We start from the raw sequence: 72,089 nt of genomic DNA, 5'->3' as shown, positions 1-72,089 counted from the left end.
GTCATGATCTTGGGGTCCTGAGATGGAACCCCATGTGGGGTTCTGCACCCAGTAGGAGTGAGCTTGAGATTCTCTCTCTCTCCTGCTCATGCATGCTCTCTCTCTCCTTCAAATAAATAAATGAATCCTAAAAAATAAAGAAAAAGTTGCATCATATAAATTCTAAACTACATAGAAGCCTTAAGTTATTATCAGAGAAAAATAGATTTAGAGAAAAAGCAATCATTAGGGATAGGAAAGGTCATTATATGATCATAAAAGTTTAAGTTCACCCAGAATCTTAATCATAAATTTGTATGCATCTAATAATATAGCCTCAAAATCTATAAAGTGAAAAATAGTAGAACTATAGGATGAAATAGATAATTCTATCATCAAATGGAAGATTTCAACATACTTCTTTCAATTATTGATGGGTCAAGAAAAAAGAAATTAAAATATAAATGACTGTATAACACAATTAACCAACCCTACATCCCAAAATTGGGAAATAACTATTTTTCTCATGCACAATGCAACATTAACTGCATAATTGACTATATATAATATCTCAAAAATTTTTCAAAATTTGGTTCGTATTATGAGCTCATTCTCTTTAGACAATGCAAATTAATTAGATGTCACTAACAAAAGATACAGGAAAAAAGCCAGATTGTAAATTTAAAGCACACTACTAAGTAACTCACTTGTCAAAGGTGAAATCAGAATAGATATTTTTTTAAATGCTCAGACTAGAAATGTATTGTGTAATACAGCAGAAGTGGTACTTTGAAAAATGACAATAGCTTATATTATATTTAAAAAGAATAAAAGCTAAAAGTTCATGAGCTACATGCCCAAATTAACAAAATATTGGAAAGAGTTCAGAATTAGAAAAGAACAAATCAATAAAATTATTAAAAGATAAAATATAGGACACCTGACCAGCTCAGTCGGTAGAGCACGTGGCTCTTGATCTTGGAGTTGTGAGTTCCAGCCTCACACTGGGGATAGAAATTACAAATAAAATCTTAAAAGAATAAAATAAAATAACATCAGCAAAGCCAAAAGTTGGAATTGCCAAAACTAATAAACTTCCAACACAAGTACAAGGAAAAGGTGAGAAGGCACAAAAAATATTTGAAATAAAAATGGGGACATAGCAAAATTTCCAGGAGAATATGAAAATAATTATGCCAAAAAGTTTGAGAACTTAAATGAAATGGATAAATGTCTAGAAAATTTTTCTTAACAAAACAGACTCAAGGAGACCTACAATACCCAAAGACTTCTCTAACAACTAAATAAATGGAATCAGTGGTGAAAAAAAAAATTCTTTAACAACACAGAGCCCAAATGCTTTAACAGTCAAAATCCAGAGTCTTCAAGGTCTTTTCAGTCCTATACCATATCTTTCAAATTATAGCAAGGAACAAATTACTAACCAACACTTTCTGTGAAGCCAATATAGCTTTGACAACAAAACACAATAACCCCAAGAGAAAAAGAAAGTAAATTACAAGCCAATTTCTTTCATGAATATAGATGCAATTAGCCTATATGAAATCATAACAAATCAAACCCAGTGACCAATAATAACACACCATGACCAAATAGAAATGCGAGGGTCATTTAAAAGTACTAAATATGTAAACATCATTAACTTTTTAAACAAGATCATGTCAATAGAAACAGAAAAAACATTAGATATAAGTTAATATTAAATCATGATTTTAAAAAATTTCAAGATGCAAACAGAAGTGCACATTATCAACCTAAAACAGTATCTAGCAAAATTCTTCAGAAAACATTATTTTTAATAGGAAAAATGTTAGAAGCCTACTTTTAAAAATTAGGAAAAAGATACTGATAGATGCCTAATTTCACACACATATTTAATACTAAAGCTAGAGAAGTAAGACAAATAAAGAAATAAAAGATAAAACAAAGGCATATAAAATGCAAAGGCATAAAGAAAAGTCATATTTACAAAAAATAATTTGTCTATATGAAAATCCCCAAAAGACACACAGATAGATTTAATTAAATGAGAGACTGGATATAAGATCACTATGCATAATTAAATTCATCTCTATACATTAGAAATTGATAGAAAACATTTTGAAAAAAGATACTATCTGCAATAGCAATAAAAATATTCCAAACCTAAGAAAAAGGTCTAACAAAAGGTATATAAAATGTATGCAGAATATTATTAATCTATAGTAAAGGTCAATGAAGAAAACATAATGTTTAAAAAGTCTGATTTAGTCTGGGTCTCTCTACCCCCTAAAGGTAGAAACCTAAGAAAATGCCTTTTGTAAAAGGCATTTATTAAGAGTCTGAGCTTACAGGAAGGAATGAAGGATAAAGGAAGTTAAACAGGGAAGGAGAGAGAGAGTCAATTCAAGAATGCATTACTGAGTTAGCCATTGCTACAGGCGACTAGGTATTTCCTGCCATGAATCATCTGAAAAACTTTATGGAAAGTGTCTCAGGACCTTCCTCCCTTGAGAATGAAGGTAGTTTCATTTATCTATCGATTTCCATTCTCCAATGATCGAGGGTTGCCAAACAGGGCATAAACCATCCCGTCTTTCAGGATGTGACATGTACGTCCTGAGTGGTTTCCCACAGACATCTTACAATAAAAAAAAGACCCTGCCTACGAAGCAAAAGACTTGACAGGAGATTAGGGCGAGGTGAAGCACGGTCAGATTGCACATATGTGAAGCTAGTTGAAGTCTGCACGGAGTTGGTCACTGCAACTGTGTCTAGAATGAGGGGGCTTGCAGAGGTGTACAAGAAGTATCTAAGACAAAGACATATACCATACTCATGGACAGGAAGTGTCAATATTGCAAATATGTCAGTTCGGGGGCACCTGGGGGCTCAGTCAGTTGGGCATCAGACTCTTGATCTCCGCTCAGGTCATGATCTCAGGATTGTAGGATGGAGCCCCCCTCACCCTTTGCCCTCCTGTGGGCTCTATGCTCAGTGGGGAGTCTGCTTCTCTCCCTCTATCCCTCTCCCCACACGTGTGTGTGCTCTTTCTCTCTCAAAATAAAGATATAAAATAAAGGATACCTGGGTAATTGGTTATCAATTCTCATTTTATTAAAAACTTAATTGCAAAAGCCTAATTTCTAAATCCTTCAGCAATAAATAGAGGGCAATATTATTAGCAACTTTGGAGAGAGAAGAGTTTCTTAAAAGGGTTAAGGAAAAATAATTGATAAAAATCAACTAAATTAATGTAAAGAATAGCTGCTAATCAAAATATACCATAAATAAAATGAAAAAAACAAGACACAAATATTTTCAGATACTTTTGTAACAAACCCATATCCCTTACACAACCTTAGTGCTTCTCAGCAGGGGCACTGCTGGCATCCGGGGCTGGACCACCCTTTGGTCTGTAGGACTAGGCACTGCCTTGCTGGAGATTCATCCTGGCTTTCACCTCCAAGTACTAATAGCAACTGTTAGTTACTGTGGCAATGAAATTGCTTTGATAATTTTTTATTATATTATGTTTTTGATGTAAAGTTCCATGATTCATTGTTTGTACATAACACCCAGTGCACCATGCAATAGGTGCCCTCCTTAATACCCATCACCGGCCTATCGCATTCCCCCACCCCCTCCCCTCTGAAGCCCTCAGTTTGCTTCCCAGAGTCCATAGTCTCTCGTGGTTTGTCTCCCTCTATGATTTCCCCCTTCACTTTTCCCTTCCTTCTCCTACCGATCTTCCTACTTCTTTCTTTTTTTTTTATTTTAATGTTTTTTTATTATGTTAGTCACCATACAGTACATCCCTGGTTTCTGATGTAAAGTTCGATGCTTCATTAGTTGCGTATAACACCCAGTGCACCATGCAATACGTGCCCTCCTTACTACCTATCACCGGTCTATCCCATTCCCCCACCCCCCTCCCTCTGAAGCCCCCAGTTTGTTTCTCAGAGTCTATAGTCTCACATGCTTCATTCCCCCTTCTGATTACCCCCCCTTCTTTATCCCTTTCTTCCCCTACCGATCTTCCTAGTTCTTATGTTCCATTCGATCTTCCTACTTCTTATGTCCCATAAATGAGTGAAACCATATGATAATTGTCTTTCTCTGCTTGACTTATTTTGCTTAGCATTATCTCCCCCTGTCCTGTCCATGTTGCTGCAAATGTTGATACATTTTAAATATTCTCAGGAATTGGGTGGTACCTGCCCTGGTTGAGAGTCAATCTGATTCTACCTAGAAAATACATTCTTTAAAAAAAAAAAAACAACAACAAAACAGGATAAAAATTATTCAGCCATAAAAAAGAATGAAATGTTGCCATTGATGGACCTTGAGGGCATTCTGCTAAGTTAAATAAGTCAGAAAAAGATAAATACTGCCTGATCTCATTTACAGGTAGAACATAACAAAAACTAAGCTCATGGATAGAGAGAACAGATTGGTGGTTGCTTGAGGTGGGGAGTGAGGGGTGGGCAAAATGGATGAAAGGGAGTCAGACGGTACAAACCTCCAGTTATAAAATGAGTAAGTCCTGGGGCTGTCATGCGCAGCATGGTGACTATAGTTAAGAATACTGTATTGCCTTTCAAAGTAGGTAGGAGAATGGATCTTGTAGGTTCTCCTCACACACACAAAAATTTGTTATACGGTGATCAATGTCAACTTATTGTAGTGATCATTTTGCAATACATACTAGTATCAAATCAATATATTATATACCTGAAGCTAATACAATGGAATGTCAATTATCCCTCAATTAAAAATTCGAAAAATTGGAAAGAAAACAAACAGAATAAAAGAGAGAACTGAACCACATTTAAGGGTGAAGCTTCCAAGCTTGGAGTGAAGGGATGTTTGCTAGGAGCGAAGGAGGTGACTTCCACGGATGTTTGCTAGGAGCGAAGGAGGTGACTTCCACGGATGTTTGCTAGGAGCGAGAGGTGACTTCCACGGATGTTTGCTAGGAGCGAAGGAGGTGACTTCCACGGATGTTTGCTAGGAGCGAAGGAGGTGACTTCCACGGATGTTTGCTAGGAGCGAAGGAGGTGACTTCCACGGATGTTTGCTAGGAGCGAAGGAGGTGACTTCCACGGATGTTTGCTAGGAGCGAAGGAGGTGACTTCCACGGATGTTTGCTAGGAGCGAAGGAGGTGACTTCCACGGATGTTTGCTAGGAGCGAAGGAGGTGACTTCCACGGATGTTTGCTAGGAGCGAAGGAGGTGACTTCCACGGATGTTTGCTAGGAGCGAAGGAGGTGACTTCCACGGATGTTTGCTAGGAGCGAAGGAGGTGACTTCCACGGATGTTTGCTAGGAGCGAAGGAGGTGACTTCCACGGATGTTTGCTAGGAGCGAAGGAGGTGACTTCCACGGACTTGTACAGCATGTAGGCCTGTCTGAAGCCTCAGGAAAAATGTGGAGGGAAGCCCAATGCAGAAGTTTTATTTTCACCCCTGGGGCCTCAGAGGCCAACCTGGAGATCTCTATCCAGAGAAAAGGATAAGAAACAGATTTCAAGGGCACTGAACCTTTCATTGGATGATTCCTGGACAAAAACCAAGAAAACCCAAAAACATCCAAGAAAGACCATCAAGTTTTAAGAGCTACGTTTCTCAACTTATTTATTGGGACATCAAGGGAGGGATTATTGAGAGGGAAAAAAAAAGTTCCATTTCTTGGCCAATCACGGCAGGAAGAATTCCAGGAGGAAGTAATAAAGTGTCAACTCCCAAAAATGAAATCATGCCACATCCCTGGGGCTTAAGAAAAATGAAAAGCACATAAAAATTATAGGGCAGCCAAATTGCTGTCCCAAACGGACATAGGGAAATCCTTTAATATGCCCAGAAACTATCCTTTGCTCAGATTATGGATTAACTTGTGTAATTATTATTTTTTGCACAATGATATTTAGTTCATGTAAACTCCTGTAGGATGATTATACATTCACTGAATAATACCAGAGGAAACAAGGCTAAAAGCTAAATATCTATAAAGAGTAAATTCACAGGAACATAGGAGAGAGTTTTTGCTTACAAAAAAGGCCTATATGGTAAACATAAAATAAAAGAACACTTATTATGCACAATAATATAATAAATTATATGAATTGTAATATAAATATACAATAAAATATGTACTAGATATAATACACATAAATAAGATGAAAAAAGTTTGTATAAGCTAACGGCATTTGTATTCAGTTATACTGCTTTTTAATCTGCCCATTACTCTTCATAACCACGTTCATCAGTTTCGATCTCACACAACTGGATTTTTCAGAGATCCATTCACCTGCATTAAGCCACATTCAATCACTCATACATCAGTTTATTCCATAAACACTAACTCTGTGCCTACCATTCGCCAGGCACTGAAGAAATACTCCGGAATCTCTGCCCTCAAGATTAAAGTTCATTAGGGAAGGAATCAAAACAAAACAAACACTATAGTTGAAGATCAGGTTTTTCATAGAGAACACTAACAGCTACATATGTGTGTATAACGGGTGGGGGGCAGGTAGAGAGGCAGGTATGGAAGTAAGGGCAGTTTAAAAGATTTCTGAGGGTGATACTGATTTGAAGTTTGAAAGACATATGGCGGTTATCTAGGGGGAAGCATTTATGAAAAGGGAACAGCATGTGCAAAGGGCCACATGCATAAAATAGCATAAATCTCATTAGCAGGATAGTGCCAAAGCATTGGATTGGAGTGGCAGTGGGGCAAAGTTAGGGGGTGAGGGACTGGCCGCAACAAGAATTGTGTATGATAAGCTCAGACTTTCAACCTAGAACCATTCCTGGAAGGCATGGGGATCCATTAAAGGAGTTTAAATGGGAAGCTGAAATGCTCTGATTTACATTTTGAAAGGTCTCTCTGCTGAGGGAATGGAGTGGGGGCTGACTCAGGACAGGTGCAGCATGTAGAGGGTTTTGCAGTGATCCAGGCAAGACTCCATGAGGGCTGCAAAGCAGGCAGAGGATAGGATCTGAAGGGAAGAAGTCTGATAGGAAAGGTATTGAAGAGGCGGACTCCACAGACTGGCAGCTAATAGGGTTGAAGGAGGTGGAGGAAAGGTAGGGGTTCTGAATAACTCACCAGGTTCTGGCTTGAATGTCATTTGCCATACAGTTGGAGAACTTTGAAAATGGGAGTAGGGAATGAAGAAGAGAGTGAGTTCAGCTGGAGATATGTTGACTTTGAGGAATCCATGAGACACCCCAGTAAGAAGAAACATTTCATAGGCAATTGAATATGTGGTATTTGCACTCAAAAACAAAGTCCAGATTCAAGATTGAGAGGTGCTTGCCTTCACAAGTAGCAGCTGATGTCGTAAGTTGGAGAGTAGGAAATGGAGAGAGTGAGAGGAGCCAAGAGCCAAGCATGACACCAGAACAAGAATATTTCAAGAATCAAGAGAGGAAGAGTGGCCACAAGCAGTTAAAGGAAGCAGCTAGAGAGGAAGCAGTAAACCAACCAACAGCCGTGTCACAGCCCAACGACAAGAGAAGAGTGGCCACAGCAGTCAGTAAGGAAGATTAGAAAATTGTTCAAAAATTCTTCATTGGGCTTAGGAATCGGCAGTACATGGCAGTGCAGGGAACAATCTGGGTGAACTCATAGGACAGATTTCAGATCGTGAAGTTGAGAGGTGGGGCGAGGAGAAGGTGAAAGCGGGGGGAAATGGAGATTTTTACTGAACATGACTGTTCCAGAAGTGTGGTTATGGTCAAGAAGAGGCAGTGGCTAGAGGCACTCCAGAGATGAGAGAGGGCTCTTGGCCCTGTGTTTCTCCGCAGAAATCACAAATTCACAAGTACTGCACTCAAGCATGCAAAGAAAATGTAACTTCTTATTTTCTTGTAACTAATTTAATCTTCCACTGGGCGGAGTGGAATAAACATAATAATTATAGACGTTCTTGTTCTCTTCTAGCTTAAATTGTCTCTTTTGGTGAGTCAGCCTCTTTCAAGTTAATGCCCTGCCCCTCCCCCAAGAAACCCTACATCAGTGGGACAAGTGAGGGGTTAACCTGTGCGAGGCACCTTTTCAAGCATTTTATAAACATTTTCTTCTTTAAACTGTCACAACAAGCCTATCTTTACTTGAGAAATGAGAAAATGAGTAACTTGACCGGGCATCTAATCAATAAATGTTGGCATCAGGATTCCAGCTTGGGCGGCCTCACTTGAGAGCCCGCGCTCTTAGCCGCATTATTGGGCTGACACCGAGAAGTGGCATGTAGAGGCCTGAGAGAAACGAGGCCTCGGAGCCGCACAGTCGCTGCCGTCTGCGGGTTGCACCTGCGCCCCAGGCCGGCGAAGGCTGAGCTGCGGGGGTCCCCTCTGGTCATCAGGCCGGCAGTCACTGCGAGTTTCCATGGCCCTGACCACGGCGTTCGGGCTCTCTAGTCTCCACAGACTCGGGCCCTTCTGTGCTCTGTGCAGGCTCTCCCCGCTTCCCTCTGTTCCTCTCCAAAGCATGGAAGAACACCGGGACGCCCCACGTGGACCTTGCAGGGCAGGAGAACAGAGCAGGGGTTCGGCCTCAGGCCCCTCTTGCTTCCGTCCCAGGCACCATCTCCTTCACGCCCCTCGGCACAGCCACCGGCGGCGTCCTCCCCCACAGCTGTCCCTTCCTCTGTGGTTCTGCTTTCTGTAATGGCAGGTGCACGCGCTCAGCCGAGGTCCCGAAGCAGGTGCTCCTCTTCTGACAGAGCGTCAGAAGGTCAAGAGTTGCCTCATGTTACGTCACGCACCTGCGTCACTCGCCTCTGCCTCTCCTCGTGTGGCTTTTATCATCTCCCAGCATCACAGGAAAGGGTGAGTCCACCACGATAAGATGTTTTGAGAAAGATATCACATTCACAGACCGGTATTACAGCATGTTGTTACAATTGTTCTATTTATCATGGGCTGTTGTTAATCCCTTACTGTGCCTGGTTTATAAAGTCAGCCTTAGCGGGGCTGGGTATGTGTAGGGAAAAACAGGGGCTATGTAATGTTTTCTGCTGTCCACGGTTCCAGGCAGTCACCGAGGGTCTGGCAACGTATCTCCCAGGGGTAAGGAGGAGCAAGTGTAACACCCACCATCGCCTCTCAGGCTAGAAGGGAAGCATTTCTCCTTTCCCTTGGGCTCCAGTTCTGATTTCCAGCTACCCTTTGCGTGCGATCACCAACCACATTGTTATGTTAATGGAGCTGAAGACAATTAGAAGAGGAATGTCCTCTCACCAAAGCCTGAGCGTTAAAATCATTGCTTCAGCTACATCTCAAGAATTCAGCTTTGTGACTAAAGCTGATCTGTCCTATCTTTGTTCTAGGCAAAATTGTCCCCTTATTTTGTGGGGCGTTGGGCTTCAAGGCCCATCGGTAGACATAGGAAGCTGGAAGGGGACATGATGTGAAGGCGAAATTAAAGGGCATTGATTTAATACCTTCAAGATATTACCAGCAGATATGTGCCTAAAAACCTTCCTTAGGGTTCTAAACAACTGTAAGTAAATTCTTACTCCCCTCTCCTTGAGGCTGTTCTTTCTTTGAGTCTGGGGAACTGGTCCTGTATTTGGTCACAGATCTGCCTTCTATAATTTTATTATAGCCCTCTTTAATTTTTGCAGCCGGCGTAGGAGAGACTCAAGCTTGTCAACATTTCGCGTCTTGAGAAAAAAAAGATTATTGTAACCGGTTCTTTTATTTAGGACCAGAGCTGAGTTGGGTGTCTACTTTAATGAGTCATACACAAATGAGAAATTTAATACTACATAAGCAAATATTTTCATTACATAAAGAAGACATATTTTCCTTGCAGGAGTTCAGCTTAGAGATTTAGAGACTAATAAAAGAACTACTGGTATTATTTACATCAGTAACACAGATATTCTAGCTTTAAAAGGTGACATTCATAATTATTATGAGCTGACTCCTCTATCTGCTTTAACGGATGCTTGCATGAATTATATGTATCTATGTGCAGTCGGTTATCAACCAACATATCTCATTGCTGATGCTTCTAATGTAAGTCAGAAAATCATCCACAGGCTCGTACAAATTAACAAGTGAAGCAGTAAGACTCTAATAGATTAGCATAGAAGAAACATAATCAGACATAAGAGAAAAAAAAGTAATAAATATACAGGGAAATAGCTTTTTTCACACTGAAGAAGAGCAGACATCTTTTTGAGATCATATGATAGTCATACACTTGGGCGCCAAGTAATCCCAATCCCAGGAATTTACCTTTATGAAATTATCCAAAATAAGGAAGAAATGGGGGTACCACCATCACGATTTGGAATTGGTCATCTTTTTCTGTAAAGGGCCAGATAATAAATATTTTAGGATGTGTGGGCCATTTGGTTTCCATTGCAACCGCTCGCCTCTGCCATTATAGTAAGAGAGCAGCCATGAATGGTATGTAAGTGAGTACGTGTGGCTGTGTTCCGATGAAACTTTATTTACAAAAATAAGTAGTGGATAGGATTTGCCTGTGGCCTAAACCCAGCTTCACAGTGTTGTTATTAATGGCAAGTGAGTGGAAAAATCTAAACAAAATCTCAACAATTGGAACACAGTTTCATAAAATAAGATAATCCACTCAATGGTTTATTGTGCAGCCGTTGCAATAACAACTATAAAAATTGTGGGATCATGGGAAATGTTAAGTAAAAACCAGGACCGAAAATTATATACACAGCAAGATGATAAACATATAAGATTCTGCCTGTAGAAGGATGGAGGCTAGAAAGGAATACATAAAAGGTGCAAATAATTGTTTGCCACGGTGGATGAGATGTCAAGCTTATTTTCATCACTGGTATTAAAGATTTACTTAAGAAGTAACACAAACTTTAAACACTCACAGCTATCTAGCATTGCGGTCATCACACAGCATCTGCCCTTTGGTTAGAAAAAGTGCTAGGCAAACAAGGCAGGGGTTTGACGTACCAAGGAAATTCTAGGGTGATCATGTGTAGTTTCACGACCATAGCGGCTCCTAACGCTGGTCCATCACCTCACACGCTGGCTACACCGGCCACGCAGAATCAGATGAAAAAATCTGCATGACTTACACAAATCATATGCACTACTGTGAAACCAGCTCAAGGGGACTATCAGGCTCATGGTAGATGAATGACATTGTCACCGTGGAGGCCGGCAGTCCATATATTTTAGATCTAATTCTTGTTGCACATGCTGGAGGCCTTTCTTTAACCAAATCTCATATTTGTCAGCGATTGAGCTTAGCTTGAAATCATAATCATAAAATCTTTATACTGCTATATACTGCTGAATACTGCTTGCTATGTTTTTGCTATCTCCTATGCTGTACTGAACTCATTGTTAAAAGATATGGGAAATTTTAGTATAATTCTTGATTTATCATGACACATTAAAATCATATGTAACTATTCTATACTTTGATGGTGAGGAGCATGGACCTGGATCCACAGTCTGGATTTAAAGTCCAATTCCTTAACTTACTAGATGTATGAACTTAGGCAGATTTATTAACTTCCCCATGCCCCCAGGTTCCTCATCTGCAAAATGGGTATAATAGCAAAAACTACCTCCTCGGGTTGTTCTCAAGATTAAATAAATCACCACAATGTAAATCGCTTAGCATGTAGTTTGGTATACTCAGTAATACGAGGACTCAGGATTTGTGAATACTCAGCAATTATCTGTTATTCTTTTGAGAGAGTATATTCCACTGATATATTTTTTTAAGATTTCATTTTTAAGTAATCTCTACACCCAACATGGGGCTAGAATTTACAACCCCAAGATGAGGAGTCGCACGCTCTACCAACTGAGCCAGCCAGGCGCCCCTGATATTTTATTTCAAATCACTGTTGTTTATAGAATTTTATTTCCCCACTCTATTTACATTATTTTATCCTCAGGCAGCACATAAAAATTATGCCAACTTCCTAAACAGACAGTGGTTCAATATCACATCTCAGAATCTATAGCATTGTAAGAAGTGCAATGAAAAAAAAAATCAGATTTAATGTGGTAATAATCTTAATTTCACCATTCCTCCACGAGCACTGTTTACTATCTCAAAGCAATGCTGGTAACCAGCCGCCAATAGGTGTCCAAGAAATGCTGCTTGTAAGGTGGGAGTTGTGTGGGAGACGGCAGGTCCCATAGGTCATTTCTAGGAAGCTGATGGAAAATTTGTCTTGGGATCTGCGCTGTCAGACAAAAAGAAGGATCCGATGAAGCAGCGCCATGAATGTTGTGTTTTTTACTGTAAGTCCCAACCAGCATTCATATGATTTGCAGCAGTTGCTGTCAACACCGTACTTCAACTATCCGAGTGTCACAGATTGAGCAAGTTGCTAAAGTATCAGTCATATTCTGAAGACAGTTTAGAAGAGTTCTGAAAAGTAAATAGTATACGTAAGTGGGCAACAGCATGCTTTATTTGATGCCATTTGTCATAGCAAATATATTTTTCCTGCTGGTCCTAACATCACCATTTTTACACTTGCTGACACTCCCTTCGAGTGTAGCACAGAGATGCGTCTCAGCTGTGCCTGTCAATCTTCTGAGATTTTCCTCCTCACCTGATAAATTTAGTAAGTCCTTACAGTCTTCTTAACAGAGTGGATGACTGGATTATTGTTTAGAAATAGTTATACTCAGGGGCGCCTGGGTGGCACAGCGGTTAAGCATCTGCCTTCGGCCCAGGGCGTGATCCCAGGGTCCTGGGATCGAGTCCTACATCAGGCTCCTCCGCTATGAGCCTGCTTCTTCCTCTCCCACTCCCCCTGCTTGTGTTCCCTCTCTCGCTGGCTGTCTCTATCTCTGTCAAATAAATAAATAAAAATCTTAAAAAAAAAAAAAAAGAAATAGTTATACTCTTACCCAGGAGGTCAATAGAAAGAAATGTTATAGAAAATGTTTCCACATACAGTCCGAGATGCAGACGTAGTAAAGTTGTAGAATGTGTGTTGACCATAGCAGCTTGTGGGTTACACAACAACGCATGCAACATACGTTTTAGTATGCAGGACATTTGCCAGGGAGACCTATTAAAGATGCATGTTCCTGAGTCTTACCCACAAAATTCTGATTCAGCAAATCCGAGATGGGGCCCAGGAATCTGCATTCCTCCCAGGCACCCCATGTCTTTTATAAAGCGAATCTCAGAGCACACATTGATAAAGATGGTGCTAGACAACCACAGTGTTTCCACAAATCGACCACCACAGAGTCTCAGCATACGAATTTATGCCGTAGTTCCTATACCTTTACTGACAGACCAGTGGTACTGAATTAGGTGCCAGATGTGACCCGGCCAAGACACGTGGATTCTCTTTCAGATCCTAGCATCCATTCCCCAAGATGGCAACCTGAATTTCCCTGCAGTGGGGTTAGTATGGGATTGATCCTGGCTTCAGCTCCAGGACTGGAAGTTGGTTCCCTTAAGCCACTCAGCAAATCCAATCCCATTAATCACAGAGATGAATTCAAAGGAAAGACTGGCATGTGACTCAGGTTCAGCCAATCAGGGCCAGGAGAACTGACTTGGGGGATTTTGTTTGAATTATCAAGGAGGCCGACTCTTGTTCCTAGTGGAAGTGTGAGGCAGCATGTGCCTGGGGACTGTTAGCCCCATTTTGTGGTCTGTACTGAGAAACAGAACAAAAAACTAGAGAGAGAAAGCTGGGACTTGTCAGAGCCCGAGCTCTGGAGAAAGTCTCTTGTCACCTAGAATATTCAGTGCTGTCAGCCCCAGAATTTCCATTTTTACTAAGGTGGTTTGAGTCAGTTTTGTGTTACATGCAACCCAAAACATCCTGAGGCACCTGTGAATAGAGAATATTTTCCTAGATGAACGACGGGATGCCTTCCTTTCAAAAAAAAAAAAAAAACCACTATTTTAAAAATTTCTTAAGTTAAAAAATTAGATTAACACAATAATATCTGGACAATGCTCTGTGTGCAAATTGAATAGAAATCTTATCTTCTGTTAACTCAGAAACTAATTGGGAAGTTTTCTATTGGCTGCTCTTTGGCAAATATTCTGGAAATAATTCTCAATTAGCCCAAGAACCAAAAGACATGAAATGGCGTGGGATTTACTATGCTAAAAGGGCAACCCAATTACTGAATTGCTACGTCAATCTCAACCAAAGGGAGAGTTTGTAGGGTGACATCATGACTTGGGCAACATAAGAAGAGAAGGAACTGTAGCAGAGATTAGTCAACTGAACTGGGTATGACAATAGATCTAAAGGTGTTAAAGATGGTCTTTTACTGGAAGGAAGTGAACTGTCAGACAATACATCAAAGACTTCTTCCAGAAAACATAAAATTATTTTTTTCTGATCCCAAAATATATTTGTCATCTCAGTTCAATCCAACCAAATTCATCGTCTTCTAAGCTTTGTAACACTTAAAAATTATTTTACTAGATTCTAAGTCTTCAGATTTTGTTCCATGTAATAGAGGTTTAATATAGCACATCGAGAAATAATTAAAAACATTAAAAATAACATTGGTGCTACCATATTGCTTTCCTAATTAACATATTATTAAAAGTCCTGTGATGTATCCTGGCCATCTCTTTTGAATTAATTGGGATTATAAGCACTCAGCTTTAGAATCATTACAGAAGAATCTGTCCAATAATATAAAGAGACAGAGCCAGGCATGCCAGATCTTCTAAAACTTACATTTTCAACTCTGTAAATCATAATTTCAGTGTTTGCAACATTTTGAGTGCCGACACCACAGGCAGTAATAACTGGCTTAAATGCCTTCACAGTACAGCTGTTTGCAACAATACCTCCATTCATAACTCTCAAAAAATAAAATGACAGCTACAAGTGCCTTGAAAGAATATATGCTCCTCTTCGCCTTGTCCCACAGGTTAACTCCCAGGGTGCCTGCAGCTCTACCCAATGGGAACTGTAAATTAAAGCATTACACCCAAAGTTATTGCACAGGCCATGGCTAACAAACATCTCCGTGTTTTCTCGATGGGGAGTTTATGTTTGAATTGCACTGTGAAATCATTCTTTGTGTTCTGGTGAATTTGTTCAGATTAGCATAAAAGCTTCAAAAGACCTTATGCAGTTGTTGGTCAGACCATAGGGAAAAAAAAAGAAAGAGAGTAATAGAAAAGATATTAGCAGAATTGCAGTCCAATCTTGACTTTAGAAGTTCTGCAATAGGGACTCCATTAGTTAAGACCCTTTTGGATTAGACATGTTAGAAACCCAGCTCAAACTGGCTTACAAAAAGGGAGAATGTAGTGTCTGCGTGTTGGGGAAGTCAGACGTAGATAGAGCTTTAATTATGGGTGGACCCACAGGTAAACAATGTGCTTAGAGTTCTGCCTCTCTCCTTCTCCACATTTCAGTATGCTTATCTCCACTTGCTCTATCGTAGTCTGGCTTTTTCTGTGTGTGTCAGACATGATGGCGTTCGCCACCCCAGATGCACGTTTGCCCTGCTTAGCAATCGTGGTGGAATTATATGTTCCCCACCCTTTAAAACCCTATATCAATCTCAGAAAAGACACTGATTTATCTTTCTTGAGTCACATGCACATTCCTGGATAATCCTCGGCACTCCAATAGCTAGCCCTGATCACATGCTTACCCACTGAGTGGGGACAGACCTTCTGATTGACATCACCACCTGGACCACTGAGAATGGAGAAAGCATAGTAGGAGGACGGGGAATGATGCTGAGCAGACAAAAACTACACCGACCACTGCACCCTTTCTACCCTCCTGGTCAAACTAGAGACCCTAGAGAAAGGATTTCCACAATGTGGGAAAGATTATCCCAATTAAGAACATTGATCCTAGAGGTTCTTTATAAGTTTTCATTTGTGAAGATATTTATTTATTTATTTAAGATTTTATTTATTTATTTTACAGGGAGGGAGAGATAGAGCACGAGCAGGGGCAGGAGCTGAGGGAGAGGGACAAGCAGACTCCACGCTGAGTGCCAAGCCCGATGCCTGGCTCGATCCCAGGACCCTGACTAAGATCCTGACCTGTGCTTAACCAGCTGAGCCTCCCAGGCGCCCCCAATTGTGGAGACTTTAAACCAATCTCCACTGAAAGAGCATTGACACCTGAACCAATGCATGAGTGGTCATTTGTGTATCATATTTCCTATGTAGGTGAGGGCCTTTTGACATTTTCTGAAAAATCCTAAAATCATGTGAATAATGTGAAGTCATGAATTTGGAGAATATAATACTTAAATAGAAAATAAATCAGGTAAATCTTGATGATTTATACCCAAATCTTGCCATGGGCAGGGAGGAGAAGCGCACTTAAATCAGATATTACAACGTGGGAAATAAACCACCACCCAATGAAATTTCATCACTTGCATGAATAAGTGAATGAGGAATTCCACATCATTTTACTTCATAAATTTAAAATAGTGTTTCCATTTCATTTCGAAATTGACAGAACAAGCTTTTGAGTATAAGTGTAATCATCTCTGCTTCCCGCTCTTAAAATAACACTTAGGTTCAGAACTCAAAGCCATTCCCACCTTTACAGTGGGTGATTACTCTCTTACCATAGTTTAAAGCGTCTTCGGGTAAACGATTATTTATGTGCTTTCCAAGTTCACGTGAAAACGGTCAGTGGGAAACCAATGTGGTGATATTATGGGGACCGATTCAGCTCCAGCTGAGTGAAAATGAGAAAGGAAATGGTTACTCTTCAAGCTCTTTCTCTACATGTTGACAAAACTGTAGACATAGAATTTACTCGCGAGCTTGAACATTCACATTGACCTGTGGTGCTCAGGAACGAGCTCTTCACGCTGGCAAAACAGGATTTCTTACTTTTCGAGGGTGGGGGGGAGAAAAAAAAAATCCTTGAACCTAAGAACAGTAATTTCCTGCTTACAAAGCAAAGGCGGGAATCCGTATATGCCACCTGCTGTGTCACCTTTATGTCGTTGTGAAGAACTTGTCTAAGATGGGGGAAAATGGTTAGAAGCCAGAAAAACAACCATAGAAACCATGAAAAACAAAAGACTTGACCATAAATTTAAAGTTGCTATTATCATCCATGCTGTAAGAGGGAGAAAACAATAGCTGGGTTAAAAATTAAGACAAAGAGTATAATTTAGTAAGTTTACTGAACCCAACAGTTTCAGAAATAGGTAAGAGCTTTTGCTAAACTCACAATGTGGCCGGAATCACCATCTGTTAGGAAAGGCTTTTCTTCAGCAGGGGTCCCATCCAATAAGGAATGGTTTATTTCACAGATTTTCAAATTCACTTCATGGAATCCTAACAGTATTTTTATTATTTCTGAGATATGACAAGAACGTTAGTTCTGCTTTCACTGTACAAGATAAGGGGACTCACACAATTGCTTTCAACCCTTTGTTTCTTTCCTAAAATCTGTCAAAAATTACAAGGCAATCATTTCATCTTTAACTGAAGTTTATTCCCACCCCATAAATCCCTTCTTGACAATTGCTATTACCAATTCACTGAATTTTTCTTACTTTATACTATAAAGTTTTTCCCTCCCAACTCTCCCAGGTATAAAAGCTTTCCTTGCAAATAGTTTTTTAAATTAATATTTCCACATATTTTCATTTAAATTGAAATAGAAATCTAGGATTCCATTTGCCATATAATCCATTCACTAATTTAGGAAACAAGTCCAGCCAAATATCATTCACAACTGTCCAAATTTTGATGTGACTAATAATTAACTTCTTTAATCTTAACAGTCCCATCTAACCAAGTAAGTATTCGTTCACTTTATACACTTTAATTACCAGCAAACTGCACTCAAATATAATTAGAACAGGATATAAAACCTACAACATCTAACAATTACAGAAGGTATTCTTTAATTGCAAAACATTTTGATCTTTGATTTCAGCTTATCTAGAGACATGTCTTTAGATGGTTGGACCATGCCATAAAAAAGGCTGTAAAAGATGCCATGACTCAGTTTAATACAGGGTAGTAGACCCATTCCACCCATGTCATTTAGAGGCCAACTCTGTGCTGCTTAAGTAAAAAATTATCTTCTGTGCCTGGCTGTAACAGATTCCAATCTGTCTGAGCATGTCTAAGAAACTGTAAGTATAGGCATGATGATTCAGAAGCCTCTTGGGAAAGCTACATCATTTTGGGACCCATTGTACTGAGTATAACACTACGTGGAAAGAGCAATTTATCTTCCTGGATCTTCTTCACTGCCACACATCCACCCAGCCTTGGCACTCTAAAGGACATCAGTTCCAAAGACTGATGGAGCAGCCTCCTGGACCATCCAAGCAACAAGAAAGACTATGGGGCCTGTTAGAACGGCTGCTGAGAAAAATCCCAGTCTGGCCTTGGTGCCAAAAATTGTTGTATCTCTCCAAAGCAACTGAGAACCATTTTTCTCCTGGCCCCTGTGGCCATGTAATTGATTAGATTTCCCTCTTCTCTTTGCCCGTTACACAGCTTAGAGCCAACTTCTGTTTCTGGCACTGTGATAGACCAGGTATTTTGAAAGACCCTGCCAATGAAAATGACTAAAATGTTGAATTAAGAAAAAAAAAATACATCTTTAATTGCATTGCTAAAATGGCACAAATGAGCAGAATCCACAGAGGCCAAAATTAAAGTGAAAGAAGAAACCCAGGAATTAAGCAAGGGTCAAAGCCAGATTTTCCTCTGAGAGGTTGAGCTAAGCACTGAAACCTTGAGTTTCCACCATGACAGCTGCACGGGGTATAGAGGACAGGAGATAAATACATGCCCAAGGTGGGAAAGTCAGTAGGAAGTTATGTCCACAGAGTGCTGAGACATTAAAGAGCTACACACTCTCAGCCTTAGGATGAATGAAAAATAAACCCACTTCATAGAAGTGGACAGCACAAAAATTTGCCCATCCCAACCCTGGAGCAAAGAAAAAAGAAAAGAAAGAAAAGAAATTAAAGAAGCTATATTGAGAATTTACAGCACTGAAGCTCAAATTCACCTACCTATGTGATTCAGAACTTTCAGCAGAGACATTTTATTTAAAGGGGTCCAGTTAAAGAGTATGTGAAGATGACTGAAAAAAGCAAATGCAAATTCTCTTCAGAGGAACATTACTTCAATCTGAACATTCATGAAATTCCACAGTTAAAAAGAATATGAGCTTCTAATAAAGAGTCACAAACATCCAAGGAAACAATAAAATATAGAGTCAACCAAAACAAAAGACAGAAGAAAATAACCACAAAGACTTCAAATATTGGAATTTTTAGATACAGAATATAGCATAATTATGCTTATAATCATAAACTAAGGAAGAACTTGAAAATAGCCAGGAACATGAGACTATGGGGGGGGAAGAATATTTTTCAAAGAATCAAATAGAAGCCTTAGAAATTAAAAACTCAGTGGACAGAGTAAAGAGGGTAGATACAACTGAAGAGAAAATTGGTAAACTAGAAGATAGATCCAAAGAAACTATCCTGAATTTGGCTAATGGAGCAAAAAAGAAAAATATTGAAAAGAGTTTAGGAGACAGTAAGGCCAGGTCGACCATATTTTCCATCGGGGTTCAAAAACAGCTGAAGAGGTGATATTAAAGATATAATGACAACGCACTTCCAAAACGGTGGGTACCCTGGGGCAGAGTGCACTATGGCATCTAACACACAGATGCTTCAGATAGCCCCAGGATAATGAAGGCCACACTCTTTAGAAGTTCCCTGTCATTTAAAAAAAGGTAGTTCCTTAATCAGGCTGGACTGGTTCCCAAAAATGTCCCAGGAACCCCAGCAGGACAGTGGGTGTGGATGCCATGAGACAGAAAGGGTTAAGTGTAGTGCCTTCAGAGGTCACACTGATGCCAAGTAGCAGACCCAGAAAAGTCCTCGGGTAAGTCCGCCAAGACCTCAGAAAGGACACGAGGATGCTGAATGTCTACAATTTGACTGCTAAGGGTTTAGAACTCAAATTACAGATATAGTAATCCAAAATCCCTTGATTATACCTTCCAAAGGGTCAGCAAAGTCGAAAGTGAAGAAATGCCTATCGTCCTCTCGCTCACTCCTTGGATTTCTCTTCACTCTGACCTGGACCTAAAACTCCTCCAGGAGTTTCCCTCATAGCCACTCCTTTCCAAATGCCCCCTTTTGTCAGTCCCCAGAACGCTGCATGCCCATTACAGCACTTAGTCAACAAAGAATTTTAATCTTCTCATAATGTGTGTAACTGTTTGTCCCCTACACTCTGAACTTCACACGGTTTGTTCCTGCAAAATGCAGACTTTATATTATTAGTCTCTGTACCTTTATAGTTTCTTAGGATCAAGCTCCGTGGCGGCTTGTATATAGGTCAGTATGTTCAATAAATGTTTTTTGAATGATATATATATTATATGCCATATAGCATTTATATTCCTAATTATTACACCCTAACGTGTCAAAAAAGCTGAACATTTCATAAATGAAATATAAAGAGAATTGCATTTAAAAGAAATGCATTGAAAGGAAGACAGAAGAGGCTACAGAATAACATAAAAGACCACAGCTAAAAGAAATGAGTTTTAACATTTTGTATGCTTCTCTTTCCTCCCTCATTTCCGTGCTTTTGCTAGAACTTAATTTTGCTTCCAAAATTGTTGGAAAATAATTAGCATTCCTTATTTTCCAGACTACAAGCATTTTATAAAACTCGTCTTTTCACATGTTTCTCCTCCGGGCCTCCCAGGCCCCCACAGCTGGATGTGTTCTGCCTGCCTGGAATCCAACAGCACCAGTGCCTCCTGTCAGCTGGTGCTGTCATTCAACCCACAGCTTTTTTATTCAAAATTAACACTGCACCAGATTCCGCATTAATTATAGCAGGAGGTTTCGGAAAAGCTGGGGCTCTTGTGGCATGTGATGTGGACCCCAAAAACAGATGTAGGAAAAAAATATCCATGAACATAAAGATTATTATTCCCCACAACAGGAAGACCCAAGTTATGCCCTAAGAAAGGTGATTAAAATACTAAAATAAGGGGCATATTTATTACTCATTTCACTAAGTTTTTATTTTCATACTTCGTATTTTTATTCCAAACTTAGAAAAGTTAATAAAAATGTTATGAAGTTCAGTGTACACTTTACACAGGCTTCCTGTTTGTTATCTTTATCCCCTTTATCAAGTCTCCCTCTCTCTCTCTCTCTCATTATATATAACAGATATATATATATAACTTTTACAGATCACATGAGAGCACACTATAGGCATCATGCCCCTTTCTACTTAAACACTTCAGCATATGATTTCTAAGAACAGAGATGTTCTCTTATGTAAACACACTGCAATTATTGAAATCAGAAAATGCAGCATCAGTGCACTTCCCTAATCTGTGATCCATCTGCAAATGTTGCCAGTTGTCTCAATAATATCCTTTAGAGCTTTTTTGTCCCTCAAGTCCAGGATCTGAGCCAGGATTAGCCCCTGTATGTAAAGCTCATGTCTCTTTAGTATCCTTTAATCTGGAATAGTCACTTGGCCTTTTTCGTGTGTTTTCCCATTATTTTTAAAGTATACAGGCCACTTATTTTATATAGTGTTCCCCCGATTAGGTTTCTCTGGTGTTTCTTCATGATTAGACTCAAGATCCGTACTTTCGGCAGAAACGCCACAAGAAAAGATCATCTCAGGAGGCATCTGCTCGTTTGGCCCATTACTGACAACATTAACTTTGAAAAGTGTATATTGAAACCACATTAGTAAATCAAGAAGTGAGTAAATACATGCATAGATTTTTATGAAAGCTTATAAAAAATGAACCAAATATAAGAAATATATGACATTCCGAGAGAGAGCATATACTCGCATTAGCCCCTTTGACAAATAGGAAAATAAGTGAGCTGTTAGAAATAGAACAAAAGAGAAATGGTTATGGGAAAATCTGGGAGACAGAGACATTTGCATATTAAGGAAAAACAAGTTGCTAATAGTTTCAGGGAGGATATAATAAATTGGGGCTCATTTTTCAAAAACTAATTTGAATTCCCCTAGATTCCTTTTCCAGGACATCACTAGTAATTGTGTTTATAAATAACTGGTTCAGAGGGCACCTGGGTGACTCCGTCAGTTGAGGGGCCAACTCTTGATTTCAGCTCAGGTGACGACCTTGGGGTCCTGGGATGGAGCCCCAAGTCGGACTCTGTGCTCAGCAGGGAATCTTCTTGAGGTTCTCTCTCTCCTGCTCCCCTGCCCTTCCCCCCACTCATGCGTGTGCGTGGGCATGCTCTCTTTCTCTCCCAAGTAAATGAATAAATCTTTAAAAATCAGTAAGTAACCAGTTCATGATAATGGAAAATTTGGTCTGTCTCTGGAAAAAAAAAAAAGTGATTTCTTTTTAAGTTCCCTTTGATTCAAAAGGTTTTTATTTTAAAAAGTTGTAGGAATATGTCATTATCATACAGCTTTTAGTAGCAAAATTATGAGTAACCTTTTTACTCATATACAATACATAGATTTGTGTGTGTGTGTGTGTATATATATATATATATATATAATGATACATATACTCATATCTTTAATGCATACCAAAAAATGGAATACTTGTTCCTTTCCATTAAGAAAGGTCATAAGCCACAAAGCATTAACTCAACGGATATCACCTTGGTTTCCTACTTTTACCCATCCATGGAATTTCCATGTGTAACAGGCAGCATTTTGGTTGAAGAATGATATCAGAAATCTCCTGTGGTAATTTTATTCCATCCCCACAAATGGATAGAGTACAATCCTTTTTAGAGTCAAGTAGAAGAGAATTTCAGTGCATTACAATGTGCAAACTATAATTTCGGTCCCAATTTTCAGTAATTGTTCCGTTAGAAAAAATAACTTCCCTGGAAGGTTCAGCCCTGTACTATTTTTATGCAGCTCTCTAGGCATGTAAACTTAAAAACCTGTATTGCACAAATACGTTATTTTCTGTTTTGTTTTGTTAACAATCCAGTCCACTTACCGCTCATGACGAATGAAAAGATTCTTTTTTTCTTTTATTCTTTTTTTTATGATGCTGTGATGGCAAGAAGAAGGACAAGAAGTTATACTTTTTGTTCTTCATTCTTATCATTCTTCATAACTTGAAGACATTAATTTTAATGAGGCTAATTCATGTGCAAGGCACCATTTTAAACTACGGTATAGAGTTTTAGGAAGAGAATGTCTTATCACTTGAGCTATTCAATATCACCTAAGGATTGTGAAATACAGCAAATACAAATAATTTTGTGGTAATGTTGCTATACAATATTGTAATAATCCACCAATTACTCTGTAAGAACAGGCAGCTGAAAAAGGTATGTGGAAAGAGCATGGTGGAGGAATGGGATTAGGGAATGGTGGACTGAACATTGAGTGTGTCCCCAGTTGAGAGTCTTCCTGAACTTTTAATCCCCAGGGAAGGGGATTAAAAGTAGAGGAGTAGTTCTTTCTTAGACATCATTAAACAGTCTTCTTACCCTTTGAAACTTCTGCCATGGCTTCTAAAACATGAAGTGGTTACAAAGGTAAGGAAAGTTCATAAACCAAATGAAGACAACGTCTTCCGCATTCCTGTTCTCTTCCAACAGGTCTTCTTGTTTTAACTCCTTTTGCCTGTTGACTCTGCTACCTACACACGGGTGCACTTTCCCTTCCAGTCATGTTCCAACAGCTGAGCCCTTATACATGTGCCCTCACAAAAGACTGATGGAAAAACCATTGCAAGGAGGCTTGGCTCCAACCCTGTTGTGATAGCTTTCGGCTCCTGAGAAGATAAGAAAACTTTGCCACTTCTCCTTCATGTCAAACAACTTCATCGGATGGAAGAAATGAGTGAATTACTCAAAGTCATTTAGTGAATCATTAGCAGAGGAAGCAATAACTGACTTTTGGACCCTGCTTACCTTTCACATGTGGCCTTTCACTTCATCCATGAGACAGCCCTTAGGGAATGCACGGCAAAATCATACACCAGGGAGACAGTGATTCCAGGACCAGCCCTTCATGACCTACGGCTACTTCCAGACGTTTCTGTGAGAGCCCTTAAAAATAATCCTGTTTATATTTGAGGTCTTACAAGGGAGTTGGTCATTTTTACTCTTTTATTTTTATCTCTATGGAAAAAGCAGGAAGCTGTTTATATGGGGATGGCTGCCTGTTGCCATGGGTGAAATGCAGCGAGGCTAAAGAAAGTGGATAACAGGTTAAGGCGTAACAACTGATATAAATATATTTAAAGGAAGGGACAATGCAAAGCAGTTTTCCCATTTTGTTTTTGCATTTTAACAAAAACATGTTATAACCCCTCTAGGTGGGAAGCAAGAGTTTCTTAAAACAATTGTTTCTTCTTTTAAAGCAGTTCCTCCAGGTATGAACTTTGACCAGTTTTCACCCAAGTGGCAGAGATGAATTTGAGAGAAAATCAAATTCATGCTGCTTCAAGTGAGATGAAATAGGTAAATCCACATAGTTGAAGAGTTACCACGTATGGCACTTGGGGTCAGTTATGTTCTTGCAAAGTGGAAATCGTTACGTAGTATTTTCCTTGTGGGAGTCCCCTCTTTGGGGTCTTGGAAGTAACATCTACCTTCCATGATCAATGTGAACATCCCTATACACACAGTAGCCGTACTGTGCAGTTGGGAGTCGATGGCGTAACATGTCCCAGCCCCAATTCTATAGCCCAAAATGAAGGCAGACACAGGAAAGCAGCAAAAGATATCAACTGACTGAATTCCTGGGCTGACGTCCTTCAGAAGGAAAAAAGAAGGAAAACTTAGTGAGGAGTTGGCTTTGAAGTGGTCGTTTCTTTAGTAACCTCAGGGACGGACTAAATCTCTAGCATATTTTAAACCTAATCCGGGTTCTTTAAAAAGGTTGGATGTAATTCAGATACGGCGAGCCCCCTAAGCCTAGCATTTCCACAGCTGCCTTGATTTGCTGGCTTGTGAGCCAGACATTAAAAATGTCTATTGGAGAAACTCCACCATGGCTGGTAGAAAAGAAGAGGGAACAAAAAGCAGTCGCTCGTATTTCCTCCTCCCACACTCCTGTGTGATACAGTCAAGAGAAAACTGGGGTTTGAAAAGCAGACACTGATTCACCCTCTCATTGTGAACGTAACCTCTAAGTCAGATTCTGAGCGAAAGTGAAGCAAGCAAAAGCCCCGTGGAAAATCCAGCCCTTTGTATAGTTTCTCTTTCTCTTTCAAATCCTTTCTGGCAGATCCCTTTATAATGAAGGAAAATGAAAGACAACCAAATTATCTCCTTTTGAGAGCTGGTTAAATATTTTATGGTATAATGAGCCAATTGAAAACTCTTCAGCATTTTAAAAGAATGAGGTAAACTGTACATCTCAATATGGAAAAATAACCGAGACATTGTTGGGTGAAAAGAGGTTACAGATTATTGGGGGATATACTCAGTCTATTTGTGTAAAAAAAAAAAAATGAAAAAAGTAGACGTATATATTTTACACTTTCTGGAAAAACATGTAAACCATAGCTTACCGCCGTCACTCTGGGCCAGGGTAGCGCGTTTGGGCTGAGAAGTTCCCTGCTGAGGAGGCTGTGGGGGGTGGGGGGGGATGTTGAACATCAACTCTGTTCCCCCTGCGAAATGCCAGTAGCAACACCGCCCCCTCTCCATTATGACAACCAGCAATGTCTCTAGAAATTGCCACACGTCCCCCGGAAGGCAAACTCATCTGCAGCTGAGGACCACTGCTTCGGGGAGTGAGGCTGAAGGGGGGGGGGGGTTAGGTCCCATGTCTCCTCTTCTGAACTGTTTGGTTTATTTCTGTTTGTCTGACTTTACCATGAACATGTACTATTTTTATAAGTTATATTTTTAAAAAAAAAAAGGAAAAAGTTTCCAGATTCACCTCAGAACTCATATAGAACTTGGGGGGGAAAATGAACTATATAACTTATAAAAATACTCCATGAAGTTGTGTTGCCATTTTGATGGATTTAGTACCTTCACATAGTACCTTTATTCCGAAGAGCTTAAGGCTCTACTAAAAAGAAAAAAATTTCAGTAAAAAATATTCTAAAATTTTTATAGCCAGAGAATGACAGCAGCAAAAACACTGGGAAGGTGGTAGCCAACACCTAGTTAGTTAACGAATGTACTTGGCAATGACATTGGGGGTTAAGAATTTATTTTCTGCCCAGTCATGCCAGCCCTCCCTGAAACCGCAAGGAATGTGAGCCGTCCTCAGCACCCTTCCAACCTCTCCTGCCACTGCCCTTCATCGCCCGTTCTGTGTTTACTCAAATATGCAGCAGGACTATACTCGACTCTGAACTCTGGGGATTTGAGAAGCATCAACAGCTTTGGTATAAATTAATGGTTTTATCCTTACTGGGGACCTGCACTTGACCTACTGCTCAGAGACAGGGAAGTTCTCAGGGGGCGTCTTCAGAGACCAGGGTCTCCTAGCAGGAACCGCATGGGGAACAGGGCTGCTAACCACATAGGCAGCCACCGGGTGAGGCCAGGGGCAAGGCCAGGCTGCCCCTCAGGAAGGCAGCAGTGAGGTCCATGAGAGCTGGGGATGGCCATGTTGTTTCACTCCGTGAGGAGACCTCCCCAAAGGAAGAAGTGGAACCTAAAAGCTTTCTAAAGACAAAAGTGAAAGTGTTTGGCCAAACTAAGGGGAAAGCAAACAACACCGCAAAGGTGGGGGGACAGAGGTGAGGGGCGAGGGGTAAAGGGAAACAGCAATACTGAAGAGAGCTGTTTGAGGAGGGAGAGTCTCAGGAACATGACGGTGGAAAGCGCAGCACCATCCGCGAGTGGAGAAGAGGCGGGAGTTTGGACCCGGTAAGGGCCTCCAGGCAAAGGGTGTTTTCTTGAAGCACAGACCCAGTGGTGAGCTGTAAGGACAGGGTTGATGAAGTACCATTCCCAAAAGTCAGAGACATGAATAAGTAGGTTGTACTTTAAAAAAAAAATAGTATTTGTATTCTTCAAGTCACCCTATTTTAACTTCACAGGGCTTATCCATCATTCAGCCTTCGCCTTCATCTGTCTGCAGCCAAGACTTGAATCGCCATTTCCCGGTGCTGTGGGTGGTTAGGGTAATGAGGGGAATTGTGTGGCTTTGCTTCATTTCTGGCCTCCCTCCCTTTTTGAGGGTGTGTCTCTCTTTGCTCCATAAAAGATACTGTCACATCTGAACGCTGTCTGTGTGTGGCCCTGGAGCCCGCCCAGCCTGCGCCCTCATAACAACAGCAGCCGCCAGAAAAAGGCAACAAATGCATTATAAACCTCACTGTGAATGTTCGAACCAGCAGTGGCCATAGTACTGATGTTCTTTTCCTCTGCAACAGACACAGAAAGAATAAGTGTCCTGGGCTTTCTATGAAATAAGTCATCATTTGCAAAACTGTTTCTTCATTGCACCCCAAGGCGGTTGTGATATGGACTTTTAAAAACATCCGTGTCTTCCTATTTGGAGAATGATAAAATCAAGACTTCTCCATTAAAAAATAAACAAGACCTTTTCTCCCTCTCCCTTATCATCTTATTTGTGGCAATATTTAAATGATTTCACTAAAACTAAAGTGTTAAGAATTCTGAAATGGCAAACTGGAAGCTCTCTTTTACGTAAACCGCTTGTCACAGTGGGTCTAATCTGAAAGAAATGGAGGAGTTCCTTATGCTATTTCCAGTATTTCTGAGAGTTAGACAGAAATTGCAAGTTCACTTTCAATAAAGTTGCACAGGCTAATTGAAATGTCAGGCACCTTTGATTCTTCCTGGAATTATATTAATGTACTGTGACGGCACTGGTCATCTCTTGCTGATCAAGATTGCTGTTCTAGAGGGGCTCCTGGGTGGCTCAGCCGTTAGGTGTCTGCCTTCGGCTCAGGTCATGATCCCAGGGTCCTGAGATCCAATCCTGCATTGGGCTCCCTGCTTGGCGGGAAGTCTGCTTCTCCCTCTCACACTCTCCTTGCTTGTGTTCCCTCTCTTGCTGTCTCTCTCTGTCAAATAAATGAATAATTTTTTTCTAAAAAAAAAAGATGGCTATTCTAGAGAAAAGGCAAAATAAGGAAGGAGGAAGAGAGACAAGAGGAAAGGAACAGGATTGAGGTCTAGACCTGAACAGTCTTTGTTAAACCGGGTGAATTTTCATCTCAACAGGCCTCAGTTTTCTCGTCTATAAATTGGGCATAATGCTGACTGTGGGGTTCCTAAGAGTACTGGGAATAGTCTGTGTAAGCACTCGGGTCTTGTAATGCGGAGTGCTCCCTATGTTCTAGACACTGTTCTAGGTGCTTTTCATGGATTCATTCAAAACAACATTGTGAAGTTGCCACAGTTGTTACCCACTGTTTAGGATGAGGAAATTAAGACATAAAACAGTTTTAAAAAACTCATCTAAGGCCACACTGTTAATGACCTGGGGTCTCAACCAAGGCAATCTGGTCAAGAGTCCATAGCTTTTCATGACAAATCCATGCTTTCAACCACTCTGCTCTGTTACCCGGGTACGTAATGAATCTAACATGCGATCACTTCTATCAGTATTATTATTCTATGTCACTGTTATTAAAAAGGGCAAAAATAAATTACCAAATACATTTATTCTGTTTAGTAGACATAATTCAAACCTCAAGGGCCATCTGGGTAGTTCAGTCGGTTAGGTGTCTGCCTTGGGCTCAGGTTATGGTCCTGGGGTCCTGGGATCGAGCCCCACATCAGGCTCCCTGCTCAGCGGGGAGCCCACTTCTCCCTCTCCCACTCCCCTACTTGTGCTCTCTCTCTCTGACAAATGAATAAATGAAATCTTTTTTTAAAAAATTCAAACCTCAAGATCCATGGTGGTAAAATGGCTGGTAGTCATTGCTCTATGATGGGGATTTTTATATTTTATCATCAGTCATTAATTTAGTCACTACGATGACTCTAATATAAAGTAACCTTCCCATCATTCTCTTTTCCCAATCATTCATTCATTCATTTACCAACTGCGTGCCAGGTACTGTATAACAGTCTTTTTCTCACAGATTCGAATGTAGTGTTATTCTGAAACCACAGTGTGCTTATAATACATGTTGTTATGCTCATTAAATACAAAATGTATTTTTAGATTCCTAAGTATATGCCCCGAAATAAAAAATCCTTTACTTGATTCACTTTCCCACTTTGCTCTGTTACTAATTTGTAACTTATTTATATATAGCTACACACAAAAATGCATTTTCTGAAGCATGTAAAAAGTCCCACACTTCCTCTGAGAAGATCTCATCCAAATTGAATGAACAAGTATAAAACAAATAAAGGGAAGGAAAAAATAGCCCCCAAACAATCCTTATATACTATGGATTCTAGGACAAAATAGTATATAAGGCACATAACAATCCTTTTCCCATATCCTGATACACAGTTCTTATAAATCCAGTTCGTAAAAAGTTTAAAAACAAAAACCTTTTCTAACTACAACCAATTATAGTGCAGTCAGCTACAGTGGACGGTGCGTTCCCGGATGTCCGACTGGAGGCTTTTCCGTTTATACATTAACCATGCTCCTTGTTCTGCCATTTTCTCGTGTTATGCTTCGCTGCTTCTCTTCCCTTAGCCTTGTACCTGTTCATTAACGTGGGAAGATAAGGGGCTCAAAGAACAGAGTTTTGAGATAGAACTCTACGAGGCACTTTGACTCCTCATTAGCAGTTCTCATGGGGCTTCCATCAGAGAAAAGAGACAATACAGTGAATTACATTAGGTTTCATAAATCAAAGTAAAATATCTTCCTTTCATTAGTTAGTTTGACACCTTTTATAGCTGGAAGCATCCTTAGAGTTTATGAATTCCTAACCTCAGACTTTACAAGTGATAACATTAGAGCCCAGACAAGGTAGGTGACCTGCCCCAGGTCACCCACTTAGATAACATCACGGTCAGGATGAGAAAGTAGGTTTTGCTAATGTCCCAGCCTTTTCCTTTGAACCCTCTATTCTAATGTTTATCCAGACTCATGCTTTACCGGTATATTTTATTTCTTCAGCATTTCATAGTGAGGAATTGAGTGAATTCAAATAAGACAATTCCATTGATAATTACAAGAAAATTAATTTATTTGAATAGTTTTTGATTCTTTCTTTCCATCAGTGGTAAAGCAGTATTTGTATCTATTGTATATAAAGCCTTTTAAAATCACTTTAACAAAGAATATGAATCCAACAGAATGAATAGCAAAAGTTCACTTTTTCTAAGAGCATTTAGTATAGAGATAAACAACTTGAATATTTTTGGAATGAGATGAGGGAAGAGAAGAAAAAAAGGAAAAAAAGAGCGGGAGCAAGGAGATGAAAATGTTATTGTAAGGATTCAGTTCTTGCTTCAAGGACATAATAGTTTCATAGTATTATTGAAAATTATTTTTGTTATAGATTCTTTGTGATTGTCAGGAAATCTTACGATATATACCAATGACCTCTCTTTATATACCCTTCTCTAGAATATGTTCTTTAATAAACTGTAAGAGCAGATACCCTAAATTGATATGCTCATGACCTAGTATTTGTATGAATCGTCAGCCCCAGAACAAAATTAGTTTCCCAAAGATTGCCCATTGATTTATTTCTGCTTTGAGATATAGAGTGTAAATAAGTCAATTAAAAAAATTGCCTGAAAAATTCAAAAAAGAAATGATTAAGATAATTTATGTCATTTATGTTTAGAATCATACAATCACGTATATAGTACATTCATACATTACCTGGGACTTCGGTGATAATACTTTTGTGCTGCATTTTACTACTATCATCCTTGATCTACTTTAATTTGTTCATTTTAAAATTTGATCATTCAATTCAATTCAATGTATAATTTCTCTAAATTTTTACTTATAAAGTCTCTAAACTTGTCTTCAGTTGCCAATTTAATTAACAAACATTTCTGGGCACCTAGGTGGCTCAGTTGGTTGAGTGTCTGACTCTTGATTTTGGGTCAGGTCACGATTTGTGGATCTCTGCACTCAGTGTGGAGTGTGCTTAAGATTCTCTTTCTTGGGGCGCCTGGGTGGCTCAGTCAGTTAAGCATCTGCCTTCAGCTCAGGTCATGATCCCAGGGTCATGGGATCAATTCCCACATCAGGCTCCCTGCTCAGTGAGGAGCCTGCTTCTCCCTCTGGCACTCCCAGTGCTCTCTCGCTCACTCTCTCTGACAAATGAATAAATAAAATCTCTTTTTAAAAAAATTCTCTTCCTCTCCTTTCCCTCCCCCACCCCCATTCACACCCTTCCCCCCTCAAAAAAATCATTAAATAATCAATTAATTAATTAACAAACATTTCTTCATTGTGCTGCGAAGAATTAAAAGCAACTCTTTTTATATCTTAAAATGTGAATAAAAAATAGAACGAAAGATATGCTTCATTTGTTATAGATTATGGTAAATTAATTGTATTTTTAATACCATAAAACTAAATTTTTAAGGTCTAAAAATAAACCACAGGACATTTAGTGCATTAAAAAATTTTTTTTCTGATATTTTGGGTATAGTTGCTTTTAAAGATGTACAATTCTGTTTGTTGTGCAATTTTTTATCAAACTTCTGAAAATATGCACATAAGCTAGCTAGTCATTTTGAATAGCTAGAAAAATAAGTGGGGAAATGATTATAACACTATCAGTGTTTTTTTATATAGAGTAAGTGTCTAAATATTTAAATTTAGTCTATTGACAAAATTTCAAAGACTAGTATTTACATAGTTTATTAAGTTATCTTACAAATTCTGTGATAATTGAGGTTTTTCTTGCTTTCAACTGTGGCAGACATAAATGGAGGAAAAACAACAATGAAAATTTAAAATAAGTATTTACATAAGGCCCAACCACTCTAATAAGGGCTTTTCACGTATTATTTACTTTCAGAATTCTGTGCATAGCTGTCTTAATTCTATGTGGCAGCAGTTTTTATAATTGTCTTGTTAGAAGAAGAAACAGGTTTATTAATTAAATAACTTCTCATAAAGCTCATATTGAATAAGTGGCTGGGTTGGAATTTGAAGGAAATTTTGGCTCTTGAGATCTTTCCACAAATACATTGTCATTTGGCATCACAATGTATAGGTTTATTTGAAGAGTAACTTTATAAAATCGACCTAAAGGTCAAAATTCTTCAGGCTTGTTTACCCAGGCAAGAAAATAAAATAGGTCGTTCTCTGGGTATTTGAAGAAAACACTTCTTTCACCTAAATTGACTAGGATGGGTGGTAAGAATTTCTATATTATTAACTCTGTGTCCTCTTTGGAATGTAATCTTTGAAATGAAGAACTGAATGGAGACTAGGATTTTGTATATAAGATGCTAAGAAAAATGGATTGAATTGATTGATTCAATGAAGTAATTCTATATTTTTAAAATGAATTAAATTGAATATTTGGAATTAAATGGTCAAAGATAAAATTTTATTTAGTATTTTTCTGATTCTTTGAATAACATTTACCTTTTTTATTTTTTATTTTTTATTGAAGTATAGTTGACACACAATGTTATATTAGTTTCATGTGTATGACAGAGTGATTGGAGAACTCTATAGCTTATGCTGTGCTCACCACAAGTGTGGCTCCCATCTCTCACCATACGGCATTATCACAGTACTATTGACTCTATGCCCTACGCCGAACCTTTCATCCCTGTGACTTACTCATTGGATGACAGGAAGCCCATACCTCCCACTCCCCTTCACTCATTTTGCCCAACCCCATCCCCTCTAACAATTACCAGTTTGTTCTCTGTATTGATAGGTCTGTTTCTGCTTTTTAGCTTGTTCATTTGATTTGTTTTTTAGATTCTACATATAATTAAATCATATGGTATTTATCTTTCTGTCGGATTTATTTTCTTAGCATAACACTTTATTGGTCCATCCATGTTGCTGCAAATGGCATAATTTCACTCTTTTTTATGACTAATATTCCACTGTATATCTGTTCCATATCTTCTTTATCCATGCATCTATTAATGGACACTTAGACTGCTTCCATATCTTGGCTATTTTAATAATGCTTCAGTAAACATAAGCATATATCTTATTGAATTGTTGTTTTCATTTTCTTTGGGTAAATACCCAGCAGTGAAATTATGGAATTGTGTGGTATTTCTATTTTTAATTACTTGATAAACCTCCACACTGTTTTCCACAGTGGTTGAATCAATTTACCTTCCCACCAGTAGTGCACAAGGGTTCCCTTTTCTCCATATCCCAGCCAACACTTGTTATTTCTTGTCTTTTTGATTGTAGCCATTCAGACAGATGTAAAGTAACATGTCTTTATGGTTTTAAGTTGCATTTTCCTGATAATGAATGATATTGAGCATCTTTTCATGTGTCTGTTGACTGTATGTCTTCTTTGGAAAAATGTGTGTTTAGGTCCTCTGCCCATTGTTTAATCTTGTTCTTTGGGGGGTTTTTTTGTTTTTGTTTTTTGTTGTTGTTGTTTTTGCTGTTGAGTTGTATAAGTTCTTTATATATTTTGGATATTAACCTCTTATCAGATATATCATTTACAAATATCTTCTCCTGTTCAGTAGGTTACCTTTTCCTTTTGATGGTGGTTTCCTTCACAATACAAAAGCTTTTTATTTTCACATAGTCCTAATAACTTATTTTTGCTTTTGTTTCCCTTGTGTAAGGAGACATATCTAGAAAAATGCTATTAAGACTAATATCAAACAGATTACTGCCTATGTTTTCTTCTAGGAATTTTATGGTTTCAGGCCTCACGTTTAGGTCTTTAATCTATCTTGAGTTTACATTTGTGTATGGTGTTAGAAAGTGGTCCAGTTTCATTCTTTTGCATGTAGCTTTCCAGTTTCCTCAACACCATTTATTGAAGAGCCTGGCTTTTTCCCAGTGTATATTCTTGCCTCCTTTGTCATAGGCTAATTGACCATATATGCGTGGGTTCATTTCTGGGCCTCTATTCTGTTCCATTGATCACTGTGTTTATTTTTATAACTATACCATACTGTTTTGATTACTATAGCTTTGTATTGTATCTTGAAATCTGGGATTGTGATACCTCCAACTATATTCTTCTTTCTCAAGTTTGCTTTGACAATTTAGGGTCTTTTGTGGTTCCATACAAATTTTAGGATTATTTGTTCTAATTCTATATTTATAGGGATTGCCTTGAATCTGTAGATTGCTTTAGGTAGAATGGACATTTAAACAATATTAATTCTTTCAATCTATGAACATGGTATATCTTTCCATTTGTTTATGCGATCTTCAATTTCTTTCATCAGTGTTTTATAGTTTTTAAAGTACAGGTCTTTCACCTCTTTGGTTAATTTTATTCTTAGGTATTTTATTTGTTTTGGTGCAGTTGTAAATGGAATTGTTTTCTTATTTTCTCTCTGCTACTTCATTACTAGTGTATAGAAATACAACAGATTTCTGTATATTATACTTTTATATCCTGCAACATTACTGAATTCCTTTATTCTACTAGGTTTTTTTTTGTGTGTCATCTTAAGGGTTTTCTATATATAGTATTATGTCATCTTTAAATGGTGACAGTTTTTCTTCTTCCTTACCAATTTGAATGCCTTTTCTTCTTATCTGATTACTGTGACTAGACCTTCAGTACTATGTTGAATAGAAGTGGTGAGAGTAGACATCCTTGTCTTGTTCTGACTTTGGAGGGAAACCTCTCAGTTTTTCACCATTGAGTATGATGTTAGCTGTGGGTTCGTTATATATGGCTTCTGTTTTCAGGTATTTTCCTCTAAACTCACTTTGTTGAGAGATTTTATCATGAATGGATATTGAATTCTATCAAATGCCTTTTCTGTATCCATTGAGATGATCATATGATTTTTATCTTTCATTTTGTTAATGTTTATCACATCAATTGATTTCCAAATATTGAACAATCCTTGCATCCTCAGGATAAATCCCACTTCATTATGGTTACTGATCCTTTTAAGGTATTATTAAATGTGGTTTACTAATATTATGTTGAGGATTTTTGCACCTATATTCATCAGGGATATTGGCCTGTAGTTTTCTTTTTTTGTAGTGTCTTTGGTTTTGATATGAGGGTAATGCTGGCCTCATGTAATGTATTTCAAAGCTTTCCTTCCTCTCCTATTGTTTGGAATAATATGAGGAGAATAGATATTAACTCTTCTTTAAATGTGTGATAGAATTCACTGTGAAGCCACCTGGTCTTTGACTCTTGTTTGTTGGGAGTTTTTTGATTACCTATTCAATTTTGTTATTAGTAATCAGTCTGCTCAGATTTTCTATTTCTTCTTCATCTAGTTTTGGAAGATTATATGTTTCTAGTAATTTACCCATGTCTTCTGGGTTGTCCAGTTTTTTGGCATAGACTTTTTTGTAGTTGTCTCTTATAATCCTTTGTATTTCTGTGATATCAATTGTTACTTCTCTTTCATTTCTGATCTTATTTATTTTTGTCCTCTTTCTTTTTTTCTTGATGAGTCTGACTAAAGGTTTATCAATTTTATCTTTTCAAAGTGGTTTCATTGATCTTCTCTGTTTCATTTATTATTGTTCTGATCCTTTTTATTCCCTTCCTTCTACTAACTTTGGGCTTTCTTTGTTCTTTTTCTAGTTCCTTTAAGTGTAATTTTAGATTGTTTGTGATTTTTCTTGTTTCTTGACATAGGCTTTTATCAAACTAAAATTTTCCTCTTACAACTGCTTTCCCCACACCCCAAAGATTTCAGTCTGTTTTAATTTGTCTCCATGTATTTTTTTATTTCTTCTTTCATTTCTTTGTTGACCCATTGGTTAGTAACATGTTGTTTAGCCTCCATGTGTTTGTGTGTTTTCAAGTTTTGGGGGGTTTTTTTCCTCTTTGGAATTGATTTCTAGTTTCATACTGTTGTGGTTGGAAAAGATGCTTGATATGATTTCAGTCTTCTTAAATTTATTGAGATTGGTTTCATGGCCTAATGTGTGATCTGTTCTGGAGAATGTTCCATGTACACTTGAAAAGAATATGTATTCTGTTGTTTTGGGGTGGAATGTTCTGTATATACCTGTTAAGTCCATCTGGTCTAATGGGTCATTCAAAGCCACTGTTATCCTATTGATTTTCTGTTTGAATGATCTATCCAATAATGTAAGTGGGAGTGTTAAAGTACCCTGTTGTTATTATATTACTGTTGATTTTTCCCTTTATGTCTGCTAATATTTGCTTTATGTCTTTAGGTATTCCAGTGTTGGGTGCATAGATATTTACAATTGTTATATCCTCTTGTTGGATTAATACTTCATTATAGAACGTCCTTCTTTGTCTCTGTTACAGTCTTTGTTTTAAAGTCTTTTTCATCTGATGTAAGTATTGCTACTCTGGCATTTTTTTTTCCTTCTATCGGCATGGAATATCTTTTTCAGTCTCTTCACTCTCAGTCTGTATGTGTCTTTAGATCTGAAGTGGTATTGTAGGCAGCATATAGGGTCTTTTTTTTTTAATCCATTCTATCACTTTATGTCTTTTGTTGAAGAATTTAGACCATTTACATTTAATTATTGATAAGTATGTACTTATTTTCATTTTGTTAATTTTTTCTGATTGTTTTTGTAATTCTTCTCTGTTCCTTTCTTCTTCTCTCACTCTCTTTCCTTGTGAGTGATGATTTTCTTTTTGTTATACTCAGCTTTCTTTCTTTTTATTTATGTTTTTGTGTGTATCTATTATAGGTTTTTGGGTTATGGTTACCATGAGGTTCATTTTAACATCCTAAGAATATAACAGTCTATATTAAATTGATGGTCACTTAAGTTTGAACACTAAAAGAACTTAATTTTTACTCCCCACTCTATGCGTTATTTATATGTTGTCATATTTTACTTCTTTTTATCTTGTGAGTCTCCTTAGCTAATTTCTTAGATACAATTGATTTTACTTTTGTCTTTTAACTTTCACTCTAGCTTTATAAGTGAGTGCTCTACTAACTTTACTGTATGTTTGCTTTTACTCATGAAATTTTTTCCTTTTATAATTTTCTTACTTTTTTTTTTTAAAGATTTTATTCATTTCTTTAACAGAGAGAGACAGCCAGTGAGAGAGGGAACACAAGTAGGGGGAGTGGGAGAGAAAGAAGCAGGCTCCCAGCGGGAGAGCCTGACGTGGGGCTCGATCCCAGAACTCCAGGATCACGCCCTGAGCCAAAGGCAGACACTTAACGACTGAGCCACTCAGGCGCCCCTAATTTTCTTATTTTTAATCATGGCTTTTTCTTTTCCACTTAAGGAAATCCCTTTAACTTTTCTTGTAAGGCTAGTTCAGTGGGATGAATTCTTTTAACTCTTGTTTGTCTGGGAAACTCTTTATCTCTCTCAGTTCTGAATGATAATCTTGCTGGGTGGAGTAGTCTTGGTTGTAGGTTTTCTTCCCTTCAGCACTTTGAATAGATCATGCTGCCCTTCCTGGCTTACAAGGTTTCTGCTGAAAAATAGGCTGACAACCTTATGTGGTTTCTCTTTTATGCTACTAATTGCTTCTCTCTTGCTGCTTTTAAAATTCTCTCTTTATATTTGATCTTTGACATTTTAATTATTATATGCCATGGTGTGGATCCCCTTGGTTCATCTTGTTTGGAACTCTGTGCTTCCTGAAACAGGATGTCTGTTTCCTTTTCCATGTTAGAAAAATTTTCAGCTGTTGTCTCTTCAAATAAGTTTCCTGCCCTTTTCTCTTCTTTCTTTCTGAGGTCCCTATAATGCAAATGTTTGTTCACTTGATGTCCAAGAGAATCCTTAAAGTATCCTCATTTTAACACATTCTTTTATATTTTTGCTGTTCAATTTGGGTGCTTACCATCACCCTGTCTTACAGGTCACTGATCCATTCTTCTTCATCCTCTAATATGCTCTTGATTCGGTCTGGTATTCTTTTCATTTCAATTCTTATATTCTTCAACTCTAACTGGTTCTTTTTTATATTTTCTATCTTTTTTTGAAGTTACCATTGAATTCATCCACTCCTCTTTCCAGTCCAGTGAACAACTTTATGACCATTACTCTGATCTATTAGGTAGATTTGTTGTCTCCATTGCATTTAGGTTTTTTGTTTGTTTGTTTGTTTCCCCGGATGTTTTGTCTTGCTTTTTTGTTTGGAGCATATTCCTCTCCCTCCTCATTTTGCTTTCTGTATTTGTTTCCATAAATTAGGTAGAATAGCTATTTCTCCTAACCTTGAAAGAATGATCTTGTGTATATTCATCCCCTGTGTAGATCGTGTATGCCTGGTGAATTTGTCTGGCTGGTTAGAGCTGTGGTTGCCGTTGGCTTGGTGTCCTGGGGCACTTTATGCTGGGACTGCCTGCCAAGATGGCTGTAGCTGAAGCGGACACGGGCCAGGGTGGTTCTAGTGCCCTCCATGCAGAGGGTGCCTTGGCAGGATGACTGGAGCTGAGGCAGGCACCAGCCAGGGTGTCCCAGGGTACAGAGAGCACCCTGGCCAGACAGCTGAAGCTAAAGCAGATGCAGGCTTGGTCAGTCACGGGACTCTTCACACAAGAGGTGACTGGGCGAGGCAGCTAGAGTCAAAGTAGGGTGCAGGCCAGGGTGTCCTGGGGTGCTCTGTGCAGGGCAGGCCTTGGTGGGCAGTTGGAGTTTAATCAGTCGGGAACCCAGAGATGCCAGAGCATGTTGTACTGGGGTTGCCCCAGCAAGTCATCAGGAGCTGAGGTGATGCAGGCTTGGAGTGTTCCAGGGTACTTAGTGCCTGTATCACCTTGGTTAGACAACTGCAGCTGTATTGAGTACTAAACACGTGTGTCCAGTGTGTGTCACGCTGGTGCCACCTTGGTGGGAGGGCTTGGGCTGGTGTAGGCTAGGGACTCAGACCCTGCTCCTGTCCGTGCTATCAAGGTGGAGGGGGAATGTAAACCATGGGGCTCACCAGCCCCTCTGACGTAGAGAGAATTCTAGCAGCTCTCCTATCATTTGGCAGTGTTCTAGGGCTGGTTCTTTTACATTCTGATTGCCCTTTTAAGCCACAGGTTTTCTTCTATGCCCCAGGGCAGATGAATGTGTTCACAGTCCCTCAGTACTATCCCTCCTCACTGCAGTTCACAGTGTCAAGTGTGTGGGTTCCTTTCATTACTATGTCTTCACCTCTCTTGCTATTCTCTATTTGATCTCTTTTTTTTGGTTGTTGTGCAGAAGCTGTTCAGTCAGCCCTCTGTTCTTTTTCAGGAGGAATTGCTCTATAGATAGGTATAGATTTGGTCTGTCCATGGAAGTGGTGAGTTCTGAGCCTTCCCATGTTGCCATCTTGGACCAAAATCACCTTCTCCTTTTTTAAATTGAAGGATAATTGACATACAATATTGCATTAGTTTCAGGTGTACAACATGGTGATTCCATTCGATGTTTATATACATTATGGAAAGGCCACCACAATATGTCTAGTTACTGTCACCATATAAAATTGTTACAATACTATTGACTCTATTTCCTATGCTGAACATTGCATGCCCATGTCTTATTTATTTTATAACTGGAAGATTAATCCCTTTACCTATTTTCTTTTTCCCCGTCCCACTCCAGGAGTTTGGTCTTACACTTGTTACACTTGAGATGACTATTAGACACCTAAGTGTAAATACGAAGTGGGCATTAGATAGACATTCTGAACTTCAGAATAGAGATCTAGGCTGAAGAGAGAAATTTGGGAGTTGACCATGTACGTGGCATTTAAAAACTAGATGAGGACACCAAAAGAATGAGTATAGATAAAGAAGAGTCTGAAGACCACTAAGTCCTGAGCCCTATGACCACAATACAATATTAAGAACCCCCCAAATAAGGAAAGACCAAAGAAGGAAATTTAAAAGAAGTGGTGAGTTGGGAAGAAAATCAAATTGTGGGGTTCTGGAAAATGAATAAAAGGTATTTCAAAGAAGAGAAAGGGATTACTTGTGTCAAATGCTGGATATAGGTCAAGGAAGATGAGAACTGAGATTAAACATTTGGATTTAGAAACCTGTAAGCAACTGGTGACTCTTCCAAGTAGATTTTAAGTGTACCAGTGGGGGACAAATGCCTGATTATAGTGAGAAGAGAAAAATGGAAAGGAGGTAAGTGTAGACACAAGTACTAAAAGACAATTCTTTCAGAGTTTTAATTTGAGGGGGGAATATACGTAGGGAAGAATAAGGAGACTAGAGAAATAAAACAGTAGCTGGAGGGGAATGTAGAGCCAAGGGAGATTTGTTTCTTTGAAGCTGAAAGAAATAATATCATTTCATACATTGATGAGTTTGAGAGGAAAAGTTGATGATGCTAAAGTGGGGAGGAAGGACTGTGGCATTCAAAGTCATTGAGAAGGAAACAGAAACGGGACCTGTATTGGTTTTCTCCAACTATTATAACAAATCACCATAGGCTTTCAGCTTCAAACAACACAAATTGATCATCTCTGAAGCTCTGTAGGTCAGAGTGTGTGGGGGTTGGGAGGATTTGCCTGAGTCTTCTGCTCAGGGTATCACAAGGCCAAAATCAAAGTGTTGGCAAGTGTGGGCTTTAATATGGAGACTGTGGGAGAGAATCCACGTCCAAGCTTATTCAAGCTATCGGCAGAACTGAGTGCCTTGTGGTTGCATGACGAAGGTCCCCATTTCCTTCCTGGCTGACAGTCAGGAGACTCGCTCAGCTCCTTAAAGTCACAGGCGTTCCTCGTCATGTTGTCCCCTCTGTGTTAACCAGCAACAGCACATGCAGTCCTTCTCAAGCATCGAATTCCACTAACTTTTTCTGCCACATTTCTGCCTCATCTCTCCACGCTTTCCTCCAGGCAGAGTAAGTTCTCTGCTTTTAAGGGCTCAAGTCCAGGATAATCTCCTTCTGTCGAAGTCTATAACCTTAATGCCATCTGTAAAATCACTTTTTGCCGTATAAGCTCACATAGTCACAGGTGCGGTGATTAGGAAATAGATCTCTTTGTGGGGACTACTCCACCTACCACAGGAACATCTCTGCGGGTTTTCGCTAGGAGGCAGAGTAGAATATGCCGGTGTGCCGTATGGGGGCAAGAGGGCAACGCAGGCTGGAAGTCCCCCGGGACTGCTCTGTTTTCATCATCAGGTGAGCGCAAAGCTAGGGCTAGAGGTACTGAAGGTCCCAGAAGAGAGAATGAGTGGGAAAGTGTCCGCACTAGCTGTGCTATCATTTCCATGCACCACGGAGCATTCGGCTGATGTCTACAACCAAGAATATAAAGAGACCGGTCAGCCCAGTGGTTATGGAGCCTGAGAGCAGTAGGAATTGAAAAGAGAGCATCAAGATGAAGAGAGACATTGCAAACTTGGACTGAATGATTACTTAGGGAAAGGGAAAAGGAGAAATCCTATCTAGGGGATGGGTAACATTTCATTAAAATAAGGCACATGCCGTAAAAATAAGGAAGTTGGTGGCATGGGGGCGCTGATTTGGTGGGGGCAGGGGGAGTTGATAAATTCAACATTTGACATGTTGTGTTTGATGGAATGCTGGGCTTCCTGTCATCTAAGCAGACATGGGGGCTTGGAAACTGAGAGAACGATTGGGCCCAGAGATATAAATTGAGAAATCTTTGAGGAGCTAGAAGTTGTAGCTATAAGAGAAGATACATTTTCTAATCATTTACCTCATAGGACTGCTGTAAGGATGATAAATAATATTCTAGAGATAATAAATAATGTAGTAGATAATGCCTGGTACAGAGCACCTTGCATATAGTAAGCATTCTATAAATATTACCTCAATTTATTTTCATTATTATTTTAAAATGATAGTGCTAGAATTCAAACTCTGTTCTTTCTGACTCCAAAGGTTGTCTCTCACCTACACGACCTTTAAGTTAAGGATAAACAAGTCCTAAAACTCATTTCATATTTATTACAGTATTTCTTGTATGTTTATCTTTTTTTTAACAAAATCTTTGAGGGGCAGGGGACAATCACTATGTTACTGATAATATCAGAGGGGCTAGTTAAATTGTAAGTGTTCATCAGTACTCCATTGTATATGAATATATACACCTATACACAAATATATGTTCATAATAACTACAAACAAGTTGAAATATTTGAATATCATTTCTAATCCTTATGTATTTTGTGCTCCCATTATAGGCTTTGTTTGGAAAATATTAGAAATGTCAATTTAACATATTTGAGACCCTCAGATCTCTATTCTGAAAACCATTTGAATTTTTCTCCCAGTGACTCATATGAGGTAGATTAGAAGACAATGCATTGACTAGAGGATATATAAAATTCGGCTTTCTGTGGTCCTCTCAAGTGTCACAAGCAGCAAAACATTTTTTATTTTGAATTCCTCTGGCTGGGTACTAACCACTGAGCCATTATTCATAAAAAGCATGAAATTGGGAATTTGTGATGCCCAAGCCAGCTGTGACATCACAGTTGAAGACACCCCCCAAGCCCGTAAGCAACTTGAGCCCCGTGCTCCCTCAGTGGGCCAGCTGGCCTCCGTCACGACAGACAGCGCTCTTCCTCATGGTCTGCTGCCTTCCCCTCCCTGGCCCCTCTCTCCTGGGGAGATGCCCACCAGTCTGAGACTCTGTAAACAACCCCGTCAGCTTCTGTGCTCCTGTGGCCTTTTCCTCCAGCCCTGTTAGGGGGCAGATACTTGCCTGCTTTCCTGACAGACATTTTTTGGTTTAACACAAAGGAATTGTTTCAGACTTGCTAATGTATGTGAAACACATGGAGTTCAGTACATTAACCAGATTGTAGCTTGTTTCATCTTGGTAAATTTGGAAATGAGCAGTTTTGCTGCATGCACGTGCATTGGGGATATATGTGTGTGTGTGTGTGTGTGTGTGCGTGCGCGCGTGTGTGTGTGCGTGTGTGTGTGTGTGTGTGTATCCAAATACTCACCTACCTGTATTTAACGAATTTCTACTTTTGGCTTAGTTTCTATAACAATATCAAAAATCTCTTACCACTCACCCATAAGTATTTCAGAGCCTGGGTGTGAACAGTTTTATCGTAGACTGTTGCCAGGTGTTGGGCAGAGACCTCCTCTCGCAAGAGGAAAATGAGGCTCTGTAGCAACTCCCCCATTAGTGAGTTCTAGAAAACACTGTCAGTCCTTTGTACACCTTTTTGGAGACTCCCTTCATTCCACCAAGTCAAGGATTCACACCATCAATGAGGGAATCTACTTTACTTTATTTTTATTATTTTAGGGAAATACATTATTATTTTTTATTTTTATTATATTTATCTGTGAATGAAGCTAAGGATAAGGATGTGATGATAATGAAGAGAACCAGTTGCCCAAAGGAACAGCCCAATCACTTCTAAAATTTATTTTAAATTCTCAAAAAAAAAAAAATTTCAAAGATACTGCTTATTTTTTTTCTTTCCTAAAAAGTGATCTTTTCATTTCCCTTGACTGTGTGTGATCCTAACCTCTACTTTTCCAATATTCTCACATCTCTTTATCTCCCAACCCATATAAAAGTAATTTCCAGACAAAATTAAAATCATAGGAGTTAAAGTGAAAATGCAAGTTAGAATCCGCAATACTCTACAATGCATAATGATTACAGCATATATTTAGAGCACTTTATGGTTTAAAGGCAATAAAATATACTACTTTGTTTATGCGTGACAGCCGTCTTCTGTGTAGAACAGTATCATCATTTTTCAGGGGACAAAACTGAAGCTCGTGAGGTTAGGAAATGTGCCAGCATTGCATAGATAGGATTAGGTAGAACTGTTTGTAATTGGCATTTCACCTTCCCTGACCTCCAACTTCATACGGTTAGTGAGCGATAGCTAGGACGTCAATCCCAAGCTCTTCCTCTCATACTCCAGTGCCTGGATTCTTGGTCTGTGTGATTTTCTTTAATTCTATAAGGGTTAGATCATTTCTATAAAGCCCTTAAAAATAATATGGTTGGCAACTTGATACCTGCCTCAGCCTTAAGATGAACTTGATTACATGGTAGTAAGTTAAGAATCTTTACACACTCTCCAAGGTAAACAGTAAGGAAAAAGGAGGTAAAATATCATAAAAGAATGTAGGTTTCATAAAACTGCCTGAAATTCTGAGTTTAAGTATGATGGAAACAGAAATTTCATGACTCACTCTCTCATAGGAATAACAACTAAGTAATGACTAAATAATGAAATTTAAGCCACTTGAACTGTGGATGCAAAAGCTGTATCATATAGGAGAGGTAGCTGCTGAGTTAGTAAAATTTGGGTTTATTAACGCCTGTTATATGGGTCTTCTAGTATCTTTCACTTACACCTTGAGTAGTAAAATGTAAGATAGATGGATAGATAGATAGATGATAGATAGATAGATAATTAGATATAGATAGATGGATAGATATACAGATATATATAGTTTTCCTAAAATTCCTAAGACATTCCATTGCTCTATGACTATGCTACTGACATCCTTGTTTATTATTCATGTATCAACTTGGAAAATAGGTACATACACACACTGGGAAAGGTGTATGATGATCTGCAAATGAAGGGCATAAAAATAAATGTGTTAATACACACAAAGTATACTACCAATACAGCCTGGTCTATAGTGATAGTGCTCCAGTTTCAGCTCAACTTGCACAATCACCATTTCTGGAAGACAGGGACAATATCTTTTTACAGTCGCTGCAAGACAATGGCTCTAAGTAAAACACTAAATCATAGTAATAGACTATATTATTTCACATGAATGAAAAAGTAGCATTTTTAACGTTATAATAAACAATTTAAATTATTATTTCCAACAATGAATAAAGGTGATAAAATTCGATGGAATTCTAAGATTATTTTTTTAAATAGCACTTTGCTCATGTTAAACATTGCAAGCAAAGTTAGAAACTCGTGGCTCTATCCTCACTCCCATTTTGCACAGGAGACAGCTGACCATTAGAACATAATCAAGAAGTTTTAATTAGTTTAAAAATATACCACATTTTCTGGGGCGCCTGGGTGGCACAGCGGTTAAGCGTCTGCCTTCGGCTCAGGGCGTGATCCCGGCGTTATGGGATCGAGCCCCACATCAGGCTCTTCCTCTATGAGCCTGCTTCTTCCTCTCCCACTCCCCCTGCTTGTGTTCCCTCTCTCGCTGGCTGTTTCTATTTCTGTCGAATAAAGAAATTAAAAAATCTTTTTAAAAAATTTAAAAAAAATAAAAATAATAAAAATATACCACATTTTCTGAACCAAATTTCTGTCTTCCAGCTTCCTGCATTATCAATCTCTACCACGATCAAACCTTGTTCCAATTGAATAGATAGTGATGCCAAAACCGAGTGCTTACGACTCACTTTCTCACTCTTTACCCCTCCTTCCTGGCCCTAAAGACATGGGGAGAAGGAACCTTGAACCTTGAGAGAAGATGTCTGTATCTCACAGTATTTCACCAAGAGATCTGAACATTCCATTGTGAACCCTATGAGAGTGCTGTGAGAAATATTCATATTCCCTTATGTATGAATGGATGAGCTTCAGGGAAAAAAAATAAGGAAGAAACTGTATGATAAGAAATGAAGTGAAAACAGTCCTAGGCAGTTAAGCATCTACCAGTTTTGGGTGGCCTTGAACTTTGGTTTCATGTCTTTATAGGGTCTGAGATCTCTGCCAAAAACCAGAGCCCAGAAAGCCTACAGGGTCAACAATAGGGTAAATTGGGGGTGGATAGAAATCCACTTTGCAGAGGCAGACAAAAATTGATTCACAAGACAAATTGCAAAGAACCACTATAATACAAACTATATTTTCTAACCACAGTTCAATATAGATAGAAACTAGTAACAATAACAACAAAAAAGATTGTTCTAGAAGTAAGACTGTTTTCTCTGATGTTCTCTATAAAATGTCTTGCCATCAAAGACCTTCTTGGAAGATAACACTGCCTGGTTAAGCTCTGCTCAGCAGAGAAGACCCTCCCCACTTTAAACACTATAAAAATGAAGTTACTATTTTCTATAAACATATTTACCTTTTTTCATTTCAGTAGTTATTCAGTCACCCCACCCAGGAAGGTCAGTTATATCCATTCACTCATTTACTGTAAAATATTTAATGATATAACTATGTGTCAGGTTCCTCTAGCCATTAAGGATACAGTGATGAGAAAGACACGCATAGTTTTAGCTATCATAGAGGTTACTTTATAACAAAGACGCATTACATATAATATGTGTTAAATGAATACTTATTTAATTAAATGTGGTAAATCTGTTCATAGAATGGACCTCTGTTTGAAAAATTACAATATCAAAAAATGGCACATGCATTTTATTTGAAAGCTTGCCAAAAATCTGTATTTACAAAAAACTAAAAATTAGCTTTGTATAGAAATAACTGATAGCCTTTTGATTTCATAATATGTAATCACATAGAATAAAGTTGGAAACCTTTACTTGCTTAACATAGAGAAAAGATTTCAAGAACATACATTATAACATGCTTTTGAAATATGATCAGTTAACTTTACAACTGAAAGTGGGGTGCCCGTAGAAACAAATGATCCACTCTACTCAAACATGTATTGTGCCCCTGACAGTTGTTATAGGATGGTAATCCCCCTAGAGAAAACTATAAGGGTTTCCCACCACCCACCCCAAAGAGAAAAGTCAATTTGCACATACTAGTTATTCAACTATGACCTGTTTGTGCAGCATAATTCCCAAGATATTCAACTTTCAAATAGGCCCACTTATTGGACCTGCTGGTTGGAGCCAGTCTTTTAAACTTAAAGAGGGAAATCCTCTGTGGGGTTTACGGAGAGGGAGGGAGCAGAACGTAATCCTTCAGAGCACACTGGCTGCCTGCCAAAGCACTCCAGAGGAATTCAGGAGAGCAAACCCTGGAATGCAGCCCCATCTGGAGAGGTTGTCTGATGACAGAGAGGGCATCCTGGGAGCTGCCACCAGTGCTCCTTGTGCTGGTCCTTGTTACTGCACCGAGACGCTCAGGTGTGACGTGAGCAGCAAGTACCCATTCTCTCTCGACTGTGACGTCCTCTGGTTCAGACATTCTGAGGGAGGAGGATGGAACATAGTTGGTCTTTTCCACAGCAATATAAGCATATGATTTATCTTAATTATTTTTAGATTGCAATATGTTGCCTCATATGTCAAATGTACATTAAAGAGCAATTAGCTTAAATGTCAGCATCAAATGATTCACTACTTAGCATTCCAGAAACGGAAGACAAAAATAATGAACCCAAGTGTCAGTAGACACCAATCTGAACATTTTCAATAGCAGTGTACTCTTCTTTCGACTTTGAATATGGAATGAGCTTTTCTGTCTTAAATTCCATCCAAGAGATAGTAACTACAAAAACAAAATAAAACAAAATCCAAAAGGCAGTCACTAGTCAATAAACTGAGGCCCATAACCTAAATCTGACCTGCCACATGCTTTTGTGCATGAAGTTTTATCGAACATAGTCGTGCCCATTCATTTACGTACTATAAGTGCTTTAATGTTTTAATGGCAGAATCAATAGTTGCAACAGAGACCATATGGCCTGCAAAACCTAAAATATTTACCATCTGGTAAATATAATAGTTTGCGGACCCCTAGTTTATAAAGTATGAATAATTCTGCAAGGTGTATTCTTTGCACAAGCCCAAGAACTGCACAGAGAGAGGATTTTGGAGATCTGTGGAGAGCCCATTTGAGTGTCTAGGAGAGCACTGATGAGTGACCAAACCACCCAAGAGGAGGGGGAAAACCATTAGAAGGATTCAAGGGAACAGTGCCAGGCTTGCACACAGAGGAAAAAGTAGTTCCTGTTCTACTAACCATACTGGAAAACATCATAATTCCACGGCATTGGGTAGAATACTCAGAAGGGTATTGCTTTAGTCGGGGAAGCAGGGGAAGGGAATTTAAAAAATACACTGATTGGGAGTAACAACAGACCAGACATTGCAGAAGAAAATATTATGAACTTGAAGAAAAAGAAGTATTAAAACACCCCCCCAAAAAAGTTAAAAAGCATCAGTGAACTGTGGGACACCATCAAAAAGCCTAATACATGTTTCATTGGCATCCTTGAGGGAAAAGAGAGAAAAGAGGGAAACGAAAAAAATTTGAGGAAATAATAGTCAAATATTTCCAGATTTGTTTAAAACTATAAAACCACAGATTTGAGAAGTTCAATAAACACAAAGCTCAAGAAACACAAAGAACTTTATGTCGAGGTCATCTGTCCTCACCCTTTCTATTCAACATTGAACTAGAGCTGCTAGCCAGTGCAATATTACAAAAAACAGAAGTAAAATGCATCCAGATTGGACAGAAAGAACTGTCTTTATTTACAACTGACAAAGTTGTCTATGTAGAAAATTCATTGGGATCTACAAAAAAAGCCATTAGAATTAATAAATGATTTTAGCAAGTTTGCAGGATACCAGATCAATATAGAAAAGTCAATGTTATGTCTATAGACTGGTCATGAGCAAATGGAAACTGAAATTTAACAAGGAATACCATTAACAGTAGCATCAAAACTGTGGAATACCTCTACAATGAAAACTACAAAACACTGCTGAGAAAAATAAAGAAAACCTAAACACTGTTCTATGGGTCAAAAGACTCAGTGTTAAGATTTGTGTCTTAATAAATAGAAGTATAGATTCAACATAATCTGAGAAAAACAAACACAAGCTGATGCTAAAATGTATACAGAAATTCAAAGGACCTATAATAATCAAAAACAACTTTGAAAAAAGAAGAACAAAACTAGATTTTTACTACTAATTTCAGGACTTATTAAAGGCCACAGTTATCAAGGCACTGTGTTATTGGCATCCAAGTAGATACGTAGATCAATAGAAGAGAATTGAGTTCAGAAATAGACTCTTATATAGACAACTAATTTTTGAGAAAGATGCAAAGACCATGCAGCAGAGAAAGTCTTTTCAACAAATGGTAACAGAATAATAATTGGAACATAAATGTGCAACAAAATAAATGTTGATGCATACCTTATATCACATATAAGAACTCCAGTGGATCATAGACCTAAATGTAAAACCTAAGACTAGAAAACTCCTAAAAGAAACTAAAGAAATATTTGTGACCTTAGGCTAGGCAAAAATTGCTTAGACACAACACCAAAAAAACCCAACAACAGCAACGATGATGACAACAAAAAGTAGATTGGCATATTTAACCACATCAACATTAAAAATTTCTGTTCTTTGATAGGACCATTGAGAGAATAAAAAGACAAGCCACAAATTAGGAAAAAATATTTGCAAAACATTTACCTGATAAAGAACTTGTATCTGGACTACAGGATAAATCCTCAAAACTCAGCAGGAAAACAAAACAACCAAATAAAAATTGGGTAGAGTGTCAACAGACACCTCACCAAAGGTGTACAAATGGCAAGCACATGAATAAAAACTCAGTATCGTTAATCCTTAGGGAAGTGCGCATTAAAGCCACAATGAGATACTACTGCACACCAATAGAATGAGTAAAAGTTAAAAGACTGACCATACCAAGGGAGCGAGAGGTTATGGAGAAACTGGAATTTATACATGATGGGTGGAAATAAAAAATAGTACAACTATTTCAGAAAACATTTTTGCAGTTTTCTAAAAAGTTAAATATATACATGTCATACGTTCCAACCATTGTATTCCTAAATGTTTATACAAGAGAACTGAACTCATATGTTCATACAAAAACCTGTGCGTGGATATTTAAAAAAATTTTTTTTATAGATTTAATATTTTAGAGCAGTTTCAGGCTTAGGTTTAGGTATTGAGTGAAAGGTAGCTTTCCCCATTACCAACATCCACTACCAGAGTGATACATTTGTTACAGTTAATGAACCTACGTTGACACATCATCACCCAGAGTCCATAGTTTACATTAGCTTTCACTCTTGGTATTGTGCATTCTATGGGTTTAGACAAATTTATTATAATGTGTATCCACCATTACAGTATCATATAAAGTAGTTTCACTGCCTTAAAAATCCTCTGTGCTTCACCTATTCATTCCTCCTTCCCACATCTTCATTTTTAGTACCCCCCAAAATGGAGCCACACCAAGTGTCCATCAACAGGTTAATAAATATACAAAGTGTGACATACCCATACAGTGGAACACAAGCAGCAATAAAAATAAATGAACTACTGATACACTCAACAGTAAGCATGAATCTCAGCATCATTATACTAAGTGAAAGGAACTAGACAGAAAAGAATACATACTGTGTAATTCCATTTATATAAAACTCTGGAAAATGCACACTAATCTGTAGTAGCAGATCAGAGATCAGTGGTTGCCTAAGGAAGGAAGGACCAGCAGGTGCAGGAAAGAGTGACTACAAAGAGACAAGAGGACATTTTTTGTGGGTAATGCATTTGTTCGCTATCTTAACTGTGGTGGGGCTTTCATGGATATATGCATACATCATAATGTATCAAGTTGTAAGCTTTAAATATGTGCAATTTCATGTCAATGTGTGCATTTATAATAGCAATTGTACTCAATAAAGCTGCTGTAATAAAAGAATATATGAAGATCTACATCCCCAAAATGAATTTATCTTAGAGCCAAATCAAGTCAATCCTAATAAATTTTTATTGAGCTATTTTTTAAGGCAGTTTTGCATACATTATCACATTTAATCATCATAACACATCACAGGAGATAGATACTATTGTCCTTATCTGATAGATAAGAAAACAAAGCTCAGGATGGTTGGGTAGGCTCCTTATTGTCATAGAAATGTGTGGTAGCAATTTGGTTTTGAACTCAAAAGTTATTCTCTCAGTACATTTCACCTCACCAACAATCCTCCTTTAACAAATAATTAGTAAATAATACTAACTCACTACATATCCTGAAATGCACTAGCCTCTCAACTGACAGAAGGCAAGTTCAAATTTCAACATTTATAACTCAAGCAGACTTCTTAAAAATTTATCGTGGTATAAAAGTCTTACATGGAGCAGCATGTTAGAAAGAAATTTGCTAATAATTGTTTTAGAAAAGAAATGGCTTTCTTATGGGTCAACAAGTTCGTTTTCTTTCCCAAAAAGATACTAAGTAATAGAACACAACTGGATATCTGTACCCAAAGCGATGAAGTTGGACCCCTGCCTCACATCATATATAAAAATTAACTCAAAGTAGATAAAATCTAAATGTAAAAGCTAAAACCGTAAAACTCTTAAATATATCATAGCAGTAAATATTCATAACCTCAGATCTGGGAATGGATTCTTAGATACACTAATTCAAGCCTACCTCATAGAAATATTGCAATCTAAAGGTCCCACATGGGGCAAGATGCTAGAAAGAAATTTGGTGGTATTTATAGGTATTTGGAAAAGGAATGGTGTCTCATTAGGCAAAAAGTTTTTCTTCCCCTAAAAAGTACTTTTCCTGTAAGAAAGTAGTAAAACAATTCAGAACTTTGTACTGTATTCCATGGCCTTCGAGTTGCTGAACATTTCAAACTAGAGGACTAATACCATCCCTTTCTACTTTTCTCTTCTCCATTTCAATCTGTCACATTAGTTGTAGGAAAACAAACTATCGAAATTTTGAGCCAAGAAAGTAGTTGCTTCCAAATTATAGGAAGTTTGCAAACTATTCCATGTGTTTGTGCATTTTATTTAAAGAAATGAAATTTTCTAAAAACTCAATTAGCCTTGCCATATTGTCTAGCCTTATGGATCTACAAACATTTCATTAGTTACAGTTTTACAATGGAACAAAGTGTTTTATTTCTCTGTTTCACAAGGAAAAAGAAAAAGAGAGAGAATGAAAACAAAATCTTTAACTCCTTTAGAATTCTTTACTTACATGGATACAAAATCTCTTGGTAGGGCCCTCCTTTCTCATCCAGTTCAGTGGTTGCAATCCCTGCCCAGACCCAGCAGTGGTTTGCTTATGTTAGCACAACCTCCCAGAATACAAGGCCTCTGACTGCTTTGGAAAGAGATCTAAACACTAGCAAATATTCCATGGCAGTGTTTCATCAACTCACAGAGTAAATCAAAGATGTCGAATAGAATCCTCAACCTCTTTCCCTGCTAGCTTATTCCAAAACCGTGTCCTTTAATCCTAAACAATCTCACTGGACGTGGCTATTTCTAGCCACAACACTGTTTTGGTCCACTGTTGTTTCCTCAACAGCCCCCAAAATGCTGTATCATTCACAATAAATATGGGATACGTTTATATTAAACAAATGTGTGAGCGCACAAACAAGTTTATATGTCTTAGGTCACACAGAGATAGACACAGTGCTCAAATAGTAAAGGTGTGGTTCTGGAAATGGAGATGGGTTCCAGTGTAGATATCCAGATGCTAAATTTACAGATGCTACAGACCCAGATTAGGACTCCCACATGTTTCTTAACTTGGAAGGCAGTTTAGAGATCTCAAAGTCAAACTTCCATCCAATATAGGAATTCCTTCTTCAGCACCCCTAACCTTGGCTTGAACACTTCCAATGACAGAGTGTGTGTTATTTCAAAACCGCTGTTCCTTTTTGGGACAACTGAAATTTATAGTGTTAATTATTATAGGTAGGTTGAAATCTGCTTCATATTTTCTACTCATCGGCCTTTTATCAATCACCTGAAGCAAAAATGTCTGTTCTTTTATGGGTGGGGGAAGGTAGAGACAGTCTAGGGGAAAGAAAAGTGGGTTTTTTTCTTTTTCTTTTTTTTTAAAGCACATTGTGCAGTGAGGTAAGCACTGGGTAAACTAATGATGGACAGTTTATGAACTAATATGAGGAGGTGCTTTCTGAGAATAATGACAAGAAGGACATGCTTCATTTATGTGCCACTTTCCAGGCTCAGGATCTCATCTACAAAATAAAGTGATTTAATTGGTCAAGGGTTATAAGCACAAATGTTTTCAAGAGGCAGAGAGGAAACATCAATGAACAAAAGGTGCTGGGAAGATCTGGGGACAGGGTTGAACTGGAAGCTGCTGTCCTCTAATGACATTCATACTGTGAGCCCGAGCAGATACGCCCACACCATCCAACTTGCAGTCCGAAGCTCTCTCCCTCGTATAGATGACAGTTCAGCCTACCCCTTGGGTTTCTTTCACCTGTCACATCTACCATTTTATGGTTACCTGACCCCTCACCATACTGGTCTTCTCTGATCATCCCACTCTTCGCAGTTCACCTGCACCTGTGTTGGCGTTCTGACACGTGTGCACTATCCATCTCTGCGTCATCTGTTCTTTTCACTTTGGCACACTTCAGCACTCTGGCTCACTTCTTACATGTTTCCATCCTCTGAAAGTTTCATTCTCCTCATGATATAAAAAACAGGAATATCTGTGTTTTGACACGGAATCTCAGGAAGATTCCATTTACCCAAAGGTTTAAAGTCAGAATGATGACATTCTAGGCATTACCCATGACAGAGGGCAGGATGAATTTGGCGGGGGAGGGTTATAGTTTTTAGTGTCCTATTAACCCCACCATGTATGGAGGTTTCCAGTTGTGTTTATTTTTCCCCCCACTGGTATCAAGTTTAAAAAAACAAGACATATAAAATTATCCTACTGGTCTCAAATCTGTGTTTGATATGTAAATGTCTGCCAAATTGTTTGCGACTGTGTTTGTATTTATGTGTTAAACATAGTTGTGGAGTGCAGTAAATAGCACCGGACTTTAGGGAATTGAAAGATAAAAGGTCCTTCTCTGCCCCTTGGCAGATGGATTTTTTGCAAGAGATTTAATTTATTAGACCCTAGTCCCTAATCCATAAAATAGAAAGACTGATGCACATTGGCTTAATTCACAGAATTGCTGTGAGAATACAAATTGAGATACTCTACTTACTCTGTAAAATACAAAGAATTCTATATTACAGCCTGTAGTTAAAATTAATATACTTCTGTTTCTGAGATGGAGGATGTGGTGAGGGGCCAAAGCCTTTGTGCTGCCAAAGCAGAAAAAGAAAGAGAGATTTAAGAGTAATAGGTTTGTGAAGACATCAGAGAGCTATGGAAACAACAAACAGTAAACCAACTAAAATTTCAGGGGGACAGAAATATGATAAGGGTATCTGGTGATAGGCATTTGCTGGTTCTAGGCTTAGGCTGAGTGTAGCCTAGGGTCCGATCAGAGCTGTTGAACACGGAAAAGAGAAACCAGAAAAGCACGTAGCGGTTGTGTTGTGCTAGAAGACAACCTGGAAACTTGGAAGCACTGCAAATACACTGCTGTTTTACCTCACGGGACGTGAGCTGAGTTCTGACGTTTTGTAAAAGGTTGTAGAGCCAGGGCTTAAACTCCTAAAGGCAGAACGAGATTTCCTGAAGTTTCACAGGGCTTAGGGAACACGCATGCCGGGGGAGAAATCTGCCTCAAGAACAGGATCAGTCCTTCCTTAAAACTTTGACGTTTCTCAAAATTGCCTGGGAAAGGCGGCTTGAGAGCTGGACTGGGAACGTTCAAAGCACAGAGCTGGATCTCTCGGGGTCTTTAAGGAAAGACTGAAGAGAAGGATAATTAATGGTCTTTCGATCAAAATATCAGAGAACTACATTCAAGGAATGGGAGCAAGCAAGATGTCATTATTTTTTACTAACACTGCAACCCGTTCAGCCCTAGCCCAGTGCAATCCCTGATTGGATTAAGGTGATGCTCCCTTTACTCTGTATCTGTCTGCCTGCACTTTGATGGAAGACAAAGCCTTTTGGACCCTCTATGACTCTTTTAATGATAACTTACAGCATAAAATCAAAAATTACTAAGCATGCAAGAGCCAAGAAAATATGACCAATAACCAAGAGGAAAAGAGTAAACCAATAGATGCAGACCGACAGATGATTTGAATATTGGAGTTGGCAAATACTTTTAAATAACTATAACAAAGTGTACTTTTTAAAGGCAAGAACGTATACAACAGAAATGCATAGACACCGTCACCAAAAAAAACCAAAACACATGTGCATTAATGACTAAGTATAGAACTATTCCTAATCATTAAAACTGGGAGCTACCCACAAAATAGTCGCATGGATAAATAAGTTGTGATATATTCACACAATAAAAGACATACAGCAATGAAGATAAACAGTCTAAAACTACCCTTAGTAATATAGATAAATCTAACAAATACAACGTCAAACAAAGAAGCCAGACCCAAAAGAATATATTCTCTGTGATTCAACTTATACAAAGTTAGGAAAAATCAAAAGTAATCTATAACTGAGAAATAAGGAGTAGTGGTTACCTTAGGAGAGGGAGAAGTGTCTGGAAAGAAACATAAACAAGCTTCCAGAGGCTGGTAATGTTCTATTTCTTGATGTGGAGGCTGGATACGATAGTGACGATTGTGAGAATTTATAAGCTGTATACATTCAGAAAATGTGCACTTTTGTCTATGGACTACAACAAAGAATCTTCAAAAACTAAATAATACATAACTAAATTGACTTGAATTCTATGAAGAATCCCCCACTGATTATGTGGACCCAACCTCATTACCCAGAGAACTGACGCGCAACCTAACCATTCCACAGGGAAAACAATTGATCAGGAACAACTGTTTCCAAAGGCAATATCAGGTTTTTATCTTCCAAAGCCAACCATTCTTCCAAGCCACAGTGTCATGCCTTGCTCTTAGTTCTTCCTTACTTGATAAAGGAGGAATTATCTCACATTTCTTCCTTTCCGGAAGATGGGCTCTTGTGCCGGGGACTCTTGTTATCTAGGAAGACACTCCTTTAAACCCCTTCAAATTCTAAAACAAATCCCAGCCCGTGGCCAGATCTGTCGGAAAATGTCTAGAAGGCAAATGGCAACACAGAGATGAAGTTTTTCTCCAAAGCATTTCAACTTAGTCATTTTTTGCCTGGCTCTGCAATCCTCATCTAAAAGCCTCTCACTGAAAATCATCCATTCGTAACATCATGAAAGGATTTTGTTATCCCCCTTGTAGTTGTCTTGATCTGGACCTGCGAGAACTTGCTGACACCTCGTCAGAATTCCTCCTCTCAGGGATGCGTAACCTTTCACGGGGTCAGAACTTACGGACTCGCTTGTATGTAACAGTGTAGCTAAACCAGAAATGGTGGCAACCTCAAAAGATACTCACAAAAAAAAAATATTAAGAGTGATGGCTGCCCTATAGATAACACCACGTGCTTCATTTTCCAGAAAACGCTTTACCCTTTTCAAAAAAAACCACAGTGTAGCTTTAATTGGAAATGTGCTTCCACAAAAAACAGATACACAAGGATAGTCTCAGACTTAATGAATAGATGAGCCATCTTTCATCACTCTGCTCTAAAACCCGTATTTCTTCAGTTAGTACCATTCGAGGGCAGAAGAAAATGTAAACAAACGTAAAGGATGCCTAGATCGCATTTTGTATTGTGGAGTCTGTATTCTGTCAACAAGGTCACTGCCAGGAGTTGTGTAATTAAAACTGTATTGACCCATCTCTTTTTCCTCCAAAGCTGAAGAAGATTATTTCGGAGGTCAGAAATTTAAAGGTCATCGGATCTAAGACTGTGCAAATGAGCCTAGTGCAGCCAGAAATTCCCTCAAAACAAGCCTTGCTGCGATGAGATCAGAAGCACACAAGCGAGAACAAGTACTGAGGACATGTTGCATATTTATAGCTTCAACATTAAGTACAACTACTGGTTTTAGATCTCAATTCAAGTCTGTGCTACAGTAGTGTAAAGACCGTCTCTATGAATATGTAAATATAATTAACACACAGTGTCCATCACTGTGTAGTCTGTGTCGCTTTTTTTTTTTTTCCATTACAAGAACTGTCTTGGGAACAGAATGCCAAAATCGTAGTTCTTCACCGTAACTGCTACGGGGATAAATCCGTGCAAAATACATTCCTTAATCTGTCTCCCGTTACCAGGATCATTAGCAGATTTTATAAAGAGCAGTTATAAGCTTGTTTACCAATTCCTTTTCTTCCTTCTGTATGTAAAAAGATCATTTATCTGTGTCCTCAATCTTAAAGTTTTCAAATGTCAAGCCTCATTTGAAGCAAAAGACACACACTGTAAAATCTTTCCTTATGTTTCAAAAGTTTAATTTTCCCTTGAGCCAGAACATAATGCCTATGGACCGTGGAGCAGTCTTCAATACTTGGCACTTCATAGAATTAAGGAAAGTGCAAATGGCAAGAGTTAGATAATTTGTTGAATGTTTGTGAGTTATCTTTTTAACGTTAGCAAAACAAGTTGGACAACCTCCAGAAAATGTCCTTTGGAAGCAAGTCTAACCATAAAAGAAGTATTTGTGCTCCCCAGCAAAGAAAACAATCACTTCACCCTAAGAAATCAAGTTCCTTCTAGATCTCTAGGCTTCAGGGCATCTCCATCGATCACAACTTAAAAGGCATTTTCCTTATATGTCCACCATGGGGTTCACATTAGGCTCCTCTATAGATTTTCAAATACAATAAGATATAACTTTGATTTAAGTTCTGCCAGATTCATCCAAAAATTAATCTTGGAAAATTCAAGACAAATTATAGATACATTCTATTTAAATTTCAGACTAAAATAAATTGTCTTTGCTCTCTGGAATATATTCATTTGGGCTTAGAAAGCATATTAAAAATATACTATTTTAAAACCCTTAACATTGCAGGACGTCTTTGCAAGGAATTATTATTTTATACAATTATATAATCGGTGTTCTAACAAAAGTTAATTGTAAACAAAGAGTGAACATTTTTAATTTCAAAAGACAATGGGACAATTCAGACAAGTTCTTTAAAGAGTGTTGCCAACTTTAAATGGATTGTGAGGTTTTGTTGTTATTGTTGTTTGAAGTAACAGGAATACAAAGTTCATGTTTAATGTTACAGTTAATGATTGATTTCTGACCCTGACAAGTAAAATCCTTTTCTTGCGCTCTCTCTCTCTCCTCCTCTTTTCTGGTGTTCAAGTTTTCTTTGGTCTTCAACTTTGAAGTGGTTGCTTTATAAAATCAAGTGGAAATGCACAATACTTCCATTAAGTATTAAACCTCCTTCTGACAGATTTCTTTTGTTCTACACAGGACGATCCATTGTTATCCCTCATTAATTCTATTAAACTCAGACAGGTGGCTGGCCTTCTCAAAGGACTTGCTTTAAAAATATAACAAAACCTGGGTCTACACATATCAAATGAAGGGGAGAGTTAAGCTACCTTTTGTTGAACTCAATTAGTGTGGGCGGCCAACCTCAATTATTTAGAGGGAGAAGAAAATATTTTCTTCAATTGCAAGTAAAATTTGGCTTAAATTATTCATATTAGGGGTCAGGAGACTATGACACACAGGCCAAGCAAGGCCCGCTGCCTGTATTTTATAAATAAAGTTTTATTGGAACAGAGCATGTTCATTTATTGACATACTGTGCAAGGCTGCTTTTCTGCTATGGTAGCACAGTTAAGCAGTTGGAGCAGAGATCAAATGGCCTAAAATATTTACTACTTGGACTTTCGCAGAAAAATGCCGATTCTCAAGCCAGATAAATATCTCAACTCTTCATTTTTGTTTCCATAGAAGTAGCCAGAAACATGGGAAAATAACCTTTGGGGCAACCGAAACTAACATTATGTTTTTTGTTGGACTTTTATAAATCTTTATTTTAAAGAAGATGTGGGAGCAAATCATTTCAATCAGGACTTACCTTAATATACAATTATATCTGTTGGGCTCTAGTTTTACTATGGCCTCAAAGAGCTTGTGAAGGCACTCTCCCTATAAATTGAGTCTTATTTAGTTAAAGTCATTTGTTGATTTGATATGTGTGGTTTTCTCTTTAACTGCTGCGGGGATTTGGATGGCAGGTGAATTAAAATTTAAAATTCCGATCATTTTGCGAACTTGTCATTATGCATGCCATAGGCAAGTTAGTAGATTTAGTTATGCCAATGATTGCGAAAACATACATTATTGCTGCATTATAATGCATAAACAGGTTTTATGTTCTTCTGCATAACATTAGAAACTCAAATTTATGGAGTCACAGAGCTGTGATCATCATCCAGTTTTTAAATAAGGAAGCATTGGTGATTTATATCACACATAAAGAAGTTTCTTTGTCGGGGCGCTTGCTGATCCATGGCATATAGTTTGGATAAATGAAACAAACCTTTGATGGGATCATTAGGAATTATTTGCATTCGTGGTTTTTTTAGAAGTGTTTTTTGTTGCTGTTGTTAATCTCAGGCGACACTTACCTATTCTCTCTCAACAAATCTTGGTTGTTCAGAAAATCCATTTGAATAGCTTTTCTATCAAAACTTTTAAAATTAAAACATGTATGTGATGATCTAGGTATTGTGTATCAATAGCTGTTAACATCGTAATAAGACAGAAAAACCAGAAGTTAGGAGTCTGCTAATGAAAAAGCACTTCATCCATGAAGAAGTCCGGTAAAAAATAAATAAATAAATAAATAAATAAATAAATAAATAAATAAGATAAAAATAGTAATAATAATAATAATAGAACCTGGATCTGAACTAACCTCTAGATACAATTACTAATTAACAGAAAATACAGAGAGGAAAGAAACATGTTAAATCACACCATGGGGCGACAACTACCAAAATCCAGGTTGGGAGAAACTGTAAGAGAATGACCCAGTGCCCTAACTAAATGTCTAAGAAAAATAGTGAGGTGAAGTGGAACCTATAAAGTCTTAAACATATGAGGCCATTGTATGTGTGTGTCTTATTTGAGTCCTGACTCAAACAATTAAAAATCCATCATGACATTTAAGAGAGAGTTACAGATTTGAGCCCTGACTAGACAGACAGTGAAAGAATTCCTGTTAATTTTCAAGAGCGGGACGTCTACTGTAGTTAGGTTGGTTTGTTTGCTTGTTTGAAGAATCCTCATCTTTAGGGACATATGCTAAAATTTTGAGGATAAAAAGATAAAATGTTTAAGAATTGCTTTAAAACAATAAAGGGAGAAAAAAATTAAAGTAAAAAATTTAAAAAGTAACAAGAGAAAGGGTAAGAGGGTAAAAGGAAGCAAGGTTATGATGAGGTCCTGAATGTTGACGCTGGATGGTAAGTACATTGGGGGTTATTGCAGTGTGCCTACTTTTGTAGATATTTAAAATTTCCATAATAAAAGGTTAAAAATATATGTGGGATACCATATGAAATAAGATGCCTCTTTATGACGAGTTTTACTAATGATTAGTGATAAATAAAAGTAACAGACATAAGTACTTTATTTGGGTATTGACTTAGTTCTGGTACTAGCTTAAACAAAAAAGAATTTATTATCTGGTTAGCAGATATAAACAGTTACTTTAAAAAGAAAACCCCGCCTATTCAGGTTTGTTTAATGAAGTTCGAGACGTATAGGAGTTGTGTTTATCTGCTCATTTCCAATATGATTTGTATTCTGTTCTTAAAATAGAATCCTTCACAAACTTCTACCTAAATTTTATTCACCTAACACTTACCCTGGGTCTACTCTGCATCAGGCAGATTCGTGGAAATTCAACAGTGCTGAGCTCCATCCCTTCTTCATTTCTTCCCTGGGAAGGGCAGGATTTCTCTGCCAGAGGTCTATGCAGGAAACGCCAACAGAGAGCACCCACGTAGCTCTGTGCTCCCCATCCCACACTTAGATCTTATCTTCAGACCCACCCAACTGTTAGCCCCGCGCCTCTATCAGCCTGCTTGATAAAGCTCCCCTACGGGGTGAAGCTCACTGCCCCCTCCCCGAGGGCAGGTTTTGGGAGATGCCACGGTATGCAGTTGCAGGGTGAATTAAATCTATAGTGACCACACGCACACAAAGAAATACGTGGACCTCGATAATTCAGTTCATAGCTAAGAAAGTGAACTCAGCTGAAGAGGTACATTTTGAATTCTTTCAGAAACATTCTGTTGTGACAGATTTGACACATGGGAGCAAAAAAGGAAAGCTTTTCACTATGTCCTGCAGGTTCTAGTCATTAGCAGGCATATAGCCATGCCTTTCTTTTTCCATTTTTTTTTTCCTCTCCTGTGAGCATAACTTTTGGATTTCTGTATTCATCTTCTTGGTCATAATTTGTATTGTTTAAGTTTCAAATGTTTTTCTAGGGAAAAAAACCCATATGAGTTAATGCAGGTAAAAATCTTAAGTTTTCTGTGCCAGAGCAATAAGCAGCTGGGTAGCCATCTGCTGCCCCCAGCACCTCGAAGCCAGCAGAGCTCCGACCCTTAGGGTCTCTCACCTGGGCTTAGAAGTGGGTCTTCCTTCTTCTGGACTCTCTTCGACCCATCCTCAACAGAGCCAGCAGAGTGATGGGACTTTCCTGTTTAAAACCTGTCACTGTCTCCTGTGCCCACAGCTACTCAGACTCGTCTGTCACCACGCTCTTCCCTCCATGCTGAACATGCTCGCCTCCACCAAGCCTGCCCCACACACACCATGCTGTGTCTCACCTCTCTGAGGGCCCAGATCATTCTCCTTCCCCGGAATCAATACGCACACCCACACCCACCCTGCAAGCACACAGGTCTGCTTCACAAACACGTCATAATCCTTTACTACCTAGCTCAGAGATAACATTCTCTAGTCTGCGGACCCTTTACTGTCATCCAGACACCATCACTTCCCACACTGTTGCTATATCACACAGTATGGTAATTTCTTTATTAAATATCAGCCTGCGAGTTTATGAGATCCTTCACTTCCAGCAACTGTGTTTACCTTTATCTCTTTAGCCTCCAGCCCAGCGTAGGGTGCACAGTAAACCTTCAGCAAGTGTTTGTTGAATGAATAATGAATAATGTGAATGCTGTAGCTTATCTAGCAAATCTCTGGCTAATACCTTCTGTAATAGTTCAATCAATTATTTAATAAATGTTTGCTTAGCATTTTGTGTAAGACATGACGCCAGGCATTGTTGTGGATTACAGAGCTGAACAAAGCGTGTACAGTCCCTGTGCTTCGGGAGGGAGGACAGCTAATGTGCATGTGTCACTGTATTCAAAATACAAAACACAAACCCTACCAGTTCCATAAAAAACTGTAAGTGAATTTTTGTGCAAATTAGACAAGGAATAGGGAGGCGGTGTCCAACTTTTTAATGAGATGGAAAGGATTTAATCAAACACATTGTTCAAAAGCTATTGAATAACATTCATGTTTTTTTATTTATAAAAATTCAATTAGCCAACTTATAGTACGTCATTAGTTTCAGATGGAGTGTTCGATAACATATCAGTTGCGTATAGCACCCAGTGCTCATCACATCATGTGCCCTCCTTAATGCCCATCACCCAGTTACCCCATCCCCCACCTACCTCTTCTCTAACAACCCTCAGTTTGTTTCCTGGAATTAAGAGTCTCGTGGTTTTTCTCCCTCTCTGATGACTTCCCATTCTGTTTTCCTCCCTTCCCCTATGGTCCTCTGCACTGTTTCTTATGTTCTGCGTATGAGTGAAAACATAACTGTCTTTCTCTGATTGACTCAGTTCGCTCAGCATAACCCCCTCCAGTTCCACCCACATTGACGTCAATGGTTAAGTGTTCATCCTCTCTGATGGCTGAGTAACATTCCATTGTATATATGGACCACATCTTCTTAATCCAGTTATCTGTTGAAGGGCATCTCGGATCCTTCCACAGTTTGGCTCTTGTGGACATTGCTGTTATAAACATTGGGGTGCAGGTGCCCCTTCGGATCACTACATTTGTATCTCTGGGGTAAATACCCAGTTGTGCAATTGCTGGGTTGTAGGGTAGCTCTATGTTTAACTTCTTGAGGAACCTCCATACAGTTTTCCAGGGTGGCTGTACCAGCTTGCATTCCCACCAACAGTGTGAGAGGGATCCCCTTTCTCCACATCCTCGCCAACATTTGTTGTTTCCTCTCTTGTTAATTTTAGCCATGCTGACTGGTGTGAGGTGGTATCTTGTTGTGATTTTGATTTAGCATTCACATTTTTGAATGAAACTTTCGCTAATATTATTTGAAACGTCTTTCTTGGAGCTTAGAAATATAAAGCTGCAGGGGCGCCTGGGTGGCTCAGTCAGTTAAGCGTCTGACTCGATTTCAGCTCAAGTCATGATCTCAGGGTCCTGGGGTTGAGCCCCACATCAGGCTCTGCCCTCAGTGGGGAGTCAGCTTGAGATTCTCTCTCTCCCTCTGCCCCTCCCCCCCACTCTCACACTCTCTCAATCTCTCGCTCGCTCAGATAAATAAGTAATACTTTAAAAAACAGAAATACAAAGCTGCGGAAGCACTGAAGATGTTATAATCCAGCTGCCTTCTTTCATAAACAAAAAGGCAGAACTAGATCTCAGGGCTTCTTTCTTCCATTCTGTAACATTTAACACAGTGATAAACTGCCTCAGATTTTCAAACTTAATTCTATATATTGCTATGTGATTTGTGATAACTAGACACAGAGCCTAAAATGTGTCCGGGAAAAAAAAAATTGAAAGACAACATTTGCCGGTATCTAGACTATATAAAATTATTGTAAATTCATTTCAAAATTTGCTTTTCCTTATTGCTTTCTTTTAAGTGTTATTTAGGGATAAAAATTATGATGAATATGAAATTATATGCAATTTAACTCTGGCAATAAAAGAACTTTAAAATTGTTTGAAATATAGATATTACCTAATGATTTCTTTGCTTCTCTGGACTTTCAAGCATTTGGCAAATTATAAATTCGTATTGACAGAAAATAATGTATGATTTTATGTCATACAATTTGGTGTAGTTTGTGTTGGTAAATAAAACTGATGTGAACACTTCATTCAGTCATTCAAAGATATCATTTAGTGCATTTCATATGTAAGGAATAGTGGTATATAACAAAATAATCTTTTTATGCTTTTAATACCTTAGAAGGTAGTCCCCCTCTGCCTGTTATACTTAGGAGTTACATTTCATATTTGAAAAATAGCATCCTTGGGGCACCTGGGTGGCTCATTCGGTTACGCATCCAAGTCTTGGTTTCAGATCAGGTTATGATCTTAGGGTCATGAGATTGAGCCCCAAGTCAGGTTCCATGCTCAGTGCAGTCTCAAGTCTGCTTGAGATTCTCTTTCCCTCTCCCTTTGCCCCTCTCCACTTCTCATACTCTCTAAATAAATACATAAATAAATAAGTAAGTAAATAATCTATCTTTAAAAAAAAGAAATAGCATTCTCTATCCAGTCTTTATAAACTCATTCTACGTTTACAGTCTTTTTCCATAACTAGCATTTGGCAAAACAGCACATTGTATCTGTTCCATTGTGCATTACACCAAACAGCTAGGTGGAGAAAAGATCTAATATCACCTTAATGGAACGTTTGGGACTAAAAATCCCACTTATCTTTCTGTAGATTGTTAGATTTACCTAGTGATCTTCTAATGAAAACTGTAGAGAAAAATATATCCTCAACTCATTTTAAACCACAACTCAAAACTAAACTTTGTGATGAAATCCTCAAACTCTGCTTTATTCCTATTCAAATGATTATTTACAAATTGGAAAAATATATTAAAAACTTCTCTCCACTTTGTAGCTTGAGACACATCAAGCCTCAAGCAGCATCATTTGTAAAACATATCCTGAAATGATATGAAAACCACAAGACAAAACAGATCTGATAGTCTCCTTTCCTTGGATTTTGACCCAAGTGGTCCTATCTTCAGGGTAAATATGGAAGTTCTAAATCCATGGTGTATTAGAGGTGTAGACAGGGTAAAAGTCGGATAAAAGATAATGGTCGAATGGAAACTTGACAGGTGGTAACTCATCACCTAGTTGATGTAAAAAATCATCTGTCATATTCTTGAAAGTATTTCTAGTATTTGCTGCTAAGTGTGTTCCCTTTCAGAGAAATCCAGAAGTAAATATTACAACGGATTTTGTCTACAGTAAGTTGCCAACTTTTAACTTCATAAATTGATAAAATTTCAAATATAAAATATAAGAGTACAAAAGTGGGTGAAGAATATCTTATTTTTAAAAAGGCTTATTCCCTAGAATTAAGAGTTAGTTTCTTATGTACATGTCTCCCCATTGCTCCAGGCTAGATAGCTAACACAGCCAACTCACTGGGCTCTCATAAAACTGTCACACTTAGCTTAAAGTTTTAAAAACCTGCAGAAATTTCTGAGCATATTGTAGTATTTATTTTAGAATGTTGCTCATATTCTTGGCAAATAATAAAACAGGACCTAACATCTTTGAAGCTTAATAATGCTGTACCCTTATTTGAGAGGCTCCTAGTAAAGACTTTAAAATGGCCTTTCCAAGATACATTCAGGAAGAGAAATGCTGGCATTACATAATATTTTATTCCAGAACATCAGTGATCTTGTTCTCAGGGGAACCCAGCTCTACCTACAGTTGATATTCTTTCAGCACCTACCATGTCACATGAGAGCAAGTGCCAGGTCCTAGGCACTGTGAATACCACAATGAGTCCTGACCTACAAATGACCTCAAGCCAGTAGTCACACTGAAGCAATAGAGACTCAGAATGATGTTTAGAAAAGAAAGAAAGAAAGAAAGAAAGAAAGAAAGAAAAAAAGAAAAAGAAAGAGAGAAAGGAAAGGAAGAAAGGAAGGAAGAAGGGAGTGAGGGAGGGAGAAAGGAAGGATGGAAGCAAGGAAGCAAGGATGGAAGGAAGGAAGGAAGGAAGGAAGGATGGATGGATGGATGGAAGGATGGATGGATGATTACGAATATTCCTTAACAGCACTGCCTTACCCTTAGGATTTTAGTCCAAACCCTACTTCAGTGTTGGTCACTGTTGCAATGTTTCTAAGCCATCATATTAATTGATTATAAAAACAACCACAATTATTACTGTATATGGAAAACAACATGCCAAAAAAAAAAAAACACAAACAAACGTTGCTGGTATAGCATGATTGAAAAACATTGGGAATCTATAGAGAAGACCCTTCTTGCACTGGGTTTTCCTAACATCTTTCATTATATCAGTACTGAGCAATGGACAGGGTTAGAGAAACAGTATGGAGCATTTTAAGACATTAAAATAAGGACAGTGAGCACACCCCAAAGACCTCAAAAAAAAAAAAAAAAGAGGACCAAAGAAACACTAAAAATATACGGGTCATGTACATATGGTTGCATATCGCATATGAAAGAGCAAAACTAAAACACTCTTGTTAGTAAAGTGTGGATATAAAGTTCAATAAATAATTCTGAATTTTGGAGAAGGAACATGGTATAAATGTTAAATCTGTGTTAGTGAGAGGTCTACCTTCATATCAAAGCTCTTCTGAGTTGATGATCGTGGCTATTACATTCCATATATAATGTCAATGTCTCAAGAACACTTTGGCAGAAATAGTACCATTTAACTTAGCCCACTTTTTGTCCTTCACACATCCTCTGTTAAGAAATAAATTATTGTGCTAAAGAAAGAAGTTTGTGATATTAAATTAACAGATAGAAGCTAAGCACTTCGGCTGGAAATGCCACCTTTGGAGTTATATCCTTTATAAATTGTTATTGGAAATTCCGAAAAATCAATTTTAACCTTGTACAGGAACTAAAAGCAAAATAATCATGAAGTGTGTGGAGACAGAGAGGAACCATAAGCCAAAGAATAGAAAAATGTGGACTTTAGGGGGTAAAAACAATAAATCCTAGATCCATTGGTACAATTTCAATAGTAAATCAGCTTTTGATTATTTTATACTCTATACACTTTTCTACCATTATTAAAACAATAAATAACATCTGAGAAGCAAAACTCGTGACTAAAGAAAAAAATCCAATTTTATTAAATCCATAAGATTAAAATCTTATGTTTTGAGAATGCAGGCAAGGATTTGGCCTAAATGAATATTCAGTGTTTGATGCTTGATGCTTGTAATTCACTTAGTCCTCAAAGGAGAATTTATATGTTGTATAAGACAAATTAATGCCCCATTGGTCCTGCCTTATTTTCCCACAGGCAGACACCTGTTGAGGTCAAACCTTAGGGTGAAGACTGAACTTAGACAAATCTGGACTCACACGTTTTTTAAACCTCGGTTTCTTCACCCAAATCGTTAGGACGATAGTCCTTGCCTCTCTCATATGGATGATCAGAAGATAAAATGAGAAAATGTATTTGAATGCTGTCATATTAAGCATTCAAAAGAATCAGTAGTAGTCGCAGTAGGAAAAGTTGTAATATTAAAGTACATGAATCAGAACAAGGGAAAGTAACTGAATTAAATATTTCATGGCATTAGGCATGATAATCCGATTCATCATTCTTGCAAGTAGGATGGTGTTGCCAATGGAATTCAAATCGTCTGTGCAGAAGGACATTTTGCAACTGCTCTATTAGGAATGTCCTCATTATTAGGATAGAAATAGTTGAAGTCTGTTCTCCCTCTGAGTGGTCGGCCGGCTCTGCCATCATTTGCTTGTTTAACTTCCATTTTTCTAGGCTCCCAGTCGCGCCCAGCCTCTCTTTGTTCATATCCTTGCTACTCTTCCCTAGATATGCTAACACCCTCAGCCTAGTTACAGTCTTACAGACCCCAAAGTCATTCTCCCTTCTCCTTGTGATACAAGATGATCAATTAAGGAATTGATTTTACAGCTTAAATTTCTGGAGGGCAACTTTTACCTCTATTTCAAGTTGAGGGGGACACCACCAAGAATAATCAAACAAGAATATCTGCAAAATGCAGTCCTTTTTTATCTCAGTGAGTATGAAATCCAGTTTGAACCTGAGTTGTGTTAAAGCTAGGATTCAACATGTCTGGGCATATCTGGAAGACTAGTCAGGTCAACCTGGCAGGGCTATATTTAAATGACAGGTGGGAAGGTTCCTTGAAATATATTCATCTTGAGGGAGACATTACTCAAGATATACACGCTTAGTGAAAGAATAGCAGAGTGCATCATAGAGGTGATTCTGAACACAAGACGGTTTCCGTCACTTACACATTCTTGCGCACAAGTGCACCATGTTCAAGTTCTAGGGAAACGAGCTTCAATAAAACAGTGGATAAAATCCTAAAGAGCCACAAATTACAATCCCCTTAAGAACAAAAGCACTACTAGACAATACTATTTTATCATTTTTTGCAAAAGTGTAGCTCAACTTTGAGTGTCAAAATTGAGAACTCAGTGAACTGAAGGAGGCACCTGGCCCCACCAGTGCCAGGAAATCCAGGAGATGCCTTTTAGGCAGAGTCCCCTTAGAAAGGGCCACTCAGGCATGCCCCTTTAGCAGAATTAATCACAACAAAGAGGAAGAACCGTCCAGAAAACAAATTAAAGCACCTCATGGCATTTCACCATCAAGCATCCCCAAAGGAATCTCAAAACTCTTTGGGTGTAGACTTTGAGCTGGCTGGGATTTCCATGGAGGACGGCTAGGGAGTCAGCGAAACTCTATTTTGCTTCTGCTGTAGTAGTCTTGTTTTTACCTCCAGGCAGTTGTGAAAGAGGAATTGTGTAAGTAGATTCTATGAACATATTTCAGACAGTTTCATCTAATCAACCCAGCTTTTTTTTTTTAATTTTATTTTCATTTGTTTGAGATAGAGCGAGAGAGAGCATGAGAGAGCATGAGCGGGGGCAGGGGGGCATGGCAGAGGGAGAGAGAGAAGCAGGCTCTCCACTGAGCAGGGAGCCCAACGTTGGGTTCGATCCCAGGACCCTGGAATCATGACCTGAGCCAAAGGCAGATGCTTAACCAACTGAGCCACACAGGTATCCCATAACTCAGCTTTTTTAAACCATTCTCTGGTCCTTCATGACAAACCATACCTTGGACATAGAGAAGGAATCTTCTCATTTGTTCTGATGAGGAGGAATATTTTACAGTCCACACAAACAAACCAAATTAAAAGATTAGAATAGTTGTCCCTTCTTTCAAACTACCATTTTAATATACATTACTTACACCAGGCAATTGTTGTGGAGAACATGGACAGTGGAAATAAATCACATGAGTTCAAATGCCAGCAACCCTGAACATGTTCTCTAACTTCATGGGTCACTCTGTCCTTATTTGTAAAATGAAGACAATAGTTGTAACTTCTTCAAGGTTTTGTTCTGAGAATTAAAAGAGTTAAAGTACTAAAGTTCTTAGAACTTATGTCTAAAGTGCTTAGAACAATGCCAGGTACTTACTTAAGTTTAGCTGACTAAAACTTCTTTAATAAATGACTAAATACACATTCATTCCGCAAATATTTATTGAGTGCACATAAAAGCATAATGAGCACTTCTGATACTGGGAATATGGGAAAGAACAAAACACACAAATTACCTTCCTCAAGGAGCTTATTTTCAAAGTGCTCTCTAAAGCATAGCAAAAGCTAAGCACTCCAGGGCGTCATAGTGCTTCCGGACAGTCGGGCAGGCATTCAAGACTCATAGTGTCACATGTGCCATCTAGCACTACTAAAGATCAAAATTTTCACCCACATTGTGAATGCTTTTTTAGAATGAATATCCAAAAGTAGAAATACTGGGTCAAAAGTTTCCAACCTTATATTTTAAGGAAGGTATGCCTGATTCTTCAAAATAATCGTGGTTAAACCACTTTGGAAATTAGATAAAATGATGACTGCCAGCACTCTAATTCTGACTGTGTTAATAATAAATTTAGGCTTTGGAAAAATATAAATAAACTTAGACCTATGCTAGGATAATATACTTTGGTTATATTGTACCCAAGAATAGCTCTGGGTGTCAAAGCCTTTTTTGGAGGGTGGATTCTGCATAGAAGTTACTAGCTTGTGGTGATTAGAGAAAATGCCGTGAATTTTCCACTCAAGTACAGCTAAAAGCTTCAAGAATTAATATGTTTTGATGCATGAATGGCCCATATTAAGATAACTTTCGGTGTCTTACTCAATAACCAACAAGAGCTTAGATTGTGAAACACTATACGTTCATGGATCAGAAAACTGATAGTATTAAATCTTGTGGAAATAGGGTCACTGGGGTCATTATTTCCCGCTCGCAGTAGGTCGTCACCTCATTTTCTTAAACTTTTAGAAGATGCTAACTAGTATGGTTTTATTGAAGAAGTGCATCTCTTTGGCCTCACATGTGAGAAGTACTCCTTTGGAGACTATTCCTGTTTACAACACTGTTGCCTGAAACCATATTCATTTTATCTGATATCCTTTATTTTATTTAATTTTTTTTAAGATTTATTTATTTGACAGAGAGAGAGCATGCATGCACGCATATGCAGGGGGGAGGGAGAGGGAAACAGAAACTCCAAGCAGACTCTGAGCGGAAGCCCCACGCAGGGCTCGATATGACAACCTTGAGATCAGGGCCTGAGCCAAAAACCAAAAGTCAGACCCTTAACCAACTGCGCCACCAAGGTATCCCTATCTCATAGCTTGTATTTTAGAGATGGAAACCTCGCTCTCTAGAAAAACTTACATGCTTCCATTTGGAAAGGCCAATGGGAACTATAGAACATTTTATGTTTCTTTGTCAAGAACTCAGCTAAATTTAGAACTCGGCTGCTATCGTAACCAAACCCTACACCTGATATATTTCTTTCCTCCTTTCATTTAACTAAAATCAATTCTTTCGTTTTCTTTTGAATTGTCCTGTGTATTATGTATTTGAAGATTCAAAACAATATCAAATCTGTGTGGGGAGAAAGAGCTCAGAAGTCATATGTAAATAGATTAGAGTAAAACCAATTAACATTCTTCAGTTAAAGTCACATCATCAGTGACAGGCACAACAGCATCACTCCCAGTCCCACCATGGCACCTAGTTCAACTAAACATGACGTTGGAGAGGGTCTGAGAACCATTTACGACCAAGTATATAAAGACTGTCTGTCGTCTGGTCTCCCAGAGCAACTCCACAATAGGAAACCTTTGGGGAAGGAATTAGTCTCTGTATATGAGTATAACTTGAATTCTAGGACTATTGTTAAAAAAAAAAAAGTTCATTCCTTAAACCAGTAATTGTTCCCACTGAACTGGCGATTTAAATAGGAAAGTACTATCCAGAGCTGGCTAGTGTACAGGGAGACAGGAATTCTCATACCCTTCTGGTGTGAGTGTCCATGAGCACAATTTCAGAAGGCAACATTGCCTAGTGGTTAGCAACAAGAGTTCGGACTCAGGAAGACCTAAGTCCCAGTTCTGGTTTTCTTACTTTCTGGATATGTGAAATTGGCCAATTTTTTAAGTCCTTTAGGCCTCGATTTTTTAACCATCTTTAAAATAGGCATAATGGTAAAATTAAATTTTAATGTCGTAGTGAAGGTTCAAATACAGTGCCTGGCATGCTGTAAGCATTTATATGTTTGATTTCATTACGATGATTACTTCATATTGTGATCTGGCTATACATACAAAGCCTTTAGATTAAACATTAGCTTCTGATCCAGAAATTCCACTTTCAGGAACTCAGCCTTAGTAAATAATTAAAGGCACCCGCAATGATTTAGCTGCCAGGGCATTGTGGAATTTCAGAGGCAGAATTCTGAATATCACTTGTGTGTTTTGGGTTTGGAGCTAGAACAAAAAGGCACATACTGGGTGTCTAGTAACTCCAGGTCTCACCTGTTGATAATTAACCTTTCTAGAATTCTTTCAAAGTGAAATAAAGAACTTAAATTTTTGATTATTCTATAAGAATAATACTATCTGGAATGGTGGTCTTGAAATTTAGGGTCAAAGCAACACTTTAGAACATGATTGTCAACTTGCAATTTTTCCTGAGGCTTTAAGTTTGGGTTTTGTTTCTCATCTCTAGTGAAGAAATGCTTTTAGCTGACAATAACTAATTAATAACAAGATTAGCCTTAGGGCAGTGTTTACTTGCTGTGATTCCCTAAACCCCCTGTATGAAAATTCACTGATTTGTTTGTCAAACATGCAGATTCCTGTGTTCATCTCAGATCTGCTAAATCAGAATGCTGGACAGGACGTTGGAAATGTGCACATTGCAAAAGTACCAGAGGTTAAACAGGCTGAAGCTTTGGTCCGAGGCCCCGTGGGGATGAGGAGAAGCAGCCCACCCAGGAGAGCAGTTGCAGATCTTCTCAGGTGGAGAGATTCAAGGTCAGGACCCGTCATGGCATTATTTGAAAAGACAAACATAAGAATAAATGACTTTTGAAAGGAAAATGGAAGCAG

Source organism: Ailuropoda melanoleuca, chromosome 18 (genome assembly GCF_002007445.2).
Source record: "Ailuropoda melanoleuca isolate Jingjing chromosome 18, ASM200744v2, whole genome shotgun sequence".
In the NCBI taxonomy this organism is placed as follows: Eukaryota; Metazoa; Chordata; class Mammalia; order Carnivora; family Ursidae; genus Ailuropoda; species Ailuropoda melanoleuca.
This window is presented reverse-complemented; position numbering follows the sequence as displayed.